Source organism: Anopheles gambiae, chromosome 3 (assembly GCF_943734735.2).
Source record: "Anopheles gambiae chromosome 3, idAnoGambNW_F1_1, whole genome shotgun sequence".
In the NCBI taxonomy this organism is placed as follows: Eukaryota; Metazoa; Arthropoda; class Insecta; order Diptera; family Culicidae; genus Anopheles; species Anopheles gambiae.
Window position 1 is genome coordinate 50,647,965 of NC_064602.1, and position 61,436 is coordinate 50,709,400.

Sequence of the window (61,436 nt, forward strand, 5' to 3'; positions counted from 1 at the left end):
AGACCACTGACTTAAGGGAATGTTGTAGATCTGTAGGGGAATGTTGCAAGCAATCTGTGGATGTTTACAATCATATACCCCACAATTATTTTTGTTAATTTTGCTAACTTTTCATGTTTAATTATGGCTCCGCAGCAGGACTTATTAAGTTTATAATGTGTACAACTGAATGCCACACGAAAAAAACTAAAAATGATATTTTTTAGAAAACATCATCGGTATCAATTCGACACTGTTTACACCGGCACTCACATTCTTATGAATGCTCCACAGTTTGCTTGCAAAATTCCCCTAGTCAATTACAACACTCTCCTATATAAGCGAAAGGCCATGGGAGTGACAAAATGCTGACAAATTTTTCAAAATGTGAGCTTTTGTCACTTTTTTGAGCTTTTGTCAAAATTTTGTAACCTGGAGCAGCCAGGAAAAAAAGTTGACAAAAGTTGACAAAATTTGACGTTCGTGAAAAAGCGTAAACAAACAGCTATTTAGCGCAGTTATGACCCATTGTTATGATAATAATGCTAAAATGCATGATTCTAATTGATTTATGAACCTATTTAGTACTTCTTAAACAAAATATCGATGATATTCAGATGTTGGAGCTTTTTGTCGCTCTTGTGTATGTTTTTGGTGTGGCCACGAGAAAAGCTCTTTTTTGCAGTTGACAAGCAATTTTGACAAAGTTGTAAAAATTTTCAACATTTTGTCACCTCCGTGGCCACGCGTTATATGATTGCAAACTGCCATAGCTTGCATGCAACGTTCCCCTACCGATTTGCAACATTCCCCTAAGTGATTGAACTATTCCCTTATATGATTCGAAACCCTGTATCCGGCTGTCCGTTTATCCGTACTGTTGAGGAATGACAGACAAAAATGATCTCCTCGTTCTGAGGAGGATATTAAAAAACGGTTGTCAGAGCACATTGGCACAACAAAAAACAATATAATTTATGGAAAATTTTGAATTTTGAATTTTAAATTAAAACTGTTTTTATCAAAATATAAGATAAATTTCTAAAAAAATCAGGATATTTTTGTAAAGTATATTATTTGACTGATTATCCACTGTAAATTAATTTTAGAAAAAAAAAACTGATACAACAATAGTTTTAGGATAGTTATTATATGTCGGTCAAGGCCTACCTGTACCACTTGTGGGGTTGGGTTTCAGTGACTTATGGATTACCCCCCATAGCAGGATAGTCAGTCTTTCGTATGGCGGCACGGTCTATTTGGGGCTTGAACCCGTGGCGGGTATGTTATTAAGTCGTACGAGTTGCCGACTGTACCACGAAACCGGCTCATTTTATTACTATTTCAAAATATGTTGTTTCTTGTTTATTTTGAAAAACATTTTATAAATTCGTGCTCTATCGTTTGGTTTGCTCTTATAATAATAATGCTTTAAAACCGCGAGCATTTTAAATTACGTCTTACTATGAAAGTGTTGCTTGCATTACTAACCCATATATTCAATAAATATTCAGTAATGAATAACATTCCGTTAATACAAGTACAGTCAGTCAATTAGCATGTATGATTTCCTGATTCCCTTATTGCATTATAGCAGGTCGCACCTTAGTTGGTCAAATTCCTTTTCACGTGAAGGAAATGAACCAGTGTCACTGGCCGCAATAGCGTCCGCTTTATTTCTCACTGTCTTTCGATTTCCTTTGCTTATTTTCGAATATATGAGGTTTTCATTCCGTTCCGCGTGCAACAACCTGGAAGTAACTGCTATGTCATCTAAAAGTTTCGCATCAACACATAGTCGCGAAAGTCATCGGACAGTACAACTATGCGTATCGACGAACCGGCTGGCTGCTATCGCTGTGTGTGCACCTAGTTGGTGGCTATGTAGTAAAGTGAACCCATTAAGTAATGGTTTTCCAAAAACTTGTTTTACTTCGCAGCTTATCCTATCTACACTATCCCATAAAGATGGCAGGCTCTCCACCGAACGGCGTTCTCTTCGTAGTCCTCGTACATACTTTCCGACAGGAACGAATTCAATACATATTACGTAGCCACACAGTCGTTGGAAGGAAAAAAACTTGTACAATCCGATCCTGTCAATAATTTTGCTCGTGTCCCCCTTCTACACATTACCTGAGTCTCACGAGCTTCCTAATCAGATAGAGAAAAACCGAACTGACTTCACCCATGCTCCGTTTACTTCCAGGTAAAACCCGCATCCAGACGGAATACAGCTGCATTGGTAAAACAAAATATCTGCGAAACTTTATTAAAAATGAACTAATTATTGATACTTCCCATTTGGCTAAAAACTATCAATAATTAGTTCATTTTTAACAAAGGTAAAAATTTCAAAGTTTTAAACATGGATTTTGAAATGAAATGTTATGGAACAAGACGTAACTTTTCACATGCAAATAGTGTAACAACAATCTTTGAAATAACAACCTTTTATCCCCTACCCACCACCCCTCGCCTCAACCTCACCCCAGGAGCCAAAATTTAGATGTTTATTGGTTTTATCGACTGTTGCATCAAACCAGACAGATCGAGAAATTTATTTTGTTGCTTGAGCATGATAACAATGTTTTAAAACGTTCTATTTTAACAAAACAAATTACTAGGTCTTGGTTGATTATTATGGAGTTAATCATGTCACTGCTAAACGAGTTATGTCTTTCTCATCCGGTGCATTAAACGTCTTCCAATGTCAAGGGTACAATCTTTGCTTATACATGATCATGGATTAATAGCATAATGAAGCATGTCAACACCATGATTAATATCTACCATTCAATAAAATAACTATCAACGTCTTAGTTAACACTCATCTCAAGGTGTCCACATCAACGCATTAACCAATTCATGAATATAATTACAGGTGATTTTAATTTATGCTAATTATTTCAACCATTACTTATAACATGTACAAGTGTTAATAGACTTTAATGACTTGTTAGTTGCCGATCGATATGCAAGTGATCGTTTGAGATCTATACTATGGTATCAGTTCAGGTCATAAATTATTATTATAATAAATATCTCAAAGAATAGTACATTTTGTAAATGTTACACACCTTCTGTGTCTTCTTCTTTGGCACAACACAACCGTTGTCGGCCAAGGCATTGTCTATACCACTATAACTAGGCGCTTTCAGTGCGCTGATTGGCTTTCAGTGATAATTATTAATTTCCCATAGCAGGATAGTCAGTCAAACGCATGACGGCACGGTCCATTCAGGTCTTGAACCCATGACGGGCATGCTATGCTGTAAAGTCCTACGAGTGGACGACTGCATCACGAGTCGAAACACACTTCTTCTTCTTCTTCTATTTGGCGTAACGGCCTACGCGGACATGCCGGCCTGTATAGACTTTCATTACCACGCAGCCGGATAGTCAATCCTTGCTACGGGGGGACGGTCCATTCTGGGCTTGAACCCATGACGGGCATGTTATTGAGTCGTTCGAGTTGACGACTGTACCACGGGACCGCTCCCCGACGAAACACACCCTAGTAGTAAATAAATATGACAACATGGTGGTGTAATGCTAGACGCATCGACTTCTGCAAGACCGTATGTAATTCTATTCCCACCCGGACCATCTGATCGTGGCAAAGATTTTGCTATCCGGTTAGGTAGGTAAAAAAATTTCTAGAAAAAGTATATAATAAGCCTATATAAAACCGGCATAACTTAGATACTTAAGATACGACGAAAAACGTAGGCAATGAAAAAAAAAACATTAATTATATGTATAATATACATGAACTCTAGCTCTTTTACACTTTCACCATTACTTACAAAATAAAAAAGTATTTTATTCAAATAAAAACTGACACAACCCGTTGCCCAAGTACATCCATCAGTCTGTGTTGATTTTTATTTTCTGCAACGCCTCTACAACTCAACCCATTATTGCTTGGTCACACTGAACGGAGAAAGTACGACGACCGATGTTCGCATTACGAACGAGATGAAGAGAAATAAGAAATTGGATAGTATTGTTGAATGTGGGTGACGATATTATGTAACGGACTGCATACGTTAATATTCCTCGTGACCCAGTTTTTTTTAAAGGAAAGAAGATTAAAGAGAGTAGACCTGCAAGGGTGGCACCTTTGTTTCAATACAGTTTGCGAATCAGTTAGCACCGGAAACATTCTTAGGCGTCTCTCCCTCTTTCACGAATGATAACGATAGGTAAAATATACTCGAGCAGGAAGCAAGGGCAATTTCGTAACAGCACAATCTGCAAGGTCCTTTAGATGCTGTGTCATCTATCACACTTACGCCGCATAAAGCCGTGCTTTTCTAACACTTGGCTCGACTTCATGTTGGTACCAGCTGAAGTGAAAGTGTTTTTGTAGAGATACATTTTCCGCTCCTTTTAAAGAATCTGGTGGCGGATGAAATTTAACAGTTGGATACGTACGATGTCTCTTGCCCTTCTGTAGGAATGTCACGAATCATTGGTAACGAGCTCAGTAACCCAAGCTTCCGAGTCAACGTGATGCATCTCCACGATGTATTTGCGGACATTTTTTTATGTCTGTAAATGTGTGTTGCATTTCATGTTTCTTCTACTACGAAACTTCCGTCTTTCGATGCCATTTACTTACGATGCCATTTGCACGATCCCGAAGAAAAGCTAACCAGTTATGAATGTACAATCGATAATATGTGCACGGGTCTGTATACTTTGTGCCATGTTTAGAGCTATATTGCATAATACACCCGATTCTTTTTTCACTTGTTCTTTAACCTTTCTACTAAAAAAAACGTTTACATATCGTTTGTGTGAAACATACTACAATAAATAAACATTTCTACTTAATTTTAACTCTATTACTGAATAGAGCTTGACATAAAAATATATTGAATTTAAAAGTTACGAGATACTAAATTTCAGTTTTTTACTCAAATACTCAAAATTACTAAAAAAATATTTATTTAGGTTTAGGTTATCTGGCAAGTTACTGCCTACATAACAAATACAATTGTACAATTATACATCTAAATCGAAATCGAACATAACATTGACACATTAAAGATCGAAACAAACCAACAATTTACCGTATTAATGAAAAAAAAATACGAAAAAATAATTTCTGGCCTGGTTCATATTCGAGTCTATTTGGATATTAAGTGAATTATAAGTATTTGTCATTTGTATAATTGGGTCATTGGTGCAGAAGACTTTGGAACGAAAATAGGCAGTTAAAAAAATTCTGGGCCTCATCATTCTCTCGGGAGCGGTAAAATTAATTCTAGCTAGGAGAGACGGAGCGTCAACTAGTCCAGTAATTTCCTTATGAAAAAATAAACACTGAGCCGTCCTCCTTCTTTGCTGCAGCGTTTCCAGTCCAAACAATAAACATCTAACCTTTTATGATGTGCATTCCACACTGTTGGATCGAGGTAGTCTATAAAATATTATTTCAGTCTCTAAAACATTATAGTATTTTATTATTTTTACAATTCCTTTTGGATGGCTTCTATTCTATCTATTCTGTATCGTTGAGTAGGTGACCCAACTATACTCGCAAACTCAACTTAAGGGCGGATTAATGCACAATATAGTGATTTTAGACGAAATGAGTCGGTAATTTTTTTGGCTACACGTGTAACAAAACCTGAGCAACGCTGAGCTTTGGTAACTAGACTTTCATGGTGGCTTTGCAAAGTTAGCCTGCTGTCTAAAATAACGCCAAGATCTCGAGATTCAGTAGTGCGAGGGATAATCAGATCAGATATTTCATAAGGAAATGAAAATGGAAAATTTTTCCTACTGAAGGATACTGCACAACACTTATTGACGTTCACACTCATGCAGTTGATGTCACACCATGATTTGAAACTATTTATGGCATTCTGTAATCTTTAGCAATTTTCTCTGTCCTGAATGTCCATATAGATTTTTAAATCATCCGCGTATAATAAATTTTTTGTTCCGGAAATACAGTTGACTATGTCATTCATGAAAATTATAAAAAGAATCGGCCCTTAAATACTTCCTTCAGGAACGCCTGAACAGTTAAAAAATTCTTGGGACATCACACTCCCAAGTTTACTTATCCAATTTTTACTGAGATGCGTCGGATTGTCAGAAAGCTTTCAATATACTTAACTAAGTCACAACTGACGCCATATTTCAACAGTTTTGCAATAAGTAGAAGATGATTAATGGAGTCGAAAGCTGCATGACAATCGGTTTAAATACAATCGACTTGTTTGTCTTTGTCCATAGTAGCAAAAAGATCATTTGTAAAGCAAAAGAGGTTCGTTTCTATTGATGGATTTGGCAAAAAACCATGTTCGTTAAATGATAGGGGAAAGCGGGGCAAAATGGGCATGTTAAGCAGTTTTCTGAATATTCCTTTGAATATGCCACAAAACACAATTTTGTTTTCATTATTGTATGCTTCCATCATTTATATATGGATTAAAATTGCCACATAGAATGAACACAACTTAAAAACATAAAAAGGTGTAAAATAAAAATTGATGTTTTACGAGAAGCTATTTTGACACGCGGGGTAAAATGGGCATAGCCCTGGGGCAAAATGGGCATATGTAAACAAACTGTGAAACGTCAAAACACTGGGGCATTATGGGTCACAACAACTGCGCTTAGGTAATGGTCTATGCTTTTGCGCACGTTTCATGAAATGTATTTTCGTTCTATCTTTTGTTTTGCTGGTCTGGAAAGCCCTTAAAATTCTTATTTATTTATTTATTTATTTATTTTTATTTTATTAATTGCTCGCCCACGTTGGGTTACACCAATAGTGCTTACTGACTATAGTATACAACTATTTACGAAGGAGTTGGAAGGAGTTTATGGTACGGAAAAGGAGCGAAGACGGGATCGGTAGGCAGGATAGGATAGGTTGAAATCGAACAGATCTGAAGTACTATTAAAAGACGACATAGTTCTTACAAAAGGCTCATTGCGGGCAAAACGCGTACGACATATAGGTAACTGGAGACGAAAACGATAACGTAAGGTGCGACAATGTGCATACAAATGTTTTATAAAAATATGTTATCAAAATTAAAACAGTTTTTACACGTTTAAATCTACAAATTGGAATCTTTTGAAGCTGTGCCTATCATCATTATTGAGGCGACAAATACAACACCATAGCCTCATCAAGCGCCGTATGTCTAAAGCATCTGCCCATTTAGCCCCAAGTATAACTGCCCATTTTGCCCCACGTGAAGCATTTTTGTTTTTTTTTATATTACTAAAAATACGCATTCAATCGCCTTGCATTCTTCACACAAATTGTATAGAAATATCATATTTTTAAAAATACAGTGGAACGTCGATTATCCGGGCAGCTCGGGACCGGGCGTTTGCCGGTTAATCGATTTGCACGGATAACGGCCCAAGAAATGTCAAATTCATATAAAAATTAAATAATCCACTAGTTTTATGATAAATTTACCTTGAATCCATCGAAAAATCGTTAGTAGAATATTATTTTAATTAAAAGCTATAGGTTTAACAACTGTTCATGAACAAAAATAAATTTCGAATACACCACTAGACACTACAGAGCTGCACAAAAAACCGGTTGCCCACTTGACTATCGCTGCAAATGTTCGCCGTACGTTTGAACAGCTGTCACATTTATGCCCACGGTTAAGCCGCCCGCCGGTTAATCCGCCCCCGGATAATCGACGTTCTACTGTATATCATGTAGAACTTGAACGCATCCTTGTGACACTGGTTTAAGTTTATTTTCGAAGTGGCAAAAATTACATCTATATGCTACTAAACCTTATTTTGCATTTTTCTTGGTTATTTGTTATTGAAGGGTTTTTGAAACTTACATGGTGTTCTTAGAACACTCTAATGAATACATTTTGAGCATTGGAAAGTATCTATGTAGTCAAATAATGCTTTAATAGAGGATGCCCATTTTGCCCCACATGCCCATTTTGCCCCGCTTTCCCCTATAACTTGCTTAAAGCCCTGTAGCAAATGTCGAGACACAACAGTTTCGCACATCTTGCTTGCCGCACAACATATGAAAATTCCCCGATAATTTGGGACCTTTTTCTGTCCAATTTTTTTGTTTACTGGAAACATCCAGTAATAATCCAGTAATAATGAAGGTCAGAATAGGAGTAAGCGCATCCCTACAGTTAATGATTACGGTGCTGGGAATTTGGTCAGGCCTAGCAGCATACGAAAGCTTCAGCTCATTTATAGCAGAAGCTACCTCAGCTTCCTCAACTGACAATAAACGCACGTCCGCGAATCGGGAATCTCGCTAAGAGCTGATGTAATGTTAAGTGCAGATTCAGCAACATCCGAGAATATGGAACCGAAGTGATCAGCAAAGGCTTGACATTTTTCTTGGTCACCCGTGAAGGGAACGTCAAGCAGATGCATTGTAGAGGATAGGACATCAACGGCCGTTGATTGTAGGCAAATTTCCAAAAATTCGTGGGATCTATTCGAAATCTTATTTGAATATTTTTCACATAGGAAGCATAAGCCATTCGATTGTATGTTTTGTAAAGTCGAGCAGCACTGATAAAATTGCTGCTGTTGAAACTGGATCGGTTTTCCCTGCGCCTGCGCAAGTTTCGAAGAGTTGATTTGAACCAGGGTGGTTTTTTTTTGGCATTTTGCACAATAATGGAACAAACTGATCGAATAAATTCACTATTAATTTGTTAAAGAGATCAATATTGACGTTTAGGTCCAAGTCCGCGGTGATACTGCTCCAATCAATTAATAGTTAATCAATGCAGCTTCTTGTTTTTGGCGTAACTTATTTAATAACGCTTTCTATTACCGCGCATCATGCATCATGTTTACCTTATTTAATACCGCGCATTCGAACAGCCAAGTCCTTGCTACGAAAATGATGGTCCATACGAGGCTTGAACCCACGACGGTCGAGTTGATTCGTGTAATGCATAATTTCAGAAGTTTCAAACTCATTAGTTCAGCGATCCACTATTTACCCTGAACATCCTTTCGCCGATCGCAATAGCTAATATCGCCGTTACACAAGTGTTGGAATTCAAATTTGGACTGCGTTAATTGTAATTGAAATCAGTCAACTTTTATGCTAAACATATATGTTTTTATACATATATTTCATAGGGGATATACAAATTTATCCGTTTAAATCCGTTTTACAAATTTTACTTAATTATAAAGACTTGACTGACCAACTTACTTACTGATAAGCTACTAAACGAAAAATGCAATACTTGCTACATTAATACAGACCGCACATGCAGGTCCACCCATTTTGGGAGTTTTCCTACCATTATTCTTTGTTTTTCTTTTGCGGTGAACACGTAACAAAATGCAGTGCGTTAGTTCAACATCAATTCCCAATGATCAAAATGTGGAATATTGATGCAAAGCAGCTCCAGTTCAATTATGTTGTATTCACATCATCTGGTTCACACGACGTTATTCAATAGTTTTGTTTGCAAGTAAGCTGCATGATGCCTCGATGTAAGCCCTGTTCCTGACAACATTGTTCCGTTACATATTGTTTATAATTGCATCGTTCCGCCATACAGAACTGCTCAAATGTTTAAACTGGTTTTATCAAATTAAATAGTTACACTGCCATATATTTATTATGCATACAAAATAAGTCCATTCACTTAAATTTCAGCCAGAAACAATTTCAATCTTGAATGCAATATCGTTCAACAAGTCAGTCATAAATAATATTTTAGTCATTAAAAGTGCAAGAGAGCTGTCAAAGAAAAAACAAAGCTCTGCATAACGTATACGTCATTGATTGCATTTTCCATTGTAAAAATCACGTAATGGTGTACAATTGAAATCGGAACAAGGCTAAGGCCCTCAATCACTTACTAAATGCACAGCTAACTGGCGCTGCATTAACGACATTGATTATGAATACTTTCCATATTGAACTGTTAATCACATCCAATGTAATTCATTTTCATGCAAACCGGAGTTGAAGCCGCAATTGCTTTTTTATAGCTATCCAAACTAGCTAGATCACGTTTTGGGGTAGCGTAACCTACGTTCATGAAAGAAAGCATACTTGACTACATGCTGCATGTCAATCTAACGTTACTGCTTTACATGGCGTCTACGTCACCCATATTCACATGCTTATCGCATCTCATAATCGCTAGAAACCCGTTTGTAATTGAGTGTCGTCACCTCTTCAGTATTTATCTTATGTCCTTTCTAATAGTTCATTACCATCAATCAAGTGGTCTTACATTACATTAAGCACACATTCACGAAACATTCACGTCCTCATGTCGGAAATTATCAGTCAGGATTCCGTAGCGGAAAATGCGGCAAATCCTGGAGAAGATGGCAGAGATCCCTTTGTATTTTACAAAATTGCATATGAAAGCATAGCTGATAAGGTTAGTTAGAATGAATACGACCAACGTCACATGCCCGATGAAGGTGGATGAAACATTTTCAGGGCCTTTCGCTACCTTCCTGGGTCTGCGAATGATGACCAATGACCAAAATAATGGTGTCACTACCAAGCGAGCCTACTAACATATCCTGAACTAAGTAGGTGAGACGTACGGATAGGTAAACGCACTTTTGACGTCGACCAGGATCTCATCTATCTCAGGTCAAAGTTCAGAACCGATAACAGAATGGAATCTGAGTTACGCGTAAAGACTGGTATTTCTATAGCCTAAGGAAGCCGATCTCCACAAGGAACCTATTTCTACGGTCGAAACTGGGACTATCAGGCTAATTCCCTCCTTTTACTCGTTTAATAAAAAAAAACTATTCTAATTTAAGTTATTGGAATATCGCTGTTTTTAACATGGGTCCCTCAAATTTTGTGTTAAAATGTTTTGATAATCTTGTTTCATTTGTTTAAATTATAAATCAAATCTATACTGCATTTATCATTACAGAACAATGACATATGACCTAAATATCGTTATCGATAAATTTTCTGCTACAATCGATTCTGGAATCTAAACGAATAGAATTAATAGAACACTACTACTTGATCCATTTCTTCGAACTCGAACTTAAGAGAATCTTCGAAACCTCGAAACCAATACACAGAGGACACTGTCTAAATCTGACGAAACCCTCTTAACCTAGAGGAAGTTCATGAGGAAGATGCACAGAAGGATATTTGTCTCCGTATGTGTGTAATGACAATGGAGGAGCCGCTACAGCTAGTTTGTCGCTGTACGAACTATATACAGGTGTCCCCCGAGATACGACTGTATTTGGGATCGAAAAAATGTCCCAAAGCAAGGCGTAAGTCGAAAAAGTCGTATGTCGAATATCTATGAATATAAAGTTTACAACCGAACTTTAAGAGTTGGAATCTATGATATCGTGTATTTTATTTAAAATAATGTTCAATAATGTAATAATTATATTTTAAAAGCCTTATAAAATATAGATATTCAATATAGGGTAGTTGTGGAATCTTTGGAAATGTGTGTATAACGGTTATCAGTCCAGAAATTCAAAAAAATACATCAATTTCTTGTCAATGACAACTTTTAACTGTCAAAATCAAAATCGTCGTATCTGCGAATCGTCGTAACTCGAGGGGGTCGTAACTCGGGGGACGCCTGTACTGTATGACGATCTCAATGTCGTGGAGCCTATCAAGCTTGCTAGGCTTCGGTGATCATTAAATATTGAATCTGGGCCACTCCTCGAATAATTATATCGTACGGCTAATTAGGGTAAATGTACCTATAGTGGTGGTAGTACCAATAGTGGTGCTATTGCTCTAAAATGCGGTTCATAGGGCAAATTAAAAGTAATTAAGTTATTTAAGTTAGTGTGAAATGTTCTTTAGCCTTTTACAAAGGGTTTAAAAGTTAAATGGGGCCATTCCGTTACTTAGTGACCGAAAAATCCATTATTTTGTGAAATGTGTCAACATTTTTCCAAAATCCTTAGGATTTCATAACGAAACTTAATTTTCTGTTAACATTCTAAACGACCACATGACCACGCAATTACTAGTTTTTCAACATAACTGTTATTTAATGTTATTGTTTTACTAAAATTATTTGCCTTTTGACCATATTTATGCATTTTTTAATGTTTTTTACCATAGTGCCATTATAGGTACACAAAAAAGGCATGTTCCTATAGTGGTTATAGTTATAAAATCAATAAAAACAGGTCGTTTTAGATTTTTTTGAGGAAATTTTTCACATGTCGTACTGTTTTCACTAAAATAAGCAACAGAAATGAGTTTTATGTAGGTAATTTACCAAAAACAGGCCAAAATTCGCTTATCTGGCTGAATGAAAAATTGACTTCAAATCAAGCACACTCTTCCGGGTGTAGGTTGACAACAGGTTTGATGCAGTACTTTAGTGAATAGTTTCATTAATCAAATTTATACATTTTTTTACGATCAAATTACGCAAGAAACCAATATTATGGCAGTAATCCTTGCTATTCATACGAAAACAGCTTCGAAACTAAGTTTCATTGATATTATACACCGTTTTTTATGCATCTTTGTTTACCACCACTATAGGAACACAATACGACGACTATAGGAACCATACCACCATTATAGGTACAACGAAGCAGTCACAAAAATATGTATTTTTTCGTAAAATTGATGTGTTTCATGATAAAAATGGTTGTGATTGCAAAGTTAAAACATATTCCAAAACATATTTGTTAATACATTCAGAAATTATCCTTCCTGTCACTTTAAATCCATTAAAACACATAGGCACCTCTACAAATTGCACCACTATTGGTACCTTTACCCTATTATTTAAAAATTTAATCAAATGAATAGTGCTCAAAATTAGTAATATAGTATAATCGATACTGCTAAATAAAATAAAAGTTTACTTGTTATTTTCTTATTCCTTATAATTTTAAGAATACCATAATTTTAATCCTATGGTTCATAGTATTTTGTTAAAACAGAAATTCTTACATTTCATTATATTAATTCTATGGCACTATATTTTTGTTAAAATACCACATGCAAAGCACATGACAATGCACGGCAAAGAAAACAGCAAAAAAAACAATCTCAATCGTAACAATCCTCTAATAATGGCCTTGAGGCGCCATTTCTTCGCCATCGTGTTATTGACATACCCGAAGAAAGAGGAAAACAGCTGCACGGAACAAGGACTGCGTCACTGGCGACGGCGCAAACCACTTTTCACCCCCATAGAGTGGTCAGTGCTCCATTCCCTACTTGGCCATCATACCTGACGATGGCGTCTGAACTAGTCGGTCCTGTGCAGTTGTCTGGATCAGTGTGTTTCGATCGCTGACGACGCCCCGATGATATAATAAGTATCTGTGGTAGAAAAAGTCGCGAATCGATTACGCAAACGGCGAGTGGGAATCTGTACATATGGGTACCCGGGACAACCTTGTTCCGATACCGGTACTACCTAAAGCTTCGAGAAGAAAATACATAAAGCGAATGGAAAGAAAGGTGGAAATGTTGGGGCTGACACAGTTCAGTTCGTTTCATAGTGGAAGTGTTTGCCCCAGAGAGTCATCTCACGGATGAGAATTTTAAACTGTGTTTGTAATGCATGTGAAGCTTGTTCAGTAGATGGTTGAAAATGAAAGTGAAACGTCATAGCTTGTTAAATAGTAAATCTAATAAATAACTATTATAGCAACCACAAACAAATGCAAGCACAATTCCCAATTCAAATATTCATAAGAAAAATATATGTTTAAATAACTTTTTATTTATTTATATCTTATAATAACAATATGTAATGGCATTCCTTACTTACTTACATATTCGGGACTATAACTGCTTTGCGGTCTTGGCCTGCCTTAGGCCACTGTAATGGCATTACAGTAAGATCATTAACCAAATTTATTAACATTAAAATATTACAAATCAAATTTAGTTTAAAAGAAAATAAAACTAACAACATTTTGTATGCGATTTAAATTATGAATACATTGTAAACAATAAGGCAGGCATGGACCATTCCTACTGTTAACAAAATTTAAAGTTTAGACTTAAATAATTCTATCGTTCTTATTTCAAAAAAACATGTTTTCTCCCTTGAATCTCGACGACTTGCCGAACCAGCGTTTCCGGAGAAATGGAGGGCCATGTGAGTCGTAGAATAATCGAACATACATGCGAAAATACTGTACATAATTTGGTTTTGAATCCCCACCAGGCCCCCACAATCAAAGGCACATGGCTTGATGAACGAAAGCTCTTTCGCTGGGCACGATCCAATGTCGCAGCGCTGGGGCGGATGAGTGCGCGCCAAAATTACTCAATCCCTACCACACTTCCATGAGGCTGAGATCACCCCGACTCAGACAGCCGGTAATGTGGTTGTTTTTCACCATTTCTCCCACGACGTTTGCGTGCTTTCCGGAGGGGTGACCGATTGTTTATATATATTAAACGGTCTGGCGGATGTAAACAATCGTCAGTCAGTTTCCAGCGTCTCTTAGGAGAGGACTTCCACCGCATCGATCGTCTTCTTCGGGAAAGATGAAATCCCGATGGAACGCAGTGGTTAGTGTATTTTTTTTTTTAAATTCTGTTAATCCACTGAATCCATTACTATCGCCGTGAAAGCTCACGTATACCTATCGAAAGTGAATTGGACCAAATGACGCAATACAATTAGCGGGTTGAAGTACATAGATGTTGAGTGCGTGATAAGTTCATTTTCGGCTTTGTGTGACATTTGGCTTGAAACACGGTGTCATATATTTGTTTGAGTGAACGAATGTTTTGTGTAAATGTACAACCTACACAAATTCGCCAGCTGGCCAGCAGCACCAAGCCTAGTGAAAGTGTAAACAACAGTCTAGTCATTCACAAACGCTCAAATAGATTTGTTAATACAGAAAAACACAGTGATATGATTAACTACGCGCGGCATCGGAAAACATATCAGATAGTTTGTTTAAAATACTTTGGTTTGATGATTTTTTTAAGTGCGAAACCTTTTTACGAGGACAAACTATGTATCGTAGTTTTTTTTTTCGTGTCTAATAGCATTATTGATATTTTATTAATCATTCTTCCAAGTTTTGTATGCAAATTTGAGACACTTCTTCACAATGTAAACTAAATTGTATGCAAATTTTGCGTTTTATGTTGTTAAAGATGAAAATACTAACGGCTTTTGCTTGAAATGGTACTACATTATTTTTTAACAGTCATTTATTGATTTATAATTGATTGATTGTTGGAAATAATCCAGAAATTCTATGTCAAAGATACATTTTTAAATATTGAAACTTAAAATTTTGTTTTGAAACTTAACAAAACCATTAGTAACGTCGTTAAAATGGATAAAACACTGGCCATTGGCAGTGATACCATTATGTTCATTGTAAAATCCACTACCACTAATGTGTTCATAGCAAAAAAGTAAAACACCGACTTTTGCTCTAGTTAATTACAAAAAAAAATTTGTTTTATTGAGTTTGTTCACACATGAATTAAACATTACATCTACTTTTTTCCTAGACTGCGAAACGAAATCGGATCAAACAATTTCCAAACTAAAGATTTTACAACAAAAAAAAGTAAAGGGCATTCCAGCCGTTTCTCTAGCAAATCACACAGAACGGGCTCCCAAACGTTTTAGGGTTTTAGCTCACACAAAAGCACAGTATTTGCATGTTTGCGATATTGAGCTTTAACTTGATGATTTGTGCGATTTTACCAACCCGCACGCATTTATGTTACATCATTCAGCTTCAATACCGGAAAAGTTAACGCATTATCTCTCGGTGATCTACATATTATGTAAAGAGTTCTCACATGTTCCATGCCTTTTCATCTTGCATGATCCACCAACATAAACAATTGCTCTCTTCCGATTCCTCAAACAAATCAACGGGTATAGCCTTTCACTACTTTCAAAAAACATTACGGGCGCTACACAACCCATCGACCCATAAACGTATCCCATGCAGTTTGTGTGTTCATTCACTACAGTGTCGGAACCGATATAGCTGAAGTCATCAAGTCACACTTCTTTGGTGAGGGATCTATTGTTCACAGCTGAACGATGTGCAGCATTGATGACGATAAATGACGGCACGCTTCTGCGGACGCAAGCACAACTTAACACTCCAAAACATGCTGCAAGGTGCTTTGATGTCTAAGCCCACATCGACAAGGGGGCATGGTTTGAGTTTTTGTTTGATGAATTCCATCCATGACGGCTAACGTTTCTACTTACAACCACACTATTCATTTACGATGCGGTTTATGAATTGGCACGATACGGAACTGCAGCGTTACATGCCAGTCTTTGAAGCTTTGCGTAGATTTTTTAGGAAGTAAAATTTTCTTTAATAAATTATGTTACTTTAACATTCACACCTATAAATTTATATGAAATCCACATTCAAAGGAATCCAAGCTTAAGCAAATCAGGTTTTTTAAACTTATGTGCTCAGAAGACTTCAAACGTGTCTGTTTTATAACACGTTTACTTCTGCTTTCCTGGTTTCTGCTTCTTCTTTTTTAATTTGCTATATCATTTGCGAGAAAAGATTAAAAATGAATAGAAAAAAGGTCTAAATACTTCCAGGCAAAAAACACACACACATACATCGTCATATCAATGATATAATGCTTTAGTCCCTTTCTTGTTACGACGGCAGTTTATACAGCAAACCATTATGTAAACAAAAAACTTATTGAAAAGCATGTTTTGATTTTTATTTCATTGATGTGAACTTTGCAGATCTATGCTAATTAAAAATGCATGATCTCATGCATCAGCAACGCGCAATCGCATGCATCCGCATTCGGCGCTTGTTGTCACATCAATGACAACAATATAATCGTGCTACAACCGCCACTTTCTTCTCCTGATGGCATAACTAATAGTAAATGAAAAGCACACGAAGAAAACATGCTTAGATTGTTCCATAACGACAATGAACTTATACTATATGAAACTTGTCTAAAGTTTGTAATCAACATATTCGATGAGCTTTTGAGCCATTCATCAGTTATATCGAAATGCTTGTTGATGTATTTTGAAAAACTTCTACAAATATAAATTTGATTATTAAACAAAAATAATGTTTTACTTTTTTTAACGATATTTCAGGTGACTATCATCCTGATAGTTCAGTTCCAGGCTATCGTTATCCACACGAAAGCCATTATCGATCAGAAGGCGGAAGAAACCCACAACATTAACATACCAGAACCAGTGCAAAAGCGTGTCGGCTATGATTACCCAGCCCCGGAGGCACCTATAGCGTTTGATGAGCATCAACACCACATTGCTGAACCATTGCCATTGTTGCAACATGAAACATTGCTCGAACACGAACACGAAGACCACCATCACCACTATGAAGATCACCATCATCATGAAGATCACCATGATCCAGGCTACTGGAAAAAGAAACTGATCTGGAAAGAGGGTTGGAAAAAGATATGGAAACCTGGCAAAAAACAAATTTGGAAACCGGATTGGAAAAAGATTTGGAAACCAATCTGGGTACCGACGGAAATCCCTATATGGAAGGATATTCAGATTCCCGCTTGGAAGCAGATCTGGAAACCGGTGTGGAACGAGATACAAGTCCCGGCGTGGAAGGAAATACAGGTGCCGGATTGGAAAAAAATTTGGAAACCTATCTGGGTGCCGATTAAAGTTCCCGCCTGGAAGGAAATTCAAGTACCCGCATGGAAACAGATTTGGAAGCCAGTATGGAAGGAAATACAGGTACCAGACTGGAAGGAAGTACATGTCCCCGCGTGGAAACAGTACTGGTACCCAGAATGGATAAAAGTTGGCGTTCCGGGTGAAAAATATCTCGGTAAAGATCACGATGGCTGGGAATACACCAGCCACGATCTGTGGAAGAAGAAGCTTGTGTGGAAATCTGGATGGAAGAAGATTTGGAAAACCGAACAGAAGCAAATCTGGAGAACCGAGAAAAAATTGGAATGGAAGGCGGCCTGGAAGCAGATTTGGCATCCGGCCAAAAAACAGGTATGGGTAGAGGACAAAAAGCTTGGTTGGAAGGAAGCTTGGAAACAAATCTGGCGAACGGAAAAGAAGCAAATTTGGGTACCGGAGAAAAAGCTCGCCTGGAAGGCCGCCTGGGTGCAAATTTGGAAGCCTAGCAAAAAGCTAGTTTGGGTGCCGGATAAGAAACTGGAATGGAAGGAAGCATGGAAACAAATATGGGTACCAGATTGGAAGGAAATTTGGTTGCCTGCCTGGAAAAAGATCTGGAAACCGGTATGGATATCGGAATGGTTCCCCTCGCCCGATCATCATGACCATCATCATCACGAAGAAGTTGAGCACGGTTGGGACCGAAAGGATGGATCAAATCCTAAGATTTTATTCAAACGCAGTGAAGTAGGGACCGCCCAATCGAAGGCTGTAGAAGATCAGCTACCAGCAGTGTCCGCAAATATTACTCCAGCCGTCGTGAAGACGGACAGCACAGAGCACAAATCTGATTTTCGGTTTCCTTCTTAATTACCCATACCGCTACGAACGGTTAGCCAGTTAAGCAATTCCAAACAAAAAGTCAAATAATTTGTAGATTAGAATGTTACTTCCGTATATTTAATTTTTTTTTAAACCAACACCACGTAGTAATACGCGATAGGTATATTCTACGAACAAAGAGCCACAACAACGTTGCGTTTGATATATTATCGATCTTTGCCATTTTAGTAAAACATCTCGAACATACACTCTAGCAGTGTAGAACAATGCATGTTAAATTGTTTGTCTACAGCTGTTATCTTTTTCTGCACATGTTACACTGATTCGTATTACGATAATATAGCCCATTAAATGCAGTTCATTGCTCTGATCATGGTTCTTACGAATGCCTGAAGTAATGTTGTGATACTGTTAAACGTGAATTAAACTATTAAAAAAAAGGAAAATCTTGTGTCTTGTCTTCACTCATTTTCTGTGTAACCACATCCGCAGTTTGATCAATGCGTTAATTTTTACAGGTATTGTAAACGTATCCTACCACACAGATGGATAGTATGAGACGAAGAAACGAATATAAATTGAAACCGTGAAGCATTGTAAGAACCAGTACGTTAATAAGAAAATCTTTCTAAATTCCAAAAGATATCAACAGACACTTTGGCCGGTATTTGTTCTGTCAAAATTCAAAACAATAGAGAGGCTAACTGTGCCCTTAGTTAGGGTTTGTGAAAAATCACAAATAATTGGGTTCATTTTATACTTCATAACAATTACAGACACATACCGCACAGTCATTGTGGAATGCGTGTACAACATATCTAAATATTAGTGTTTTTTCACATGATTCATTTTGTGTAGTACAAATGTATAGCATATATTAACGGTTCTAGTTAATGTATCCTGTACTGTACCTGTGCTCAGGACGCAAAATAAACGGCTACTTTCGTGCAACCGCGTATGGTCTCCAATAGTGTTGATCCGCTACTGCCTATACTACAATCTATAGTACTCTACTGAACACGTGAAAACTCAATGCAATATGGTTGCCGATGCATGAACATTTACAGTTTTGAGTACATATTTCGTGATCCGAATGACACGATTTTATTAAACATTGACAGTTGGTTTAAGTAATATATACTGTGTTGAAACGGTTCAATAAGACCGTCGAATAGGACAATATTATTATATTATATGCTTATTTTTTTTAGAATGAAATGAGTCGAATGAGATTTTATTTTCTTTTAAAAGAGTACCAATAATGTAGAGAATTTTTATACAACCGTTCATTGTCAGCATACCAAGCGCAAACATTTCTTTGTCTTTTTAAACCCTGAATTGTTTTATTGAAATGCACATTATTAGGATTGTATGTTAGTTTTTTTTTCTCGCAAAAAACTGGTAAACGGTCTAAGCATGTCATAAGCCACTCATGGGCTGGATTAGCAATGAGCAATGAGCAATGGCTTACTTACAGCATGATAATCAGTAGGAAGGAACACGCTCGGTAAAGTTGGATGGAAAACTTTCAGGATCTTTCGTACTGGGCTAAATGGGCTTCAACTAGGTGCTAGAAAAGGTCATGCGAGACTCGAAGCTGTCTCGGGAACCATTTCCCTTTTAGTGGCACAACTAGCAGTTCGACTAACATATCGAGACTTATGTAGATGTAGCGTACAGGTAGGTGAACGCAGTTGTGAACTCGCCTAATTATTCACCTATCTCGGGTCAAAGGTCAGCATCGAACACAACATGGAAGCTGACACGAAATCATGCTGGATGCCAACCGACAATTCTATAGCTTGAAAAAGCAGTTTACCTCAAACGACCTGTCGCAATGGACGAAAGCCGGGACTATATAGTACCTATATAGTACCGGTACTCACATACGCCCCTGAGACATCGAAGCTCTCCAAATCTGACGAAACCCTCTTAGCCATGGTCTAGAGGAACACTTCCGAACTTTTGGCTCTGTATGTGTGGGAGGACAATGAAGAAGACGCTAAAACGACGAGCTAAACGTACGGTATGGCAATCGCACTGTTGTGCAGCTTATCAAGCTTGCTAGGTGCCGGTGGGATGGACATACGCATAGCATCGGACGACTCAGCCCGTAAAGTCCGTTAGGGCAATCAACAAGTACAGGGGGCGTGGTAGGTCCTCGTTAAGGTGGTATGATAGCGTAGAAAAGAAACAATAAACCATAAAATATCAATAAACAATTGAATGACGCCAGTATGAATAATGTCGGGAAAAAATGATTTTAAAAGTTTTGGGAATCACTGTTCTAGAAAAATAATCCGTTGCTACTATTACAAATTCTTCTTTTTCTTTGCTCAACAACCGATGTCGGTCAAGGCCTGCCTGTATCCACTTGTGGGCTTGGCTTTCAGTGACTAATTGATTCCCCCCCCCCCATAGCAGGATAGTCAGTCCTACGTATGGCGGCGCGGTCTATTAGGGGATTGAACCCATGACGGGCATGTTGTTAAGTCGTACGAGTTGACGACTGTACTACGAGACCGGCTCACTATTACAAATACGGCGACATTATTTACAGTGCAGTAAAAACATTACATAATCATAGAATAGATACAAACAAATCACTTTCATTTTTGTTCTAGGAATGCATTTGCTTCAATTCATACTATAACATACAGATCATTTCATTTCATACATATCAAAAGCAGCAAGAGAATATACCATAATATTCTAACTAAAGTTCAATCAAATATTTCACTAATTCCCGTTGTTTTCAAAATGGCGCAGTTTCCCTTTATCGTGTGCTGAATAGAGATTGAGGAACATGGGCTTAAACGATTGTAAGGGCCAAGCTAACTGTTAACGATTTCTAAAACGATATGAAAATGTTACAATGTTACAAAGAAAAGTAAAATTGAGAAAATGTTGAACACATCGTTTACACATCGAAATTCCATACCAGTTGTTAACATGTTTCGTAACGTGAAATGAATTAAATGTTATGTTACTCACATAATTGACTAAACAACGGAGAATCATAGTTATCATTAAAACTATTTTCCACCTTTTCTAGCTCTTGTTCGTGACACTGAATAGTAGTTCTGTATAAGAAATAAAGTATAACAAAGGTGGAGGATTATAATAACCAAATCTCAGTTATGAAAGTTGTACTTACTCAGTGTCTCGTAAAATCTCCTTCAAAACGTCTACCAAGCCAGACATTTCTAGTTCTTCTGTGTTCACCCGCTGTTGTTTAGCATTCAAATCATATTGCATGGAATGTTTTTTCGAACGCAATTCACGAATTTGAGTGCGACATTTATCCAACTCCTTATCAAGATGGCCAGATCGCTAATAAAAAAAAAACAAAACAAAACAAAAATAGCTAGTTTTCCCTTATTCGAAAAGAAATAATATGTTATACTTACCATCTGAGCGTACAATCTATTCAGTTCCATGGCGTTGGTCGAAACTTGATTACGTACTTTTAACAAATTTTCCGAATTGCTCACCTTCCATGGTGCCAAAGCGTCTGCCATCAGTAAATTGTCCATCGATGCTAACGAATCAGAATCCATCGTCTTCAGGAGCGCAACATCTCCTATTGGAACGTTTATCATTTGGCCTTATTACTGATGTTATTGCTAAATTGGCATGAATGGCAATTGTAACTCACCAACCGAAACAAATTTTGTTATTGTGGACTTGAGAAAGTTCTGCGATAGAAACCATAATAAAGTGCTTTCTAATTGATCCTGTTCCATCACTGTTTCTCGTGTCTGAAAAAAAAGGCGGAAACCAATGGTGTAAATAGTGATGAAGCACATAAATCAGGCACACAAAATAACCCCTCACCAAACACGCAAGCTCTTCCTCACATTCAGTCATGGAAGCCATTTTCGGACTAACTTAAGTTAGGAACTTTGCAGTTAATTCCTATTGACGCACACTTGTAACTTGCGCTACTACAAGACTCTGTACGAGCTATAGAATGTCACTAAATTTACACCAAGCGCCGTTATGCTGCACTCTAGATTAGAATGAAGTGATCTTTAGTATTCACTCTTTTGCAAATAGTCCAGATCACACGAAATGCTTCTGGCTCCGAAGCGTTTACTTCTCCTTCTGCTAGATCTTTGCGTCCATCTTCGGCAACATGACTGTTCTTGGCTTACGTTTGCTGTCACATTCATTCCATGTATGAAAACAGTAGACCAAACAGAATCTGTGACATAATTTTTTAATTTTTTTTTTGGTTTATATTGCCATATCAGGAATTTAAATTTTTTTAATAATGAAATAAATTTAAGCAATACGGCCTTTTTGGACCGTTCCTCCTGAATAAAAAAATAATAATGAAGTAAATCAGATAGCATCAGTTTTGAAATCATTAACGGCTAGAACATAACATAGAATAGCACAATACGTATTACGACCAACAAAACTAAGATCGCATTAAATCTAGTGTGTTGCGATTTTCACTAAATTCCTCTGTTTTTGTCTTGTTTATTTTTCTTTATTACTTTTGCAATTTGCTTTGCACGGCTATGATTTACATATTGATTTCGATTATGCTATGCTAAGATTTTAATTTCAACAATTGCTAGTGTTAATCGTATAAATTGTGCACGATGTATGTTTAACTACAGGATCAGGAATCAATCGACGCATAGGTTATTATAATCTTTTTTTTTAATTCAGCCACAAATGACTCAACATGACCAAAAAGCATATCAGTATATTGCTTTCATACTGCGTTGATTAAGATAAGTGCAAGAATATACATTCTTTTCCTAAGTTACGCAGTTAATATTTTCCGGAGACAGACATTAGCGTACCTCCAACACCTGTGATACTTATGAGGAATGGATAATATTGATTTACATTTAAGTTAGTTTGCAAGCGTTATTTTTTAAGGACTACTTCGTATTTTCTGCTAGCAAGCAACTGATGCTGACCAAAGGACACATGTAAAATCCGTTCATTTTGCTAAAAAAAACCTGTTTTACGTAAGTCGATAACATACAATAGAGTTGTAATATATTTTTCCGTAACAATGTTATTGTAGTCTTTATATCGCTTAATATAACTGTTAATTTCGGATAAATTGCTACCATCAAACACAACAATGGGTATTATTAGTTTCTTCGCGTACACATATCGCGTATGTTTGTATATTTTCTTCCTTCATATTAAACTGCATTGGTTTACAACGATTCTGATGGTGGCAATCTTGTGCAACGCAGCCTTGGTGATAGCATCTTGAAGAACCATTGATGTTGAAATTGAAGCTCTTCATCAAACACCATCACCACACCAAATTTGTCCCCCGTCAAGGCAAAACTTCTTCCGATTTAATAAGATTAAGCCTTTGCCTTCGCCTTTGCCGGAGCCTTGGTGGTTGCCTTTTTCGCCTTGGCTGCAGCCCTGGCTGCGTATTTTGCTTCCTTACGGGCGGCCTTGGCGGCAACGTACAGTTCCTTGCGCTTGCGCTTGCCAAGCTTCGGCGGAACGGCGTTCACCACTGGTTTGCTGTACTTCTTCTCGAATTCCGATGTGAGATAACCATACTGCTTCAATACAGCATTCTGCGATTCAATCCTCTTGGCCACAACGGCACGAGCACTCCATGTGATTTTCTGTAGATATTTGCAAGAAATATTAGTTTGATTCAATTCAGACATCAGCAATTTTCAGCACTCATAGGATTCGGTCATTTTACCTTCAGCTTCTTCTTGTGCATGTAAGCAATGCGAGCCTTGATCTTGCGCTTGGCTTCCAGGTTGTTCACGACGTCTCGGTACTTCCAGCCGACTTCATGAGCAACGCGATCGACCGTACAGTACTGTGAAGAAATGTCAACAAAAACACAATTTAAGCAAAGTTCAATCAGTTATTGGTACTTCGGAAAGCTTGGAGACATAACAATAACATTGAGAACTATTCCTTTAAGTATCCTCATCGAAAAACACCGACGCTTCAGTGTGCAGCTACACACTACACTACAATAATCTTTCCTTTTGTTTTCATCACTTGCTTGACTTACCTTTCGGTCTGGGCGCAGGCACAGCTGACGCAGGGCGATCGGAACGCACACTCGCTTCATCTTGTCATATGGCGGAGGAATGCCCTCATACACCTTCAAGCGACGGAGCGCATTCGCACCGCGCTTGGTCTTGTGGGGGACCATTCCTGTAATACATTAAAATTATATGATAAACCTCTGAAACTGCTACAGCCACAACACAATCACTGCCGGTAGGCAAATATACATACCACGGATGGCCTTCCACAACATACGGCTCGGAGCGCGGAAATGGAATGGACCGCGTGCCGGGTTGACGTTACATCTTTTCCGCAGGTAGGCCAAGAACTTGATCTTGTTGCGGAAGAAATGGCCCGACAGCTGAAGGCCCTCGCAGCGCACCACGACCACCGAGTTACCAGACAGGATCTGCTTGGCGACGACCGAGGCCAGTCGACCAAGCAAGTGTCCACGTCCGTCAATTAAAATTGGCTGAAAAGATTCACATGCAACAAGACGGGAAAGTGTCATTAACTATCACATTTTACAGCACGTTCGATGTCCAGCGCCCGGTTTGGTCTGCACGCTTTATCACAAGAAGTCATACACAACTTTTGCAAACCAAAATCGCACCCCTGCCATCAGTTTTTCGTAGTTTTTTAACATTTCTTGATAGATACCTTCTTCGTGCGTACCATCACTTTCGCAAACACCAACAAAAAGAACTAGGAAGTGTCGTTCAGCGGAAGTCATGAATCGAGTGACAGCTCCCGGGCGGCTTGCTGGCTGTCATTATTGTCATAGATCGTTCAGAGACTTTAATCACCACTTTATTCACCACGGCCAAGGTACATACAACATTATGCATGAACTCAAAAAATTTAGCCACAAACAATTTTTTTTTTGAAATGTTTTATGAACATTCTTTTTTTCTATTCGCAAGTTTCTAAATCTCTAAAATCGAATCTTATAACTACTTCTTTGAAATGCTTTAATGTTTTGTGTGTTAATTTTTCAATCAGGGAGCACCCGAGAAACATAAATTTTTATGTTGATCATTGTTTTGAATAGACTTTACTTTACTCAATAATTTTCACATGGACAATAAATTTCCTTTTTTTTTTGTTTAAAAAATTATTCACAACCTAAAACATGGTATTTTCAGTTCGATTCGTATCCGATAATTAATAGAACGGCTAAAACCACCATCAAATTGGTAAACCGAAGCCGCTGTTTCGCATGCGACTTTCCCAAAAAACCTGTCGTGTAAAAACAGTGTAACGCCAACGTAACCAGAGTTTCAGTATTTTATTCATACTAAAGAAGCTAAAATTCTTTGATTTGATTAGAAAATAACATACATGTTTTTAATTTCAGTAACATTATTATTTTGCTTTCAAATGGATATGTTTTTGAGGAATGCAGGTGTTACAATACGTCACTCAGAGGGATAATTTTGTCCGCATAATGATTACAGTGTGTAGTTTTGTTTGCCCTGTCCTGCTATTTCCATCATCGATCATATAGCTTTCAGTTGTGATTATCGACAGGTGCGGTATTGTTGAAGAAAGTACAATTTTCATTAGTTTATTGACGTGAATCAATGCACCGACCGAGTTAAATGTTATAAAAATCGTCGTACAAGTTCATTGCAATATATGTACATCCCACGTTAAACGAAAAGTGTATGGGTGTTTATATATGTACATGTAGGTGTGTGTGCGTGTGCATGCAAACTAATGTGGTTGTGTAGGTGCTGTTTAGTGAAAGAAAATTAGTTTTTCGTCCATCTCTCGTGTGTTTATTGATTTCTTGACGAAATCGTATTTTGTAAAATCTTCGTTCCAAAACCTATATCTATTGTGGACCATTGAATCACATTGTGCAAACACAACTTAGCCACTGTCTGCAACGATTTGAGAAGGTACGAATTGTCGACGACGTGACAAAAAAAGCTCTAGAAAATAAAGAAATCCACTTACACTAAGCCAGCTTCCACCCCCGTAAGGAGCTCATGAAAATACAGTCGCTTTTTCCTGGATGCAATTTACCTCATGTAGAGAAAGTATTTGCTTTTGTCTTTTCGTGAAACTTGAAGCATTGAAAAGATCGACGAAAGTCTGTGAGCTGTAACGGTACATGATATTTCTATAGCGTCGCTGGCAGGTAACATCGATGTGTGTGGAGCATAGAATGAACTGGAACGATGCAACTGTACAATTCGGATTTCACGGTTCGCTTTACGTTTGCTCTATTGATCGTTTCATCGCATACTTTGGTTATCCATGTTTTGATGATGTCATTCCAATACGTCACCTGCAGCGCCCCAGACTCAATGCAGGAAAATATTAATAACACACAAAAATTAACAAAGCTCCTACTATCGTGTCGTTTCAGTTTTACTTGAACAATAGCAACACCAGTAATCATTCACAATGACACAAATGGCTCAGGAAGAGATTGTCTCGAATACCAAAACGGTAATGCAGGGCCTAGAAGCGCTGCGCGTGGAGCATGTCACACTAATGAATAACTTAGCGGAGGGCAGCAAAACCGATCCAGATAAAATGGAAATCGTAAAGAAAAATATGGAGAACATCGAGCTCGGTCTTAGCGAAGCGCAAGTAAGCACTCTAATACACTGCTTTCTATCCTTTTATGGTATTTCCTTTATTATACATACATTTTTCACTTAGGTCATCGTGATGCTGTTTGCTCATCTGCAAAACATCGAAGCCGAAAAGCAAAAATTACGAACGCAAGTGAAACGGCTGTGTCAGGAAAATGTATGGTTGCGTGACGAGCTGGCCATCACGCAGCAAAAGCTGCAGGCATCGGAACAAAGCGTTGCACAGTTGGAAGAAGAGAAGAAACATCTAGAGTTCATGGCGTCCGTGAAAAAGTACGATGAAATACAAGAAAATGAAGATAATTTGGAAAAGTCTCGCACCGATCCGGTGGTGGAACTGTTTCCGGAGGATGAAGCAGAAGAACGCAACAACATGTCACCAACGCCACCGAATCAATTTGCTAATCATGCAAATGCCGGCTACGAAATACCGGCCAGATTGCGAACGCTACACAATCTGGTGATACAGTACGCATCGCAGGGACGGTACGAAGTGGCCGTACCGTTGTGTAAGCAAGCACTGGAAGATCTCGAGAAAACAAGTGGGCATGATCATCCAGATGTGGCCACAATGTTGAACATTTTGGCGTTAGTTTACAGAGACCAGGTAAACTTTAAATGATACGTACTAGGTTTAATTATGTTTTGTTACTTTTGTCAAGAGACATTCACTGCAAAATTGGTTTTTCTGTGTTTATTATCATTTGAGTGATATTGTTTGTGGCACTTATTCTTATTCAGTCTCCTTTTGCCTCGGATTGTTCTAAAATTTAGTTTATGATTTAAAAATTGAAGGACTAAGATTGCATGCATGGCACCAAATTTGAATAGATATCCTTTTTATTAGACGTTTAATCATACATTTTATGTTGTTATTAATTATCTTTACATTGCTTTTCTATTCAATATTGTCTTGTCTTGTTTATCACTCTTTAGAACAAGTATAAGGAGGCAGCCAATCTACTAAACGATGCTCTTACGATTCGCGAGAAAACTCTTGGGGAAAATCATCCGGCCGTAGCTGCTACGTTAAACAATTTAGCCGTTTTGTATGGTAAACGGGGCAAATACAAAGATGCGGAACCGCTTTGCAAACGAGCGCTAGAAATTCGGGAGAACGTGCTCGGCAAATCGCATCCTGACGTGGCCAAGCAATTGAACAACTTAGCACTTCTTTGTCAGAACCAGGTATGTCCTGTTATTTATCGGTTAAGATTTTGATTCCTCCAATGTGTGGTGTATACTATACCTTAATTTTCCATTTTCCAGGCAAAGTATGAAGAAGTGGAAATGTATTACAAGCGAGCCTTGGAAATTTACGAGATGAAGCTAGGTGGCGACGATCCAAATGTCGCGAAAACTCTCAACAATCTTGCCAGTTGCTACTTGAAACAAGGCAAATACAAGGAAGCAGAAATGCTATACAAAGAGGTGCTAACGCGAGCACACGAGCGGGAATTTGGTGCAATTAATGGTGAAAACAAACCAATATGGCAGGTGGCCGAAGAGCGCGAGGAGAACAAACTGAAGAATCGAGAAAATACACCGTACGGCGAATATGGTGGATGGCATAAGGCCGCGAAGGTGGACTCGCCCACCGTTACTACGACCTTGAAAAATCTCGGTGCTCTATATAGAAGACAGGGCAAGTACGAAGCCGCAGATACGTTGGAAGATTGTGCTCTACGAAGCAAGAAAGAGGTACGCAAATAGGCAAGCAGTAGTTATAACAACACACCAAAACTAACCCAATCAAATCACCATCTTAACTAATCCAATATTAAACAACAATATCTAATCGGTCAAGTTTCTTCGTGTAAACGCGTAAACGTTTACGATGTTCCTTTCTGGCAGGCATTGGATTTGGTGAAACAGTCGAAAGTGCTCGGTGTATCGGACGATAACAAGCGCCAGAAGAGCGGCAACAGCAAAGATGATAATGATGATCACAACAAACGTGTGCACAAATAATTGGTGTTACGCGCCGACACTGCACATTTTAAATGCTAATATAGCAGAACGATTTATAATAGCCGGTTTAAACATTAAGCAAAGTGACAGAATACTTAGCAGTTAACAGTACGCTGAAGAAGGTGCAGCAATTTTCCATTCCCAAAAGCTGATGGACCTTCAGTCCAACATCTCAGTGGTCGCTTATTCATGTTACTAGTGTTTTATAGTTTTGTTTTTTTTTTCGTTTTGTATTTCAAATAATTTCGAAAACGACATCAATTTCTGTTAGTTTCTTTTTGTGTCATTCTCTCTCGTTCTCTCCACTTGTCTCATTATTTCTCCACAATGAATTGCCCATGAGTACTATTTTTAAAAATGTTGAAATGTATGCATCAAATTTCAAGCAAGAAACAACACTTTTAAGCACGTTAATTGCACGACAACATCCATTTGGTCATCCACCACGTGCTTTTGGGATCAGTACAGATCGATTGATTTGGCGTGGATGGATAATCTTCATAAACAAGTTTTTTTTTTCAGACAGAAGATACTTCTAATGAGCGATTGTGGTTTTATTATGCTTAAAAAAGCACTAAACACTTTGTTGTAGTTTGAAATGCTAACAATCTACAAGTAAAACTATATCCGCAGGAAAATAGAAAAATAAATGCAAATAAACGATTCCCATTAATTTAAAAATTATCTTTCGGCAATTGAACGGGAACAGGTAAACATAATCTCAAGATAGGAATGATTGTGTTGAAAAAAAAACAACTATAACTAATAAGAGACATTTCGAGAAACAGGGAGAGAATGAAAGGGGATGAATAAAAAAGAGCGAGAATCTGATTTTTTGGAAGGAATTGTTCTATTTATCAAACATGACGCAGAAGAGCAAAGCAGATAGATAACTACGCTTTTGATAATAAAACAAAAATGCATACCGATTATTTAATCATTTCCAAAGTAATCTGTAAGACATAGAAATGCTTATAAAACAATATGACATACATTTTTGCTTGTGTTTTTCGCCTAAACGGAGTTCTAAAAAATAACTGCACTTTGTCCAAATTGTTTTAATTACGAGTTTAAGGAAATCCGAAAAGTTGGGAAGCGCATTAAAAATTAAAAAATAGCTATTTGTGCTATGGCTCATGGCAGGTACGAGAAAGCATGAGCGACTATGTCTCTTGGGTGCATGATTTCAGGTGGGTAGCGCCAAAGTAGACTAAATACCCGAACAAATGGTCTGTTATGCTTTATTATAATGATACTGATGATTTTAGTGGACTCGAATTTGTTGCACCTTCGGGTCGGACTGAATCTATGTTGGCCCGACTCGACCAGAACTCGCTTCACCAACGAGATCGGACACTTATGTTTTTTTGCAATTAACGTAATCTTTGCACCTTCTGAACCTACTTACCGTTATGGGTCGCTCCGAACGATTCCTGCTCGCTTTCGGATAATAATAATAATAATAAAGTTGGAAAAAATTCGCAGTCCGGAATCGACTTCGGAATTAATAGCATTATCCAGAGCCGTCCGGAATCGTTCGGAGTCAGAGTCATCCGGAGTTCTCCGGAATCAAACGGAGTTCACCCCCCAACAATCATCGACTTCGATGGGGCCCCAACAATCACCTACTTCAATGCACTATGGGGCGACCTCGAACAAACTGCCATGTTAATAAGTCCCATAATCCATAAGTCATGTTTGCACTATTTACGATATATATCATATCGAATCTTGTTTTAAAGGGTCACTTTACTTATGAAACGTGATTTTAGGTGTCGGAAATCGAGATGGCGCCACTGTACATTGTTTTTACAGGGGGTTTCACTTGTTACACATATTTTGGCACACAATATAGATACCTTCGGCCCAATAGCAAGGTTGATCAAGGAGATCATTGCGTCATACTCTAAGCGTTGGTATTCATACCCTAGAAGAAAATACTGGTACCAAAGTTTTTCTAACAAGAGAAAGCTATGTATACCATTGCTGTACATTGTCACATACACATATTGCAAACGCTGAATACAGTTGATGACTCGAACTTAGTTTTATATTTGAGAACTATTGTATTGTTTTAAATAATAAAACTTTTATAATATCCTATCCGAAATATAAACCACTAATAATCAAATTAGTTAAAAATTATGTTGGCAGGATGTCGACAGCATGTGCGTTATACAAAACAAAAGCATTTGTAAACATCGGTCTATCAAGAGCAGCTCGACCTAGTTGCATAGATAGGGACGATTGGATTAGTTTGTGTGCCAATGCAAACCACAATTAGTTGCAAATCAGCATACGAAAAGACGACACTTATTTTAAAACAGCTCAAATAAATCGACAGTTTGTAAAATTATCCTTAACGTTAGGGACCCAATGAACCGATTTCTATACACGTAGCATGCAAATCAACGTGCTCATAGCACTCTACCTTAAACAATTCGTTAGTTAAAAAGTAAACGAAAATATCTCGATGGATATTTTTGAGAAAAAAAAACAAAATATTTAAAAATCAAACTATGATTTAAATTAATACTGTAATTTGATTGATCTATTTTTAACGGAACGTTTTCAACTCCGCTTAGCACCGCTTCGAAGTCGGTTAGTTCATTTGATGTATCTTTGTCAATAACGCTTAAACCTTCTGCGGGTACAAAAAATGTGTAACGGTTTCTGGATATATTTTTACAAAATTTCAGATACGTACAAAATGCTATGGTTTAAATAAAAAGGAACAAATATCCCGAACACGCCGCAACGCCAAGTACAGGGCGTCTGTTGTTTGTGTGCAGGTGAAAGATTTATGTATGGCGTACCCTGCACAGGCACTCGCTTCATACATGTTTGAATGTAATGTGGAATGATTTTTCAACTTTGACCTGTCATAACTTCTGAAGTTGAATTGATAGAGTTATAATATTACAGATATTTCTTAACTAACTATTTAACTTTGTAATTAACACGAGTATTTCTTAATTCGTGAAATCGCCTTGCGGCCCGCTCTTTGGCGATTGCTGGCCTAGTACTCTGTCAACTTCTATGCATACTCCATACTATAGACCGGTGCTCCCCAACCTTTTTAGTATCGCGGAACATTTGGCTTTGAAAATACATTTGCCGTGGCCCACATCCATTGAGGACATACGTTTTTTAGAGTTATTTCAATGTTTTTGATAAAAAAACATTTATTAATCTTACTCTAGACCTTCCTTCCTTCTTTTGGCTCAACAACCGTTGTCGGTCAAGGCCTGCCTGTACCACTAGTGGGCTTTGGCTTTCAGTGACTAATTGATTTCCCCCCGTAGCAGGATAGTCAATCCTACGTATGGCGGCACGGTCTATTTGGGGATCGAACCCATGACGGGCATGTTGTTAAGTCGTACGAGTTGACGACTGTACTACGAGACCGACTCAGTTACTCTAGACATGCCTGTTGAAAATTTAATCTTAATGGTGGGGACAAAAATGCACGATATGTATAATAAACTTCTGCTTTTCAAAAATAAATTCCTACTTCAGGTTGGAGACCAATGCTATAGACTATCCTAGCGACCGCCTAGTCCGACTACCGTTAGATCCTCTGCAGGTTGAATAGCACTTCTTGTGTTAGCGATTTTATTTGATGTCCATATACGCGATTATTTTGCCGCTTATCACTTATAATACGTAATTTCTTTAACAAGCTGTGATATACCGTCTGGCTCATCTTATCGTATGGAAAATCAAACAAACGTTAAATAAACTTCGAATCGCATTTCCACTGTTCTTTCTTTTGTGGAACTGACTATGTTACAATATGTAGAACACATTTTTTACTAGAATCAAAAATAATAGATAGGGTCTCCCCAATAGCGTCCGTCGTGCCAAACTCGGCTGTAGAGAGCCTATAATGTGGCCCGCAAAGAACTTGTACATGTGAAAAGAATAGTTAATTATTTTGGTTGTATCAATCAAAAACAGTTTTTTTATATATTTGATAACGAAAATCAAGCTTCAATAATAGATAGCTGTAGAAATTTTAAATATTCAGTTTTACTTTTCTTATCAAAATAAGGTTAAACTCCTGGTTAATTTAACTCGTGGTCTAGAATGTATCAAATTTCTAAAGCTTTTAATAATTGAATCTTGATTTTCGTCATCTTCTATTTGGTCTATTGACCTACGCGGACATGCCGGCCTATACAGGGACCCATGCAGGGCATGTTGTTAGGTCGTACGAGTAGACGACTGTAATACGGGATTGTTTTTCGTGTTAAAACAGTAAAAATGATTGTTTTATTTAAATAGACTATTAATTGCATCCTTTACAAAATCATCGTTGGTCGCATTATAGGCATTCGGCCCTCGGGCCGTACTTTGGAGACCCCTGGTCTAGGTCACGATTTTACCATGGCCATACGTATCAAAGTATCGGTCCATACGTATTAAACTATCACTATCATCGCTCAATAAAATAAAGCTAAGCAGCACAAAACTGACAACGAAAGAAATGTAGAAGAGAAAAAATGAATATGATAAGAAGTGTCGTATTGTTTTCGAACTATTCTTGCAAGAGTTGGACTTAAGCTATTTATTTTGAGCAACGGGTACGTTTTACAGTATACCTGGGAAGGTAGGGTAAATGTTTCTGTCTAAAAATAACATTTTCCAAACAAGCAAATTGGATGAAATGATAGCAAAGAGAAAGGAATACGCAGCTCTCTTCGAAATTTTGAATTGAATGATTGACAGCACGAGCAATCTTCTACGGAGAAGGGGCAATCATTATAATTGTTTATAATTACACCGAAAATGTTTTTTCGGGAACAATCAGTTTGCCGAACGGATAGCGATACATTGGGATGCCACAGGAATGGAGTTTAGAATTGGATGTTATAGTTTTTTTATCTTTTGCTGGGGGTCGGTTAGAGGTTCATTTCCAAAGAATCGACTGCCGCGGTCAATGTAAGGAAGAATCTGCTATAGTGTTCGGCTGTGGCAGTGAAGGAAATTGTCGATGATTGCGTGCAGACTAAAATTCTGGCTTGACATAATTATTTTAGTCGGGTCGGTTTCAAACAAAAGCGTTTGAGTGTGGTGAATGGGGAACATTTTATATAAACGTTGATAGAATTAAATATAGTTCAATGCGAGCTCCGATTCCAAGCCAAGTAACACGCGATCGAATTTGCTCTATGTGATGGGAAGACTGGTTTACAGGTCGAAAAAGAAGAGAAAACACCCCATTTTTGCTGCCCTATGTACATGTGCGGCACTACCCGTGTGTCGTACACCCACGAATCATTGAAAATATTTGCGCATGTCTCGCCAATGATAACCATTCTGCAATGGATTATTTTAGCAGAATAATATTGTTACTGGCTCTTTTTCCATTGGTTCTGCTGTTAGGGTAAGGGCTGTGGATGAAGATGACATGATACAACTATGGTACAACCATGGCTTCTATAACATCAACATGTGCCTGTCTTACGTAGGATAGCACAATTGCAAGTGTTAAGGGTATGGCAAAAGAATTTATTTGAAAATATTTCGTATTTCAGTTCGCTGAAGGGTCATAGAAACAAGTTATCTCCATTGTACAAGCCGGCCTGGAGTGAATTGTAGCTCCGCCCATTTAGCTGTTTCAGAGTGCTCGAAAAAATAGATGAACCTCACAGTGGGATATGGAAGTTACACATACGTTTAAATAATGCATTACGCAAGAAAAAATTACTCGAAATAAATTAAGTCGTTATTAAATGGATTTAAATTAGCAAAACGAAGTACTTTGAAAAAAAAAAAATGTATAAGATGTAATTGTTAAGTTTTTTTTTAAATTGAGTGTATATATTCCTTGCCGTTTCATTGTGCAAAAAATGTTATTTTAGAATTAATTTGAATGATTAAAACCGTTGAAAATATGTCAGATTTTGTTGTTTTGTGATTTAAACGATAGTCAGTCGTACACGTATGGGGAACGCATGGTCCATATCGGACTTGAACCCATGACAGGCCCATGCAGTTAAGTCGTGCTAATCGAGCCATGTTCTTGCTTTCTGAAAATGGAGGTTTAAGTAAATACAAATTGGGTTCTATTCAACTTTAAATGAGCACTCTGAGAGTTAAATTCTTCGGACAGTTGAACAACTACGATCATGTACAATTTCTTTTCACCTGCCAAAATAAGATCTGTCAAATGAGTTTTAACGCATAAGTTATATACCGCCTTCCCAACGTAATATTCTCATAATACGTTTCGTAGTCATTAGCGTAATTAAAAATATTCATCCAAATATCCATCCAAACCATATTCAATTACAATTAAACGAAAAAAAGAAAAGATTGTACCGCATTCTGCAAGTGCTGCTGTATGTGCGAAACTGCTCGAATAAAGTAGCCTCGAATAAGATAGTGGGTTAGATGCACTGGTCAACATTTATCGATTTTGAAATGAAATACATTATTTTCTTGCGTTTTATTTATACGAGGAAAACAAAACCTCACGTTATTTTCGCACTTGTTGAAAACACCAAAACACGAACACACAAACTCATTGTGCACACATTTGCTACCAAAGAAACATACTGATTAGTCTCTCCCCACCAGAAAGGGGCGGTACTATAGAAAGCTTCTTATTTATATTCCTCTCCGCTTTACCCAACGCAGTGCAACGAAAATTCTATGCTTGCTCCTTTTGACTTATGTACTCGTTCCAGCATTATGTGTCTACATTCGATAGTGTGCGGTCGAGTTTGCTCGTGAATCGAAGAAAAACATCGTAAAACGGTTAATAACTTAGTGTAGTGTGTTTTTGTTTGAACGATTGCAGAAGCAATCTGCTCATTGCTAAATGTGGCAAAATGTGGAATTATTATACAAAGCTAATCAGTGCCGATCGCGTATTTTGATCATCGAATTGATTTGAGTGAAATATTATGAATTAAAATGTTGCCACTTTACAGTTGTTTTACAGTGCAATTGTGTAAATATCGTAAGATTGTCGATTTTAACGTGCAAATGTTCAACGAAATGAAATATTAGTCTAAAAAAATGGAATAAAGTGAAAGCTTGTGCTGTGAATTTTGATGAAACATTTCAAGTATACAACTAAAGTCGTTAGTGTTTCCGGCCACTAAACCTTGAGATCCTCAGGAATGAAAATGAGTCAGCTGGGAACAGTTTATGCCACCAAAAGGAGGCGTCGCAATGGCAAAAGGTATGCTACAGGAAATGGAAACTTGCCATCTTTGGAAGATAGTCAAGTGTTTAACTTACGTGGGTCGGCATCACGGTGTAGTCGCCGACTCATACGACTTAAAAATATGTCCGTCATTAGTTCTAACCCCGTTTGGACCATGCCTTTCATACGTCAGACTGATTATCATGCTATGGGTAATCAATAAACCTCTTCTAACTTAACCCATTAGTGTACTATGTAAAAAACGACTACGTTTGTAGGGTCAAATAAGAAGAAAATAAGTAGTGTTATATTGTCCTGTATCGAAAACTTTATCTACATGCTCCAACAAGAAGAATGTTTCGATTTCTTATTTTGCGCAGGTGCGAGTGAAGAATTGTTATCGTCATGGCGATGATGAACTTCCTACATCTTGCTGATACCAGTGCCTAAGCAAACCATACAATTATTGCCTGTCCGAATGTTTGCCCTATTTTAGGCAACAATTTTCGAAGCTGCAAAATTGACGATCATTTATGCAAATTTCCACTGCAACCGTAATGTCTGCCGGCGTTCTGCAGGGTAGACAGGTATAGATGAAACGATTCCTGGAACAAGAACGGTTGCGTTTTTTGTACACATTTATGCCTGGCTCGGTAATTCTGGCTTCTTAGTAAATCAACGTTACTGTATACCGTGCAGTAGAGTGAACTCTTGAGAAAAAATAAGACGATCTGCATGCTCCTCGTCGAAAAATAAATGACGGTCGCTCTTATTTTTTTTGCTTACTAGTATGATGACCTCAAAAGTGTTATGTTGTTGGTTGTATCTGTACCTACACCCATAGTAAGAGCAGTGGGTTGTATTTTCAACGTAAACATAGCTGACATTACATTAAATAATGTACCGAATCTCACTCTATGTGTTGAGGATAAGGAGAGTGTTTTTCATACAAAACAAAATCCAAAATTTTTCTTAACATACTTTTGATATTTTTGTGATTAAAAAAAAACGGGGATTTTCTCCAAACGCTTTCCTCTAATCGATCCTTTAAAGAAACTATCTACTAGCGATGTGTCAACTCATTAGGTTGACGGACCAGTTTGCAATATCAGATAGGTGCCAAATTTGATCGATTTTTTGTGAGCTTGTCAATGAAAATAATTGACATTTGTTTTTATACATATTTTGTTTTTATTACATTAATTATTATTATCATTTTTTCCTTAAATCTGTAAAACCAATTAAAAACATATATAAAAAGACATCGATTACGATGGTTTGAAACCATGCGCTGATAAGATATTTGAATATAATCAAAAAAATGTTGATATCAACTCACCGTTCTTCAGAAACAGTGCAGCGAATTTGAGCGCAGGATGTAAGTTGGAGCGATCGGTCGGAGATCAGGTGCAGAGATGGATGAAATTTTAGGTGTTGCATATGTTTTTTTTTTCGCCAAACAACAAACCAAACCTGGCGTACTAAAGTATCCTAGAGAGAACAAACGGAACATGGAAAAAGAGGAAAACACATCAAGATATACTTGCACAATCCTGTCGAAAACTCACTGTTTACTTTATTTTAACAGTTTCTCTAACTAACTTAACTTCAAACTCTTCAGTAAGATGTTAAAATCATATTAATGTTTGAATTTAATTCTGGAGTAACGTTGTTCACTGTAGCTTTGGAATCTAACTTGTTTTACAAGAACTTTCGTGAGTGTAGAATGTAATTATACGTAATTTTATGGTAGCTTATAATACGAAAGTTATGGTTTGATTATTTTAAGATGATAAAACAGTTGAATAATGAAAATTTAACGTACCGCATGTGCAATTTCAAAATTAATGTTCAAATCGGTATAAATTGACTGATACTAATTGGCTGATTGGCACTGATACCAATGCTGTTCTCTCAAAAACATAATTTTAATTAGTTTTGGCTAGCAGAATGAATTTCCAATAAACAATTAAAGAACGATTATATTAGCTTCTTTTTCTTATTTTGCGCAAAAGCTGTTGGTAGTCTAGGACTCCTATAAGAGTTACTTGATTTTGTATTTGTATTTGATTTTAAGCAATGCAGGGTAGTCAATCCTGTTAATTGTTGACTCGATCCATGCGAGACATGAACCCGTGACGGGCTAGTTGTTTAGTCGTAAGACCTGTCAATTGTATTGCGAAAGTTGAAATAAACTAGAACACTTCATTAAAATTAATAAATTCTTTGCAATGTTATCACCCATTGCCGCAATATAGTATTGTATTACAAAATTTGTACAATTGCAGCATTTGGTTTACAGATTTCATTATATTTTAGTATATTATATTATATTATATTTTATTATATTATAATATATTTTATTTTAGCATGTATTATATTATGTTATATTATATTTTATTATAATATTTTAAATTAGAAGTTCGTGTTTTATTTTCGGCATTTTTATTCTTATGTTAATACTATGTACTAACGATGTTCATTTTATCACTGTATTAGAATCATAAATGTTTTTGAAAAGGTTTATGTTGCATCAGACTAAATAGAAAAAAAAAAGATTTAAGTAAACGATTCATCACATATAATTATCATAAATGAAGTTATCACATAATTTTTCCATCGTTTTATGTAGTTCTAAAATACGTTTACGGGTAAGATAAGCATAAAAGAAGCAACCAAGGTCCGAGCAAACATGACAACGGTTAACAATTTGGCCTTATCAGGACGTGCTTAACCGTGCCAATAGAGAAAAAGAAGGTTGTTCTTTATAATGCTTTATAATATTGAAATATTTCTTTTTGTCTTTTTTTGTGATAATATCGATAATGCAGATAATATATCTGCAGTTTTGGATTGTTTTCTAACGTCTTCCAGCAAATAGCAAATGTTGTGTACAAACTGAAACACAGTCTAGGGGAAGTTTTCATCTTCTTATCTTCTCAAGTGATATAAGTAGTTATACTGGTCGATACAGGCTTTCAGAACTTATACGTACCGCCCAACCGGAACTTGCGATTAAAAGACGGATGCGTATGGGAATCTAATTCGTCCGTCGGATATGTACCGAGTGGTTTATTCAGCTCCCGATAATGTTAGTATTGCTTAAAATAAAACAACACGAAATGGTAAATATTTTAAAAGAAAAGGATCAATTTGCGATACATCAATGTTCCACCAGCTCCCGTTATTGCAACCGTTAGGAAAGAAAAACTTCATCCTCTGTTCGTACAATGCAGGTCAAGTTTGTTGGTGAACTTTGCCAGCTGAACTCCAACGTCAATTACATAGTTCGGCAATATCTTCAAATCTAATGAACACAAAATAAACAGTAAACTGGCTTGCAGCAAAACTTATCTTAAAATGTGTAGCTGGATATGTGTGTATGTGTGTATCTTAGTGTATGTGCTTTATTTGGGTTTAAGACGAAAGCATATTCGCCGTTTTCCTTCCTCGACCTCATTCGAAAAGCCCCTCGAGTGGTACTTCTTTCGTATCGTTGCCCAAGCGATTAATAATAGATGATAAATTACAAGTACACATAAACTATACACATTTCAGTACTGGCCGCTGCACCAAAACTCGTCAAAACAGAGAGAAGCTAGTAGAATGTGAGCGCTGTTTTTTTGCGATGATCACTTGCCGATATCAGGAAGCCAGCAACTCTTCCAATGTAAGGTGAAGTAAAAATGTTGGTGTCGGCTTTGGCGACGTGTTTGGCACCATACTTTCCTTCCAAACGTACCGAGACAGACAGTTTGACTGCATCTATATAGAATGGATTTAAAAGGATCTTGAGGTCGGATTATATGCTACGATTATACCGAGCGAACGTCAAAAAATTCTTTGACCCTTGCAGTTGTTGCGACTCACTTCTTTCTTCGTGTGCTTCGGTCATTTACTGTGGCCAGTAAGATAGCCCATCTTACGCCCACTCTTTACTTACGCTCAAGGTTGAAAAGATTGCCGTTTTTTTTTTAAATAAGGAACACTTTACATGTGTAAGGCTCACGATATTTAATGTTTGTTTAGTTAAAGTAGCATCAGGCAAATTGTATATTGAATTATTTGAAAGAAGTTCGTGCTAAGCTGTACGCTTTTTACCTGTTTTTGTTCTTGTTTTAAATTACATAAATTAACTTTTATTATCGATCGTAAAACTATTGCGGAAATATTCTTGTATTGTTCTAGAATTGATTTAAATTCTAATCTGCGGCCTATTTAGACGATTTGTTCTAAACATAAAAAAAACATGAATTATATGAATTTTCTTATTTCTCGTTCTCGTTTACATATTTGAACATTTGTGTATGTGCGAGTTTAAATGTTAAAAAGTAGCATTCAACCGAATGGATACTAACCCCGCATCGGCTTGTTAAATTGTCCCGGTCTTCTACCGATGAGAACGCCGGTAATGCACCACTTTAAGCATCTCAGTTTGTCAGGCACTTGTTCATTATTGTACGAATAACCTCTAGGGCCTCAATTGATCGATCGATAACCGGTTATGGCCACGTTTGTGTAAGATTTTAGTTGTTTTTTTGTTGTTGTTCGTGCTTTTTGTGCCCGTTGCCATGTGTAGAGCAAAAATATTATGATCATGTGTTGTCCTTCTGGCGAAAATACGGTAGGTGTTGGTTTTTGCTCTGGGAAACGTAAATACTAAATTGAAAACTCAATTTATAATATCTCATCGGGTGGATAATGTGCACACCGGTAACAGGTTAATCATGCCTGAATTTACGTAATATTTCACAGTGATATAATATTTTCAATGCAATCAATTCATTTGTGCGCCTAAACCGCTACATGCAGCAAACGGAAAACAGCAAACGAATTCACAAACGAACGAATGAAGGGTCAAACAAGGAAAGCGTGTAGAAAGATAATGGATGTGTCAATTAATGGTAGGAATTTAAAAAAAATGCGCATTGATTTGCTTATTCAAACATCGAATGTTATGTCATCGAATTTTGAATGAACGGTTAGAAACATGTAAATACTAAAATTATAAAGATCTACAAGCCCAGAGTTAATATAAAGCATGTTTTAAAATTTAAAACATAAGACAATCATGCAGCTGCATTTAACGCGTCATTTCAGCGACTCATCAATTATGCTTCTACTCATATGAGGTTGAAATCCTACCTCGGAATCTTTCTATCGATGTTCTCAGAGGTATGCAGAAGATTTATACATAGGGAGATGTTAAATTTTCGCCTATAAGAAATTTTAACATAACTGTCAATTTGCTACTAATTTGACTACCAAATATGTTTTAAAGATCTGCAAGATTTTTTTTGGACAACTTAAACAGTACGACCACACATTATATACCGGTAGAACGTAATTTGTTAGTATTGCCGCTGTTGAGGTCGACTAATTTGCAATCTAAACATGGCATTAGAACATGCATTACAATTTAGATATGTAGATAGATTTAGATTTAGATATTTAGATCCGCTTCTTGAATATACAAACAACTTTTTATTTATTAAATTTTGTTATTAAATCAATATTTTACAAAAATCATATAAGAACTTGGGCAGATAAAAAACTTGTAACAAGCAACACGTAATCTCAAAAACACAACCAGAAGTAAAAATTACAAGTACACAAGTTTATATGACATATGACAAATTTTGCGATGTCTTTCGTAAAAAATATCCAAAATCAGATTAATAGATTTATTTTTATAATATTCTTCACGATTTCAGTTCTTATGCGTCAGAATGTCACACAAAATCATCGAAACGATTACATACGGTGAAGCGTTCATAAATGTCTCACAAAAAAACATATGTGTCTCACAAAGAAAGATTACATTTACAGGGTTATTAAAATCTAATGTTTTGATGATAATGTTAGTTTTAACAGATAATCTAATATATGTTTTTTTGTTTTTCATTCAGGAGGAATGCCTTCTTAAGAACATTTTAAAGTTGTTGCAACTTTAGAGACTTTGTAATACCTCCAAAAGAAACCTTAAATTTATCTGGCTAAACACACTCATAACAAAACTTTCTAACGACTTGTTTAAATCTTGAGAACTTATTTTTCTTAGGTCTTTTTTTGATCGGTATATCCTTTCCGGTATTTAAGAAGGCTTTTTATTTATTTATATAGTCTAATAATTGCGTCACTTCCGCAGACTACATACAATGCTTAAACCTAAACCTACGCCTATACTTATCCAGAGCACGAGAAATCACGCTGAACTCGTAGATAGACTAAAGGACAGATCGACAACACTGGAGCAATCATTGATAGTTTTTGTCATACATAGCTATAGTTTTGGATGTTTAGCGCAGAAAAGACGAGAGCGTTGCTCAATAGTTTAAATTTGTGGGGGTCTTAAAATTCTGCTCTGTACGAAAAAATTAACGAAGACAACAAGTATGGAGCATCGATGAGTCCACTCAATAGTTTAAACATTAATGGAAAGGGGGGGGGGGGGGGTTTAACTACTTTAACTACTTTTAATACTAGCTACTGACACATGTTATAAATAAAATATGAATATTGCAGCAAGGTTTACATGGTTTTGACTTCAACCAAAGACCGCTGCACACTTATGCGATTCGTTATGAGTCAATGCCACCATTGCGGCACACCGTCTGAAAACCAACCCAGTCCCCAGTTACTGGAGTAAGTGTACATTTCGTGGGATCAAAATCCGCGGTCTCACCCTCGGAGTTCGAAAAACTCTGTGAAATTGGACAGGTCATGAGCATTTTATTATTTTCCTTGATATATTATAACTTTGACACTTGTATGATATATACACTTCATACTATTTTTACGCTGCTTTTTTGCAAAAAGTGATCCTTTAATATTTTCGCCGTACTCACCGTTGTTCAAAGTTCATATGAAGTGTTAAAACAATTTGTTGCTTAGCTTTAAACCGCTGTAGCTTAACCGGCACCCATTGTACCCCGTTGCAGTGAATACGTCCTGTGGAGCATGTACACAACTAAAAAGCAGAATCTTCGTCATATTTGAAATCTGTGGAAACACCAACTTACTACAAGACAACGAGAACCGATCGATGCATCCCCACCGATCGCTACATTCGCACATCCTACCGCTTCAACCCCACAACTCCCACAGTCTACTTGGGATTTGATTGTGCGCTTCGGATGTCCAGTTCCCCGGAGCGCCGCATCGATATGTTGTGCTAGTAATATTTTTTCCCGCTTGTTCCGTTCAATTCTACCGCGAATAATTTGTTAAGCGATAGAAGGGAAGAGAGTGTTATGGGGCAGACGCGTGCAATGCGCCCAGGGTCTGTGCCGTGCGTTTGGTTGCTGGTAAAAATTTTAATATTTGCCTTTTAGGATACCTCACACGCCGGGGAGCTAGAAGCCACAAAAAATGCATATATATATATTGGATCTCGCGTGTACCCATGACAAGTCAAATTTTATGCTCTCTGCCTCGATTCAAGTTTCTCTTAACGCGGCTAGCATGAAGCGATGATTCGGGCTGGAGAGAGGTACTGCAAAAGCCCAATTTCTGTTGCAAGTTTTACTACTGGAATAAAATGTTACTAAACACAAACTCGTTTATCATGAACGCCGGGATACCACGGGGCACAGCGCAGCAAAAGGGATGTTGTTGTTTGTTTAATTCTCTGCTTTCTTCCCGCCCCAGGCGCTTGGTAGGTTGCCGCAGAGTGTGTGTGCTTCTGGGACGCGCTGAATTCCGTGCATTTTTTTTTGTGTGTTGTTCAGCACCTCCCAAAACGGCAAATGCAGAGTTTTCTGCAGCCTCAGCGCATCATCAACGCCGTGTACGCCGGTTTGATTGTGGAATCCTAGGTAGTGGATTCATTATAATTTGTTTATTTGTTCTTGGTGCCATTGTACGGGCTGTTGCAGCTACCTTTTCGTCCTTTCGTCCGCAGCAACAGCGGTTGATTGTTTCGTTAACATAAATTAAACTACTACTGTGCAGACACTGGCTGAAGCGCCTCACGCCGAGCGACGGAATGTGGCATTAGTTATCGAAGCTCGTAGAGTATTTGTTTTGTTGTTGCTTTCATTTGTTTAGCAATACATTCATTCGTTTTCTGGATTTACATGTATAGAAATTCAATATCGATTGCGTATCGTTTTACTGCTCAACGTAATGAAGCAGTGCTAGGAACTGTTTTGCACTTACAGAAATGCTATACGATGAACAATACAAACTTATTTTACTCAACTCAACGCTGTTTAATTGAGAAGGTCTTATTGCACACGAATTGAGTGCAGCAGATTATGATAATATTTGCTCCTTTATTATAAATTCAACGGATCGTATAATTAATTTATTCCAAAACTTTACTTAACTTCTTTATTTCTATACATTTCGCACCGGCTGGGAAGGTTACTCTGGGATCTGTTCAATATTTTGCTTGCCGGTACCGACTGAAGGAGATATTTCCCCCGCTAACAATGGCAAACGCAAGCGCACGTGATGCACGCGATCATATTAAACAGAAAGAACGCTGTGAGCGTGTGTATGATTCAGGACAGGGCCGTGGCATAATGCTGCAAATTTTCAGCAGCAGCGGCCAGGCAGCTTTTCACATTGTCTAGACAATAGTGCTCGTAAGAAGAATCATTGCTCAAGCATTGCACAGTAGACAGTAGAAGTTATGTGGAATAGAACCTCAGAATCGGACGTTAGATTGGAAAGCTTCGTAGCAACATTTTAAAGGTGAGGCGTTTGTAGCTATGGTTACGAGCACACTTGCTCCCATCATTCATCTTCATTTGTTTGCTACATTATTGATCATTTACTACAATTGCACTGTTTGGTAAGGCCTGTACGCTAAACTACCTTATTAAATAATTACAAACAAGATCGGTTTCTCTACTCTGCTGTATGTTTCGATATTGCTATTTTAATATTTAATCACATGTAAAGCTGTGTAGTTTCTCTTCTTTTCATTGGTTAACACGTGGATAAAAAGTATGTGCATGATGGTAATAAGCGCCTAGATATTCCATATTTGTCTAAAAATTACCAATACTAGAGAGATGATCTATTAAGAATGATCATTCTGCCCTACGTAAAAGCAAAATTAGGAAACATATACTGAATAGGTAAAGTGTTTTTTCTTAATTTTTTAGTTTCCCCAAAATATGCAAGCAAATTTTATACCTTTTTAGAATCAGGTATTAAATAATGTACGACAATTTTGGATTCACAAACATACATTAGAACTTCGTTGTATTTTGTTACCTTAGTTTATTTGCTAGCAAGCATCACGCCGTTAAATATTTACAAAACATAATGAAACATATTGGATTGGTTGATTGAATTTAGCTGCTTTTGTCAGTGACGAATGAAAACAACTACTTAAACCTATATACAACCTTTCTGAGCAGTAGATATTTGAGAATTCCTTAGGGACTAACGAGGAAACGTATGCCGTTAATTTCTAATGCTTCCTTTTTAAATCGAAGTCACGTGATTCATATAATCGACGCAAGGTGAATCAATACCAGCAGGAAACCGGAAGGGTCGTTTTGCGTCATTGCATTCTCATTGACCATTGTATAGATGTTATATCATCCCTAACCGCAAGGTCGGTGCGACGTCCTCAAACGTGTATCAAAACATAGATAATCGGTATCATTTTCCGCTCATTGATAGTTGTTGCAGTCATTCAATTGTGTCTATATATGTTTGTGCCGTTTTGGCAAGAGATACGTTCCAATTGTGATCGCATCCCTTCCTCTGATACGATTTAGCTCGGTATCAAATGATCAGGGGTATCGACATCCGTCAAGGATGTAGCATGTTGTAGTGTTTCCTTCTGTTTGTAGAGTATAGGAAAGTTTTCGCCTCTCATAGCATTTGTCAAATGGACCGTGCGTACGTTGGTTACCTGTACCATTGGTACCAAATTTCCCACTTTTCACTGAGATAGCTGATTAGTTGGTTGGGGGAGTTAGTTCACCCGTCGCCCCGTAAACCACAAAGCAAAACAAAACAAAAAGGGCACAAAATACGATAAAGGACCAACTATACCACTCTACAGCGAGTTACTTTCAATGTGAATCAAGCTGGATCAGAAACATATGCTTCCTGCTGTTTCGAGCGTCGAGAGCTAGTAGCATTCTAGCAACAGTGTAAAACGCCCTCGCTTGGTCGAACGCGTGACGTGCGGCAAAGGCACTGCGTCAGGCGGCCAGTGTAAGTTATTAAAAACGCGTGTGACTCATAACCTTTGTTTTCTGTTTTTCTCGTTTTCGGGATCGGTTGTTTCCATTTACGGGTTTTGGGGTAGGTGGGACACCCATCGTCCACCGTGCCGTGCCGCACTGTCTGTTTTCGCTGTCCCTCGGTAAAAGCGAAAATGGTGTGGAACTATCGCTGAAGAGAGTGTTAGTGGAAGGGAGCGCACAGGACGCCGCGTGTATCATGGACCTTAAACAAAGCGGAACAGAGAAAAGAACAAAACAAAAACGAAGGATAGGGTACAAAGCCGAGCCCATATCCTTTGCCGGTGAACTTACGGTCCCCGATGTTTTCGTTGTTTTCCCTAATCATGGTTTCATAGCAATAAAAATACACGCAAATAGTGCAATATCCTTTTCGGAACACCTTTCCCGCCACACCCGCCAGCCTCATTGTCCGCTGCTCCGAGCACCAAATCTAAATGGATATTAGATCTATGGCGTAGGATAACGAGCAAAAGGATGCACACGGCACCGCAGCAAGAGGCAGAATAAAGAGTAGCAGAGACCAGCAGTCGTGCTAGGTAGCAGGAATCGTTCCAAACGACAGGTAAATCTACAGCGGGACTAACAGCTCGTACTGGTGCAGGTCACTCACCTTGTCGACCTTGCATCCTAGCGGATGCGGTGGTAGAGAAGCAGAATGGCAGGAAATAAATTAAGTAAACGCAAGTCCGCGTGCTTAACGGAACTTCAAAAGATCCCCTTGGTTTTCTGTTCCATTTGAATGAACTCGATGGTTCGCTGGAGCGTAGGGAAAAATAACCTCATTACCAAAATGGTACCACCAGCTGACTATGGTTGGTCAAGAACGATCTGCAAAAGTGTCCACGGTCCGGAATAGCCCTTCGCTCAGTAACGATCTATCAACCAACTCACCGTTTTTTGAAACCAACAAGCAATCCTGGAAACATATCAAACGAAAGCATAAACACGCTTAAGATGATCGTGTTAGAACAGATCCATGATCGTGAACTATCATGTGGTTGATTTGTCGGATTTTCTCAGCATCTTCGACCCTCGGAATTGGGGATCCTCGTTCTGAAGGTTGGCAGGAATAGGCGGGAAGAGTGAAACATGTGTTATTAATTGATTTTTCACAGCCATAAATATGCTGCCTTCAAAAGGATATCATATTTTCATCGATGAACATCCGAGCCGTACACATTCAGCTACGCAGAACACGTAGTAACGCAAGCGCTTGCCATTTATTTTGTGCTCTTCTGTGTTTATTCCCCCCTCCCTCTCCCCCGGCCATCTTGAGTTGTTATTGAGATCCGGCGTGACTAATTATTCGCTGTTGTGTGATAATCGGCCATTAGAATGCAGTTCGTGATTCGTGAAAGTTATTTATTGATGTATTGATTAGCACCCGACCTGTGTTGGAATCAAATATCCTCAACGATCTGTTTTTAGTTTACGAGTGGTATTGGCAGTATTTAGCGGAGTGGATGACATGTTTCATGGCTCATTACCGTGGTTTATTAGCGTGTTCACGGATGGAAAATTGATATCGTCTTCATTCATTGACATTTTCGTTAAACATGTGCCGCGGCAGACCATCAGTAACTGATATTGAACTGCACATAAAATGTGACCTTTGAATGATCACTTATTCAATGGGGGCGGCGTCAATGGGGATGACCTCTTACATGAACTATGTGCTATCATTCTGCTAAGCTAAATCATTTGCTTCTTAATTATAACTGACCGTATGCTATGCAATGTGCAGTGGCAATGGCATACGAAACAGCGCTGTCTGGAGTAAAAACAGACGTTCGATCGAAGGTGAAAGCAAACGATCAGTCACATTTCGTTCACGTGCCAAAGGAACCGATCAACACACGAACGCATCCACGATACCATTTGCAATAACATGCAGCGGTCCGTGTTCCGGGTGGAAGCTCTTTACGATCGAATGGTGCATTCGCAGAATGCTACAGATAGCAGCTGGGTGAGGTGCCGTTTCACTGTTAATAATTATCTTTTCGAGCATTTATTGTATATAAGACTACGGGCTTGATACCTGGAAAGCTGTTTTCCAGCGAACCAACCAACGAACTTTGGGATGTTTCATTTCATTGAACATTTGGTAGAGCGACAGACTGCTGTGCCCTTGAATTGCAGACATTTGTCTGGTCGAGCGTCTAAAGCGCAAAAAACATATGCCATTGTTGCAGTTATGCATGCGGGGGGATGATTCCTAAAAAAAGGAAATTAAACTAAAAGGAGTACGAAACTGAAATAGCTATAATCTAATAATGATTATTAAGACTAATGGAAGGTTAACGAAACAATTTAACGTTAACTCTTTTCATCTACCCAGTATTGTTATTTTACCTATAGCCAAGGCTTTACGGTTGATATAGAACTATTTAAAAATAATTTGCTTGACAAACAGAGCAGTTTTATTCAAAAAAGGAAATATCCACATACTGGTCGATGTTATGATGTTGCACCATTACGTAGCTTTTGCCATTTTTCACCTGTCCAGTGTGTTCAGTGTACGAATATAAGTTCTAATGAAGAGTGCAGGTGTCTGGGACGTTGATCAACATGTTCAGCAAGGTGTGAGTGTTTAATACGCGTCTGTATACATGCGAAAGAACGATGGTTATGAAAGCCAATACACATCTCGAAGGATAATGATAGTGTATCTCGCTCTTCAGGTTGGTGAATGTTATCAAACTCAATCGAGGGAAAGGGCCGCAGTTTGTGCCGTTTGTCCTATTGCAGCTTCAGTTTCAACAATGAAAGCTGCAGCTGATACACTTGTATGTGCACTTCACTCATTTATGAATAAAACATTTCACCCCATTTAACCACACGAGCATAACGAATGTGCTTAAAGTAAATTAAATATGTGCTGAATGTTTTTACCCCTCAAGCCTCCCCGTTTCATCCTGCTTTATTGGCATTCATATGGAGTTTTATACACTAACACGAGGCTTGGGACCGACTAGATGCCGTGCGTTCAAAGTATGGTATGGACATTTTATCATAAAACTACGACCACAAAGCCTTTAGCCGCTGTGGAGGGTATGCTGCACTAATGATTTTATAGATAATTGCTTATGGTTTGCGTTCGCCGGCTTCATTATGAGATTGTATCACATTGCTGGCAGGTAATTGTTTGCAATAGCAACTCAATGAGCAACGACCGTTGCAGGCGTTTTAGTGAATATATTTCGATTGGAAGCTTATTTCCACTTCCATATCACGTAGTTATTGCCGTGGCTCGATCGGCTTCTACAAAGTTGGATCGTATCGATTCTCATCCAGACCATCTTCCATCGCCGTTTCTATCTGTATAATCATAAGAAGCCGGTTTAGATAGGCATAATCGCACTCAAAGGAGAAGCAATGACGAAGATTTTTTCTCCAGTATTAATACAGAAATACCATCCTGCCAGGGCGACGTGTAATGTAGCACCTTTACAATTGGCAAATCCACCGTCGGGGGAGTAGCTTAATGTGAAACTATTGTGTCCATATCCCTCATTTGTCCTATAAAACAAAAATCTGTTGGCGTATATCTTATCGGCCGGTGCAACGACTGGTTAATGCATTAATTTTTGCACCCGTTCTGAATGCATTGGAAGCGATTTGACCTTAACAAAGTGCTATCTTGTTTGGGAATTGAGTGAGAATTTGTGGAATTTCGATTGATCTGTCACCATTTAAAATATCTGCTCCACGGCCAGGCTCGTGCATATGTTTGCATACATAAACACATGCGACGCTTAATCAAACGGCCTTAAAAGAGACCTATGCCAGCCCTTTTTGGCAATTAAATTTAAATAAACCGTTCCCCACGATCTTTGGCTGATGTTGCTGTGTGATGTGTGCTGCTACCGCGTTGGATGCTGTTTGGCTTATGATTAATTCAACACCTCCACCTGGAGAATGCTAACCGAATCGTCGTAGTTGTCGTCGTCATCCAGTCTTCTGAATTACATACGATGGTGGTGGCAAGCATGTGGTCCGCACGCTCGGAAGGCGTTCGAAGGAAGTTGATTTAATTTTTAGTTGCTACCACATTCTACCACTGTTCGTTGTTTTACGAATGGCGAGTTCGATTGCTACCCGATAACATCCCACTTCCCGCTTGCGAATGTGCAGGGAGCATAGATGGTATATGTGTTTGTGTGTGTATGTCTGCAAGGTGACACGGATGCAGGCATGCTCCTTGTGACTCTTTATTTAGCAGACCTATCGCGAGATTACGCGAGAAGTAAAGAATGGGACTGCAAGTTTGTTTTGCCATTAGTCTTAATAAAAGGTGAAGATTTCTTGTATTTGATTCTGTTGAGAGCTACCTTTACACCCTCTCTTTATTTGCCATCGCTGCGGACTTGTCTCACAATGAGCAACAGCGTTGGTCACAATACAATTTGGTTTTACCAAGTGTACAATAGACAAGGAATAAATCGGGTTTGAAGCGAATAAAACCTCAAGGTTTTATTGCGTGAACAGTCAGTCATTGAATTCAATCAATCTAAATATTGTAAGTAAACTAATCAGAACCCTTGGGAGGTTTGAAATAAAAAACGCTTAAACCAAATAACTTACGATGGACATCTCGATGGCTTGCTTTACCGATCACACAACAATTCTGACGCACTGTTAAAGCGCACAGTGCACACTGTGCAATCATCCATGACTTTCGACGGTTTTTGCATCTACACGAATGTCGCAAAAACCTTAGCGGGTGCTTTTTTTGAGTTGATAATTACTCTCATACATCTGTTCTACACGAGGTGACACACATGGTTTTACCACCATCGCATAAAAACACCTTTCTGAGCCTGTCGTACAATGGCCAGGGTATTTGTGAAATGGAAAAACAACTAACAAAACGAAAAAGAACTAAACGAACGAAAACCCATTCGCTCACACGTGAGGCAGATTTAACACCTTCACTCTGCGGATAGTAAGATTTTGTCTTCATATCGGGTATGGTAAATCCAAGAGCACCCCAATACGTATTTGTGAATTCACACTCTACACAGCACATCTTCTGTCGGTCTAATTGTGCAGAAAATGTTTTCGTTTTGTCACCATTGGAAATAATTATGCTCAAACGTGTGTGTGTGTTTTTTATCATTCGCTTTATTCACAGTATCAAGACTACACCAAAAGAGGGCATCACGAAAAGCAATCCTTCCAAAAGACACCGGGAGCGGCTAAACGCAGAGCTAGATCTTTTGGCTTCGTTACTTCCATTTGAGCAAAACATATTGAGTAAGCTGGACAGATTAAGCATTCTTCGGCTGTCGGTGAGCTATTTGAGGATTAAAAGCTATTTTCAAGGTAAGTACAGTTGGTATAATACAAAATAACATAATTATCCTTTAAATTGTAAGGTATGCTTAGTTACAGAGGGTAAAAAAGTTTGATCATGCTATAAGAAATGATTGATTTAAGCTTGTATTTCTTTAACCTTCACTTTGTATTGCATGATCAATTGGATGATAAACCTTCACTTTGTATTGCATAATCAATTGGATGATGATTGCGAAAAATAACAATAAAATAACCTAAATAAGGGATATCGTATAGGACTAATCCTTTAAAAGATGAAACGAAATAAGGTTAGTTATAGATAGAGTCTACTACGATAGAGAATCCTAGATTTGAGGAATGCATTAAAGAGTGATTAAGCCAATACTATCGAGAAAGAGACTCATAAATATTAAATCATGATGAGAAAAAACGTTTATTTCATCCTTACAATCACTCTGTTTTTTTCATTTGTGCAGCTCATATTTTAGGACATGACAGCTTATGTCCAACTACTTATGCTTAATATCAAAGATGAAATGTAATAAACTCATCAACACCAATTTACAAAAAATAGCTTATTAGTTGCTTACATGAAATTTTATATTTTTGCAACTGTATGAATGAAATATCATTTACCACCAGAAAATAAAACAAACTAAAATCAGTGTTTTATTCTTTTAGACGTTTTTTTTTACAATTGTAAAACACGGTGATACATTTTCGAAATGAGTGAAAATTGTCGGGAAAATAATAAAAGCGAGTCTCGTACCTTAGTCATTGCTCAAAGTTTATCTTACTTTAGTCATTGTTCTAAGTATTTGCAATTTATATTTGATTACATTTACCAAAAAGAAATACCATTAGGGAATATAACCTTTTAGTACGGAACTGCTTGAAAGGAAAATCGCTACAAGCTTGATGTTGTTTTTTCCTAACCATCATCTTTTTTTTTATCAAACCATCGAAACTTTGAAGATCTTTGATACTGTCGTTGCCGCTAAATTGTTGCTCTAACTCACCTATTTTTGTCTTTAAGGTACCTGTTTTGAACAGCGTGTCACAATTTTTGACTCTAAGGCATCAATTATAGCCTGTAAATAAAACGCTTTAATTATAAAATTTAACTTAATTTCTGAAAATATGTGTTAAAAAAAATGAATTTAAGTTAAGCAGTCAATAATATCATTAACAGTATTTAAAATATCAACAATTTTATGCCAATTTTGGAAGTTTAAATGAAGCGAAGTGGCATGTATTTCCAGGTGTAAACAATGGTTTTAGAATTCTTTTTTTGTAAACAATCAAATTACACACTTTTTGTAGTATTATTGTGATTACCAGTTATTATGTTATAAAACTACTAAAAATACCTTGTAAATTAATCATGATTCATACAATAGTAGTAACATTTTTTACTTAGGGACAGATATGGGTGCGTTACAGTAAAAAAATACCCATTAGAGGCAAACATTTATACATAGATAGTGAGAGACCTCAGCCTTCATTTGCCTAGCTTCCCTAGGCATTATTTATGTTTTTTCCGGCATTAGAACGAGTCGATACGGACCAATTGTAATATTTCATAACTTCATGGTTGGCCAATGCATATCTTTTTGGTTCTTGATCTGATTATAAGGAGTATTTTGTCTCAATGTCACACTTGTATTTAAAATAATACAGCTATTTCAATTTTTATATAATCATTCAGAAAACTTTTGTCTACAATTCATATGAACAATAATAGGGCGATCATTTGAATGCTTATAATATACATAAGATACCTTCCGAAACTCCAATATTTATTTACAGCAATATAATGGTATTAAATATGTTTCATTTGTTCATTATTTCATTTGCTACAGTGGTGATGCACAAAGAAAAGGGTGAAAATGGATTGATGCCACACTCCGTTTCAGAGGAAAGCTATCGGGCGCGAGATTTTACTTCCTATGATCATAGCTTTATAGTGGACAGCGACATGTTTTTGCAGGTATAGTAAAATAATAGTAATTAAGTAATTGTTGTTACTCTATCACTTTAATACGACAAGTTCATGTGGGAAAGCTCTCCTATTGAACGTTGGTGAAATAATCCGATTCGAAATGTGAGCTATATTGAGGCTTAAGGTTTTAATATATTCCAACGTATTTCAAAACAACTGTTTTGGCAATGTTAAAGTTCACAACAGCAAACAAAATCAATGATTTGACCTTGCCTTAATGTTAAAAATTGTGTTTATTTCACGTGTTGGGAAAGCAGCTATATCTCAAGTCCGGTTAGCTTCAACTGAATCTTCCAACAACCAACTGAGAAACTGACCATCATAATTATAATAGCAGCGAAAAGTTGCGACGGATCACCAACCGAACCATCCAACAGAGTATCGCTTCCGGCGGGACGAGTTAGGTCCCAATACTGTAATTAAAGAAATATCAGCTCATGAAAGGGAAAGGGGAGAAACATGTGAGACAACGTGCTGATGTCTCAGTATAATGCTTTACAGTATCTTTTCTACTTCTGAGTAATCGTTATTTAATAGCACACCTGATTGAAAACGCGTTTCTCTGCCGATGCGTTAACAGCCGATCGCGTTGAAGCTTCTTCACTTGTACAATTCTGCGATTTCGTGTGAACTAGTCACTCTGATGAACTCGTGGTATGAATGATAGAGCTTTTCTGGTAGCACTAAACTCGTTGGACATACAAAAAGTTTTCTACTTTTGGGCACTGTTTAAAATGTAAAAAAACCCCTGCTGCATGATAGGTTTTTTGAGTGTTTTCGTACTGTATTTAAATTGATTTTTTAAACGTCTAACACCTAGTTGTTCACATTACCATTACAGCTGATTTGCAAATAGACGGACGACATTGATCAACGATGCATGAAAACTATAAATGATCACAACCAAGCGTTTGTTTTTTTTTTTACTTTTTCAGGCACTTAATGGTTTCATTATGATTCTCACCTGTGAGGGAGAAGTATTCTTTGCAACACACACCATAGAAAGCTACCTAGGATTTCATCAGGTAAAAATACTTAAAATAATGTTGTTACAGTAAACTTAATAACTGTAAATTATTACTAGGATATTAAATAACTTATTAAATAATAAGATATTGTACAATAATATGAAGTGATCACTGAGCTGATGATGCAAAGGATGTATTTTGAAGAAAAGGTCAGATCAGATCAAATCAGATCCTTGAAAAGATGTAAGATCAATCAAGATGGAGTTAACGGGCTTGCTCATCTATACTTATTGGTAACTTAATCGTTAAATTTATCGTGTTTTTTTGAAACTCTAAAGTTATAATAAAACATAAAAAGTAACCCACCCCTTCCACTCATATGTAAGTGTGCAAATTTAACATTCTTGTTTACTCTTTACTTCCCATGCAGTCCGATATCATCCATCAATCCGTATACGAGCTGGTACATTCTGAAGACCGTGAAGAGCTGCAGAAACAACTGTTGTGGAACTCCTTCCTGCCGGCTGATCTATCCGGTATTCAGCTGTCCGAAGCTTTAGTGCCTGAAAAGGATAAGCTTTTGGAGCGAAGCTTTACCGTTCGATTTCGCTGTTTGTTAGACAATACTTCCGGCTTTCTGGTATGTTTTTTTTTGTTCCACTTTTTATCACTCGTACCACGCTGTCTGGTTGCGGTACGAATTTTTAAAACGCTTAAACATTTAATTCTGACAGCGCTTGGATATACGTGGCCGGGTGAAGATACTACATGGACAAAATAAAAAGAATGAAGAGCCTCCACTTGCTCTGTTTGCATTTTGTACACCATTTGGGCCTCCCAGCTTACTAGAGATTCCACCGAAAGAGAATATGTTTAAGTCCAAGCATAAACTCGACTTTTCGCTTGTTTCTATGGATCACAAGTATGTATTAACAAACTGATTAAGTGGAAGAAAACATGTGATATATGACCGTTTGTTTTGTTTTGATTTCATTTATAGAGGGAAAAATACTCTGGGATATTCCGATTCCGAGCTGGCAAACATGGGAGGATACGATTTGGTGCACTACGATGACTTAGCTTACGTGGCAAGCGCTCATCAGGAACGTGAGTATGAAACGATTAATCGACAAGAGCACGCATTACACTTTAAAACCTTTTCCATTTGGGTTATTTCAGTACTAAAAACGGGAGCCTCGGGAATGATCGCCTATCGGTATCAGAAGAAGGATGGTGCATGGCAATGGCTGCAAACAAGCTCTAGGCTGGTGTATAAAAATTCCAAGCCTGACTTTGTCATCTGTACCCATCGTCAGCTGATGGAGGAAGAAGGGCGGGATTTACTCGGCAAACGCACGATGGATTTTAAAGTATGTGCAAAACAGAATAGGATTTAGATATTTAAGGCAAAATATACACTCTACTACGTATTTATTTGTTAAACTCCGTGACAGGTTAGCTATTTGGATGCTGGCATCTCTTCGACCTATTTCGAGTCAGAACAGTTGAGTATAGTAAGCTCAAATAATAGCAGCGCACCCAGTTCGCCGACCACATCCCAGCAACGTGCCAATCGGCGTTATAAAACACAGCTGCGCGATTTTCTCTCCACCTGTCGCCACAAGCGCAAGCTACCGAACCAATGTGCTGCCGAACAGGTAGGAAGAATGCTGCATTCTATTGCTTTTGCCCAATATTGCTACGTTTACTGTATTTCAATTGAGTTTTTAACCTCGAGAGAGTTTGAGAATTGCCATAATTGATGCGAATGTTTGATAATTCCTGCAGAATGGATAAGAGATAGAAAGACCTTTTTTGATGGTGAACTAGTCAATAATAAGCTAATGCTCCCGTTTGATTGTTTTGTGTGCAGGTTTCGCCTAGTGTGTCCGTAGTGGATTACATTCCTGGTGGACCGCCAGGTACGGCGGCCGCGGCAGCCGCAGTGGCTGCAGCTGCCTATTCCAACAGCATTAATAGTGTGTATTCGCCTGCAGCACACTTTCCCGGTACTGCGCCAGACAACGTGTATATGACCGGGCCGGTTCACTCGTCGAATTTTTACCCGATGCCCGATAATCTTTTCCACCAGTATCGGCTGCAAGGTGTAAGTGGCTACTATCCCGAGTATCATACCAGCACTAGTGCATCCACCTTTGTTCCTACTAACGGGCTTATTCCGTACGACAGTTATGGAATCACTAAAGAGGACACCATGCGATGGCATGAGGGGACAAAGAGCTACGGTCCACCCGGCGAGTCAGGCCAATCGCACCCGGCCAGTGCCGAATCGTCGCAACAACCGGATGCACCTAGTGGATGTGCCACAAGCGAAGCACCATATCTGGTTAGTGGCTTTGCTGCAGCTGCAGTCAGTACCGATCCTCGATCCCCTCATGTTCCCAAAGGCTCGTGCCACCAGACTGTTAAAAGTGTTTCCCCACACTCATCCGAGGAGCTGGTCGATCCTTGCTGTACGGTAGATGGTAACGCCACACCGACCAAAGATTCAATCGATCGTCACGCACACCATGGCAGCCAGGCGCATCATGGGCCGCACAGCACACAACACCACCATCCCGGTACCCATCATCAAGCCTCCCACCATAATGCTCACCACCACCATCACCAACATCACCAAGCTGTGCAACATCATCAGGATATTCAGCAGCTGCATCCGCACACGCATCCTCATTCGCATCCCACTCATCGCCATCGGAACGGTGATGGGACGGAGGAACACAAATTGGGCGGCGTAAAATCACCGGCCGCTTCCTCGTCGCCTATCCGCCACAACGAGCCGCAGCGCCAGACCGTTCTGATGTGGGGTACGTCTTACAATAATAATTCCATCAGTGGCAACGATGATCCTCACGTTGCCAGTGGCAATGGATCGCCGTCCTACGATTATATTGACTCTGCGGGTAACTTTAATATGGTCAACCTGTCAAAATCCGGCTCCATCGGTGCCTCTATAAGTAGTAGTGAATTGAATAATACTAGTAGTTCTATCAATGCGAGCTCCGCTACATCCACTAACGCTAATCCCAACCAAACACATTCGGTTCCTTGCGAGCCACCGCCACAATCGTCTGGTGAACCGATCCTGGAGCCAGCAATCGACAACGTTTCGCGCACGATCGCAAAACCTATCACATCGCACGTTGCGCTTAATAAATCGAAGCAACTGCAACCCTCCGATTCCAGCGGTGGTAACAACAACACTTACAGTGGCAAACACCAGCCAAAAGCCTATGCTAACCATTCTGCTAACCAACCTCCAACAACACCACACTCAGTACCGCCTCAGCAACAGCCTGAGCCGCTGGTCGATGGAACGACTGTCGTTCCAATGGACCCAACCAATAACAACAACATGACTACTTCTTCCGTCGATACTAAATGGTACTGCACCGATGATGCATAACACACTCACAGATATGCTGTAGTTCGTAGTACTAATCGTATCGTTTTGCCACTAATAATGCATGCAGCCCATCCAACTAACCATACTGGCGTTGCTTCCTCGAGATGCGTTTAGTTTAGATCTAGAAAGGCAAACACTGAGCAATATGAGCTCCAAAATGAAATCCTATCCCAAAATAAAACAGTCAACTCAGTTGCAGCGATGGAGAAACATGCTAACCCTAATAAGCTTTTAAAGGTACGAGTCATACTGTAGTTTGTAGTTAAAAAGGCGTAGTTAAGGTTCACTGCAGTTTACACAATACATTTCATAAAAATAACATTGACTGTCTAATACACAATTACACAATGAATCCATAAGGGAGCTTTCAAATGAATTGGCACAGTTGTCCCGTGTACATATTTTTTAACTTTTGAGTTGAAGTATTGTTGTGGGTCGGTATACTGTTAGTATTTGAAGTATTGTTGTACTCCTGTTCGAGCTCAGTGCTGAACCAACCACGAAAGGTCCTAAGTAAACAGAATTGATAGTATTAATTCGTCTTCAGTATGAATGCGGCAGCTCTTAATTGAGAAGCATACATTTTATATAAATCGGTACCTTCATCATACGTACACGATACCTTCCGTATAATCCATATAACACCAATATCTTTCCCTAGAATATGTTTTGGTGTCATTACTTAACGCTTGTTGAACCTTTCTAATAAATAGACGTTGGAGCTCTTCATCCTTAATTAATTTTAACCATCGTTCCGTTTATATGGATCTCCCAATTTGGCTGTTAAATAATAAACAGCATAAAAAGGGCATACCACTTATAACATCTTAAAAACACATATAGTACTTTAAAATCGAAAGAAACTTGAACCATTTTAAAAATCTTAATCGTTTAAGACATATATTCTTGTATATCATGGATTATAGAAACAAACAAGTAGAAAACATATTAGTAACAAAATATGCAGCTATTGTTATATCGTGGTTTGGGTTGTCTGTTAACTATCATTCATCATGTACTGTGAATTATTTAAAAAAAGTAACATTGCGGTTTTGACCGTTAAGTAATTTATCTTCTATTTGTAGGTGATGCTCGACACAAGCGATACACTGAACGGACTGAATTATTCGATGTTACCAAACGCGATCGACCAAAATTGCATTGCTGATCTTCGCCGCGATACAGCTTGGAGCACTGGTATGGATATTATGCTGATCAGACGCTCTAATCACACTTTGATCCAGCAAGATTGGACATAACATTCGTTCTACGCACACAATCTACACGAACTACATAAACAGTACTATCAATAATAGATAATTGAGTGTGCAGGGATCTACATATCAGGTTTCCAGAAACGAAAAAGCACCTCCTAATAACTGTTTTTCGTGACATTATGGAAGATGACAATGGTTTCATTGGATGCAACACGCTTATTATAATGACCTCCTGCAGCTGATATTTTTACTATGTTAGTCTTTCAGCAAACGTGTGAATATTCCCACTACCAACAGCATTTGTGAACAGCTGATACTTGAAACATCTGTTAAAAATATAATAAAATGTCTCTTAAGATTGAGACACCTTGACTACTAGCTAGAAGAGTAGATCAGTAATATAATAAATAAATATTAACTATAAAGTTTATTTAGTCTGCGGTATCAATATTCAACTAGCTCGTTGTGATCAAACGTAACTATTTATAATTAATCACTATTGTTCACATTGAAATCTTATGTAAACATTGAAACAATTATTTAAAATAAAGCTATTTCCTGTGCTTAAAATCAAACAAACTATTCATTAATTAGTTCAAAGGAAGAGCTTGAGAACTGATCGAGCTGATGGTTTGTACCTACGTTATTTTTTTTTTGTCTAAATCGTGCACCTGTTAAAGAAATACTCTCCTATCCTGAACTAAGATTTGTCAAAAATATTAATAATTTGCCATGAATTACCTGGTGCTTCTCCTTCTTTTACTTCTTCTTTTGAACAACCTACGCGTTCTGGCCGGCCTATAAGGCTTCCGAAACTTATTTTGTAACTCGCTCCCGGATATTCATTCCTTGTTATGGAGGACAATCCGGTTGTGAATTGTTTCTGTCGGGCCTTGCATTAATTAGCTAGGGCAAAGTGATAATTTTGAGGTGGCAAAAATAATTGTCAAAATATGATTCTTATGTTGAGATTTTGATTTGATAACGTGTGATCCGTTCTTGCCTTTTAAGTAATCGCTGCTAATTATGTATGTTAATATAAGTTAAACCGTGTCGCCATGCCATGCTCACATTGCCAAGTGCGTAAAATGGTACAGAGTTTCGAATCATATAATGGACTACTTGATCCACTCGGTGGAATGTTTCAAATGGTTACGGGATGTATGCAACGGTGCTATGTAGGTTGGCAAGCATATAGGGGAATATGTCAAACGCTTAGGAGAAGTGTGCAAAACAGCTATGGAGTTTTGCATCCAGCTATGGAATTAAACACACGTTTTAGGATCATCAGAAGGAAATAGTGGTTAATCCGTAATAATATTTGTTCGGACTAAATTTTCACTACGTCCTATCCGATTCAACATCCTATTGTACTATTTCTTTACAGCATCAACATTTTCACACCTATTTAAACATGATGATTCTTGAGGATATTGGCAAAGTTTTAAAAGAAATTGTTTGACATAGGCTTTACTATTTTCTGAAATTTTAGGCTGGTTCTTTTTTGGTTCTAAATTTAACGCGGGTGATTAAAGAAGGGGGGTAATTTGATTACTAGGTAGGAGGACTATGATGAACATTATTTGAATATGCGTGTTTAAATATGAGGAAAAATGTTGCCGCAAAGAAGAAATAGTAGAGTAGAGAATGCTACAAAGAATGTTGTTTGCAACCACTTTTACTATCTCTTTGATTTCGACTCCTCTCTCAACTCTTTCCGTAACCGTATTTTTTCTTCTAATTCTCTTTAATTATTCTTCTAAGTTTCATTAAGTTTTGATAGTCTCTACGCTCTACCTATGTTTTTTTTTTCTTTAATTTTTTTGCTAGGTCTAGACTAGTTTAGTTAGGCTTAGTTTTTCATGAATTATTTTGTTTATTTGTTAGGGTTTATTTAGTTTTAAGTCTGCCTTATTTAGCCTTGATGGCGGATATTGTATTAATAAATGAAATGAAATGAAATGAAAAAGCAAATTCAATTTAAAAATAAATTATTATGTTGCTTGACAAAACCAAAAACATGTGTTTCCACCTCAAACATTTAAATCATCACGCGGTGCTTTTTAAAAAAATCTAGGATTAATTTCTACAGCACTAC

At 37.8% G+C, this 61,436-nt stretch overlaps 5 protein-coding genes across 13 annotated transcripts; 3 read left to right on the top strand and 2 right to left on the bottom strand.

Annotated features, from left to right (window-relative positions):
* Positions 1 to 14,396: 14,396 nt before the first annotated feature.
* LOC133392787 (uncharacterized) lies at positions 14,397 to 19,270 on the top strand. The gene is made up of 2 exons (XM_061654177.1): positions 14,397 to 14,506; positions 17,076 to 19,270. The coding sequence occupies exons 1-2, from the start codon at positions 14,483 to 14,485 to the stop codon at positions 18,468 to 18,470; spliced, it is 1,419 nt and encodes a 472-aa protein (XP_061510161.1). The 5' UTR covers positions 14,397 to 14,482; the 3' UTR covers positions 18,471 to 19,270.
* Positions 19,271 to 21,055: 1,785 nt separating this feature from the next.
* On the bottom strand, positions 21,056 to 22,600 carry LOC3292150 (uncharacterized). Of its 4 annotated transcripts, none has more exons than XM_061654182.1 (6): positions 22,281 to 22,595; positions 22,102 to 22,204; positions 21,854 to 22,026; positions 21,601 to 21,776; positions 21,438 to 21,526; positions 21,056 to 21,294 (listed from the first exon to the last, which is right to left on the bottom strand). In XM_061654182.1, coding segments are annotated over exons 1-6 (585 nt in total). In that variant the 5' UTR covers positions 22,323 to 22,595; the 3' UTR covers positions 21,056 to 21,292. The 4 variants fall into 4 exon arrangements, with proteins under 4 accessions (XP_061510166.1, XP_061510164.1, XP_061510165.1 ...); XM_061654180.1 differs by having other exon boundaries at positions 21,385 to 21,526; XM_061654181.1 differs by having other exon boundaries at positions 21,056 to 21,526; positions 21,854 to 22,023; positions 22,281 to 22,600.
* Positions 22,601 to 23,563: 963 nt separating this feature from the next.
* LOC1279679 (large ribosomal subunit protein uL13) lies at positions 23,564 to 25,270 on the bottom strand. Its single transcript, XM_061654179.1, has 5 exons — positions 25,131 to 25,270; positions 24,702 to 24,942; positions 24,472 to 24,617; positions 24,148 to 24,270; positions 23,564 to 24,064 (listed from the first exon to the last, which is right to left on the bottom strand). Exons 1-5 carry the CDS (start codon positions 25,146 to 25,148, stop codon positions 23,789 to 23,791), a joined length of 804 nt encoding a protein of 267 aa, XP_061510163.1. The 5' UTR covers positions 25,149 to 25,270; the 3' UTR covers positions 23,564 to 23,788.
* A 403-nt stretch (positions 25,271 to 25,673) lies between these two features.
* Positions 25,674 to 30,087, top strand: LOC1279680 (kinesin light chain). 4 transcript variants are annotated; one of them, XM_061654183.1, is made up of 7 exons: positions 25,717 to 25,738; positions 25,828 to 26,374; positions 26,848 to 27,074; positions 27,147 to 27,686; positions 28,016 to 28,267; positions 28,349 to 28,780; positions 28,934 to 30,087. In XM_061654183.1, exons 3-7 carry the CDS (start codon positions 26,886 to 26,888, stop codon positions 29,048 to 29,050), a joined length of 1,530 nt encoding a protein of 509 aa, XP_061510167.1. In that variant the 5' UTR covers positions 25,717 to 25,738; positions 25,828 to 26,374; positions 26,848 to 26,885; the 3' UTR covers positions 29,051 to 30,087. The 4 variants fall into 4 exon arrangements, with proteins under 4 accessions (XP_319447.2, XP_061510167.1, XP_061510168.1 ...); XM_319447.4 differs by having other exon boundaries at positions 25,674 to 26,374; XM_061654184.1 differs by having other exon boundaries at positions 25,722 to 26,000.
* Positions 30,088 to 35,748: 5,661 nt separating this feature from the next.
* LOC1279681 (aryl hydrocarbon receptor) lies at positions 35,749 to 59,927 on the top strand. Of its 3 annotated transcripts, none has more exons than XM_001238157.3 (11): positions 35,749 to 35,815; positions 35,992 to 36,245; positions 51,561 to 51,751; positions 53,587 to 53,714; positions 54,662 to 54,751; positions 55,125 to 55,334; positions 55,429 to 55,616; positions 55,695 to 55,801; positions 55,874 to 56,064; positions 56,149 to 56,352; positions 56,568 to 58,358. In XM_001238157.3, the coding sequence occupies exons 2-11, from the start codon at positions 36,184 to 36,186 to the stop codon at positions 58,119 to 58,121; spliced, it is 2,925 nt and encodes a 974-aa protein (XP_001238158.3). In that variant the 5' UTR covers positions 35,749 to 35,815; positions 35,992 to 36,183; the 3' UTR covers positions 58,122 to 58,358. The 3 variants fall into 3 exon arrangements, with proteins under 3 accessions (XP_001238158.3, XP_061510180.1, XP_319448.3); XM_061654196.1 differs by adding an exon at positions 59,207 to 59,927 and having other exon boundaries at positions 35,760 to 36,245; positions 56,568 to 57,522; XM_319448.4 differs by having other exon boundaries at positions 35,760 to 36,245; positions 56,568 to 56,801; positions 56,885 to 57,042.
* Positions 59,928 to 61,436: the final 1,509 nt, after the last annotated feature.

Coding starts and splice junctions, on each gene's coding strand:
- LOC133392787 (XM_061654177.1), top strand. CDS start 14,483: ATGAAATCCCGATGGAACGCAGTG. Junction 14,507..17,075: donor AATCCCGATGGAACGCAGTG/GTTAGTGTATTT, acceptor ACGATATTTCAG/GTGACTATCATCCTGATAGT.
- LOC3292150 (XM_061654180.1), bottom strand. CDS start 22,322: ATGGCTTCCATGACTGAATGTGAGGAAGAGCTTGCGTGTTTG. Junction 22,027..22,101: donor AACAAAATTTGTTTCGGTTG/GTGAGTTACAAT, acceptor ACGTTCCAATAG/GAGATGTTGCGCTCCTGAAG. Junction 21,777..21,853: donor ATAGATTGTACGCTCAGATG/GTAAGTATAACA, acceptor TTTTTTTATTAG/CGATCTGGCCATCTTGATAA.
- LOC1279679 (XM_061654179.1), bottom strand. Junction 24,618..24,701: donor GTTGTGGAAGGCCATCCGTG/GTATGTATATTT, acceptor AATGTATTACAG/GAATGGTCCCCCACAAGACC. Junction 24,065..24,147: donor TGCACAAGAAGAAGCTGAAG/GTAAAATGACCG, acceptor AAATATCTACAG/AAAATCACATGGAGTGCTCG.
- LOC1279680 (XM_319447.4), top strand. CDS start 26,886: ATGACACAAATGGCTCAGGAAGAGATTGTCTCGAATACCAAAACGGTA. Junction 27,075..27,146: donor TCGGTCTTAGCGAAGCGCAA/GTAAGCACTCTA, acceptor TTTTTCACTTAG/GTCATCGTGATGCTGTTTGC. Junction 27,687..28,015: donor CGTTAGTTTACAGAGACCAG/GTAAACTTTAAA, acceptor ATCACTCTTTAG/AACAAGTATAAGGAGGCAGC.
- LOC1279681 (XM_001238157.3), top strand. CDS start 36,184: ATGAAAATGAGTCAGCTGGGAACAGTTTATGCCACCAAAAGGAGGCGT. Junction 51,752..53,586: donor GATTAAAAGCTATTTTCAAG/GTAAGTACAGTT, acceptor CATTTGCTACAG/TGGTGATGCACAAAGAAAAG. Junction 55,802..55,873: donor GGCAAGCGCTCATCAGGAAC/GTGAGTATGAAA, acceptor GGGTTATTTCAG/TACTAAAAACGGGAGCCTCG.